Source organism: Rhipicephalus microplus, chromosome 9 (assembly GCF_043290135.1).
Source record: "Rhipicephalus microplus isolate Deutch F79 chromosome 9, USDA_Rmic, whole genome shotgun sequence".
Lineage (NCBI taxonomy): Eukaryota > Metazoa > Arthropoda > Arachnida > Ixodida > Ixodidae > Rhipicephalus > Rhipicephalus microplus.
This window is the reverse complement of record NC_134708.1, coordinates 107970686-108042774: the sequence shown is the minus strand read 5'-3', so window position 1 is coordinate 108042774 and position 72089 is coordinate 107970686. Positions and strand designations below refer to the sequence as shown.

The window sequence follows — 72089 nt, the reverse complement described above, 5'->3', positions numbered from 1 at the left end:
AATGGACTTGACAAGCGCCTGTGATAGACGGCCAGGTATTGATATACATGAAATGCGTTAGTGCATACTACTGACAGTAGAAAAGGGAGGTGTGCTTGTGTACAGTTTGACATTGTGAACTTCTGCAAGCAAACTGTGTATTGACATAATATTTGAACTGGTTTTGGTGTGCTTCTACGTTTTCTTTTTCGGATTGTTCATTTTTGGGTAGAATTCAGTATTATTCTTTTTGTTTCGCTGCAGAACTCATTGATATGGAGTAGCCGAGGCAATACGTACCTCAACCTCTCCACAGAAAAACAGTTAGAACAGAACAGAACAGAATAGAACAGAAGATCTGGACCAGGGTGTGCATTATTTTAGCATAGAAAGAGGCTGTTGTAATCCCCATCAACAGGGCAAAGAGCTATTTTGTGCAGCAAGTTACGGCCCATAGCTCTGACAAGCTGCCCTTGTAATTTATTCGAAAAAACAATAAATGACCGGCTTTTGTACTTTCTCAAAACTAATGGACTAGTTTATATGTATCTGTGCGGTTTCAGGCAGGGCCGCTCCACGATCGACCATCTCGTGCGTATTGAGGCCTACATTCGGGATGCCTTCATCCACAAGAAATTGTTTCTGTGCGTGTTTCTTGATATGGAGAAGGCGCATGACACTACTTCGCGTTTCGGAACCTTGCGAGACCTCTCAGAATTCGGTATTCGGGGCAAAATGTTAAGCGTAATACAAAGCTACCTATGTGCTCGCACCTTCCGCGTCAGAATAGGCAATGCTCTGTCTAAACCATTTATCCAAGAGACTGGTGTACCACAGGGCGGAATACTAAGCTGTACTCTTTTAATAGTAAAAGTGACCTCTCTACGGTCATACATTCCAAAAAACATGTTTTATGCAGTCGACGTTGATGATGTTTTGATAGGTTTTAGATCTTGTAATATTGCAGTTTGCAAGCGGCAGACACACTTGGGTCTCAATAAGCTGTCAACCTGGGTCATTGAGAATGGGTTCAAAATAAACTCCCAGAAAAGCTCCTGCGTTCTTTTGTCAAAAAAGAGAGGCCTAATTACTCCCCCTGATGGTCATATACAAGGGCACTGCACCCCTTTAAACAAATACCAGAATGTTTAGGTGTCATCTTAGACTCAAAGATGACTTTTATATCCCACATAAAATACATGGAAAACAAATGTCCTAAAACGTGATTATTCTTAAGATACTGTCAAACATGAAAAGGGGCATGCAGTAATGGAGAATGCCTCATAAAACCCGACAAAAGCCTTAAACGCACACCCTTAGACTGTTGCACTGTGACTTACCATTCTGCCACTCCAAGTGCTTTAAAAATGCTCGATCCAGTTCGTAATCTTGGTATCCAGCTGGCTACGGGTGCACACAGGACAAGTCCAGTAGAGAGACTTTATTATAGACAAAAATGTTCAATTATGAACGTAATTCAGGTAGCCCAACTTGGCACCTTGTTGAGAGCCTTTATGTGCCACAAAACATCATTACATCACCATCAGCTTCAAAAAAAAAAAAACGCTTCGTACTAACTATGGTACACAGAAACTAACTTACCAAATTCCCCTCTTCCTTATTGCGCGTCCACTGTGCCGACATTAATTGAACAATGTTCCTCCATTTATATATTCAAAAAGAAGATACATATTCCCCCTGAAAATTCAGATTTTCATACCTCTTCCGATCCATATTCTTATGTTGAGGAACTTTTATATGCAGCCCATACCTGTGTTTTTTATTATTTTTATTTTGGCAGCCATTGTTGCGTATAAATAGTTTCTAATTATTTGTTATGTGGTAATCACAATTATGTACATAATTTTTGCCAAATTGCTCAATGCCAGAAAAATATTGGTAATGTTTGATGCTATTGCACACATTAAATTTCGTTCTGCAATATATACCCGCTTATGTATGTGTTTACACAGGGGCTTGGCGCTTTGTAAGGCTTTCTTTGCCTTTACGCCAATCCTTTAAACAGCTATGTATAAACAATTTTCCCGCAGATTATTTGTCTAAGCAAAACTAGATGGCACTACCGCTCCGAAGAACCACGGCCTTCTCCCCGGCGGTGCGGCCGCGATGTGGCGTACGGCGGCCGTTGTCCTGCAGCCTATACACGGCAAGAGGCGGGCGGCGCGGACGAGTGCAATATCTCGTTAGCAGCTAACCGAGCCCGCGGTGGGCTGCTGGGCGACGATGTGGGAGTATGAAGAACAATAGTGATACGTGAAGGAGAAGTTCGTGCTGTGATCCAGTGCAAAAAATGTGACGGAGACATAAATAAATAAACCGCTGCGCCCGCTTTGCTGGCCTTCCCGGGAGCAGCGGCGGCGAATCGGCCGACCGTTGGCGACGGTGAAGGGGACTTGGAAAGGAGAAGGCGATCAGATCACGTGTTTAAACATGGCAGCACCCGTTCGCTGCTGCGGAAAAGTGTCTATACGAGTTGTCTGAAATAAATTTGATATATTGTATGACAGTGGGCGGAAGTTGCACACACACCGAGCGCCACTTCCGTTTACCTCTAACGTTATCCCACCTTACTCGCTTAAAATATGCTAAATTAACACGCCCTTTCTGTCATTCTTACAGCTAAATTTAGGCACACACTGGTGTTCCTATACTTCGCCACTATGGATATGCAGCTAGCGTAGGGGGGAACCGAACTCGCGACTTCAATCCTAGCGTCGCAACACCTCAGCCTGCTAACTATTCGGTGGGTCTGGCTTGCAAGGCCTTAACGCATTAACGCTCAGCGCGAATAAAATCTGTTTACATTGAGTGGCGACGAGAATTCTACCACCATAAGTTGAATAAAGCACTCGCAGCTCACGGTACAGTATTTTACCTGTGGTGTATTGAGTCAACAAACTCAGCCACTGTCGCTTAACAAACGGTTGCCTCAGAAAGCCAGCGCGCTATATCGAAATTTACAGCGGTCGTCTATTTGTTGTAGGTTTAGTTTACAAACGCAATTACTTTTCATATGAATCAGATCATCGTGTTTTTCTAAGTTAATAGCTGGTAATACTGTGCACGACAAAAATTTTTTGAAGTGAAAAGACCACGCACATGCATAAGCGAGCTGCCATAATCGACTCTTGATGTCTTCGCTCCTCGCACGTACTACTTGCATTGGAAACGGTAGAAATGAACGGGCAGCTTTCAGCACTTGGTTGATTTTACCTTTTTGTAGCAGGTCCAAATGCAGCAGCAGTGCGTGCCATACTTTCCGGGATGATGACGCAAAGCTGCCCTTTGCGTAGAAAGCGCTATAGAAAAGCTCCAAAGAACCCATATTCCATGCGTGCAATAGGAGAACTATAGGCAAGCGCGGCCCGTTTGAGCAACAGTAGATTTCACTCTCCATGCTAGGGGGGGCGGACGTCGCTGCGCCAACTTGAGCCTGTCTTCTCTATTTAGCGTGTTTCACCGCAGTAGGAGCACGCGCAGCACGCGTTTGAGAGTCGGCGCGGGGAACTTCGGCGCCGTGCCATCAGCTCGTCGCGCCGGAACACTATATTCGCTCTTCGACCATGCTTTTCCGCGAAGGCAGAAGCAGCCACACGGAAGCGTCAGCGAGGTCTTAAGTATCGTTCTGTGCCACGAAAGTACAGACAGTACTTTCGTGGCACAGAACGACACGTGATCTTCCTGTAAAACGATCGGTTGCCGCACAAGTCGAACGAGAGGGAAAGAAAACAACCGTGGATCACCGCAATTAAAAGCATAAAGTAGGTTCTAGCTTTGTCTCGCATTGTTTTGTCTCAATTCATGTGAAATAATTTGTTTCGACTAACGGAATCAGTACGTAACACGACGCGTCCATGTAACAACTGCAGTTTAATAGCTCGCTGTCTTCTCGCATTGTGAAAGCTCAGTTACACTTGTATGTTGACACAGCGTTGTGGTTTCATTCCTTGTGTTTGTGAGACGTAGCTCTCGTTGTCGAATGTTACAATATAGCATGAGTTATACCGCGGTTAGCGTTGCGTTGTTGGTTGCTTGCAAGTGAACTGGGCACATTGCCAAAAATTTGCCACCTGCAATTCACACGTTGGGCAGGCTGCATCATGGTGCCGGAAGTAACATCTGTGCATTTTCAGCAAACTTTGACACCGCCTTGCTGGTTTGTCCCATTTTTCTCGCTTAAGTAGGGAGGCATTGATTCGAATCGCTCAATCAAACTGGCACTTAATACATTCGGAGATGTGCGCTTTTTTTCACGCGCGCAGATTGTTAAGCTCCGTAGAGTGCTTCCAGTATGCGTTTACGTGTGCGCTAATTGCGCGAGGTCGTCGCGCAGCCGATATCCCACCGTGCCTGAAATTCGGCACCTTTCGCGCTGTGCCGCGTTGGCGGAGCCGACCTGTACAGTCGACGTATTGCCATAAGTGTTCCAGCAAGATGCGAGACAGACAGACAATGAACTTTATCGAGGTCCTGAGGGTTGATTAAGAAAGTCCCTTTACGGGAAAGCAGCCGTTGCGGGGAGCTCCCAGCATTAGAAAAAAAAAAAACGAGGGTAGCAGTTGAACTTGCTTCGCAGTGGTTAAAGCTAAGCTGGCTGCCCCGCACTTAGTCAGCAAGTGATGCTTCAGTGGCGCGGAGGACATGACTTTCCCCTTGTCAGAATTTTTATTGCTATGGCCGTGTAATCTTTGTTTCTTTTTCGCAGGCTACGAAAGCTCGTTCACGACAGCACGCGTTTGGTACTGCGATCATGCACATCGAAACAACAATCATGTTTTTCATTGCCGACAACGTAAAACATCGATCACGTGCGTGGCTTCATTTATCACTGCACATAGACTATTAGGTATATGCAAAGTATCACAGAAGGAAGCTTACTTCGACCTATCCTACACGGGAATATCGTTGACTTCAGAAATGCCTTTCGCGTTAGGTCGGGCGTCGTTGTCGCCTGCTCCAGAACGTAAACCTGATTAACAAACTTTTCTGATTTGATTACGTTTGCTTTTCGAAGCGCATGAGCAGCTGGGAAGTTTTTTTTTTCAAGCGGTGCGTAGTGCTTCAAGTGCAGCGCGAGAGCTCTGCATGTGCAGGAAAGCGAGCGGCAGCGCGGCGGGAAGGAGGGAAAACTCGTGATGTACATCCCCAACTTCAATTTTTATGCCCGAGATGGCACTACATGTCTAGAGTCGCATCGCCACCAAGCGTTGTTTTGGGTCATGCCCAGAGATCCGGGACATCGCTAGTGTGGCAAAACCAACCCCAAGGGAAGCGCTGGGCGTATCGCTATGGGGAGCGCTTTTCAAAAAATGATTACTGAGCAATGCCTGATTTTTCGCTATTCGCACTTCAGGCACTTACTGCTGACAACGTCCTTACGCTGTACAACGTGATTAATTTTACTTGGCCGGCTGAATTTTTTTCCGAGACACAATTGTGTATCCGTTAAACATGCATGAATTGATTTTTGAAAAGCTAATTGTAGTGAAAAAATAAGATATTCGCTAATCGCTTTCTAGTGGCACGTACGGTAGAGCATGCACCTTGTTTTCGTGTTCGCAATTTCGGGGAATCAGGCTGCGGGGATTTTTTTTCTGAACAGCTTCCTCAAATCAATAGTGCGGGAAAGCAGCATTACAGGGGTAATAGAGTCACATGTTAGTAAATCGATGAGAAAGTGGACGTTGATCATGGTAAAACCTCAACAAAAGTCTGAAAATGTGACGTATAAAATATAAATGAAGCATCAGAAATTTAATAACTGTAATAAACAATTATCGATCGTGCAACCATTTATTTAAACTCATGGGGGGAAAGCTCTCAGTGTACAAGCACATATGTAGCACAGCACATATAGTGTTTCAATGTGAACAGTTACGATAAGGTGGTAGATAACATTTCCATACCATTGGTTTGTTCTCATTCGAGAAAAAAACAGGTAAATTACATTCATTAGTATATGATATCTATGTGTTGAGTGATCTCATACGAAAAGTGTCCGAAATGGGTTATAGATTTGAAAGTCTGAAATTCCAAAACATCTGTGGCATGACATGACTGCATGAAGAATATAAACAACAGGTCGTAACATAAAACTCACGACACGTATATCATGAACGGTATGATCTACATGCTACAATATTAGCGCTCTCGCGGCCGTTTCTTAGTTTCAGGTAAGCAAAAAATAGTGAGGCTTGTCAAGAGTGTATGACCAACATAAAGAGCAGGTATTAGCAATTATGACATGTGTGCCATTTATGACATGATTTATAGGCTATCTTCATGGTTCATTTGCGGCAGTTTCATTCACTGGATAAAAACTAAAATTGGGCACTATGTAATGTTACTGCGTGACAAATATAGATAAAAAGTGTCAACATAACATTCATCACATGTATAACATGTATGACATGACTTACGTTCCATGATCACGGCGCGTTCGCAGCAGATGAATATAGCAATATGTTGAAGCTTGCATTCTTATACAAATAATGTTTCTCAAGCAATCATATATACACTTTTTAAAGTATCCATAAAATATACAATAATTGATTGAATCAACACATGAAAAGTGACTAATTGATTAAAGGCTAGGTCAACTAACGTTTAACGAATAATGAATGAAAAGTTTCCTGGCGATCGCTAACTTGCGGTAATGTACACAGATTCGGAGCGAGATGTCTGTCTTTCTTATCAGTACAGAAGCTGATGCCCACGGGCTTGTCGATTCGATAGTTGAATGAAGTCATCATGGTGCATTCAATGATATATATATATATATATATATATATATATATATATATATATATATATATATATATATATATACATATATATATATATATATACATATATATATATATATATATATATATATATATATATATATATATATATATATATATATATATATATATATATATATATATATATATATATATAAACTTTGTAAGCGTATGTGCGAGCAATGCAAGAGATGACCTATTCCCGGAATATGCAAGTTCCGGCTGATGAGATATGACTACCATGAAATGATGCGTACAGTTTAGAATTTATACTACCAAGGAACCACAAAGAAGCCTTGACAGGGTTGAAGAAAAAGGGGTAAAAATGAGGAGCACTAAAATCGCTTGGGTGCTTAATTCAAAACATTTTCCGTGACATCTCCAAGAGCTTCCCTTGGAGATATTGGTTTATTCTCGACTGATATGTGGATTTTAACGTCCCGAAACCACCATAAGATTATGAGAGACGACGTAGTGGAGGGCACCAAAAATTTCGATCACCTGGGGTTCTTTAACGTGCAGCCAAATCTGAGCACATGGGCCTACAGAATTTTAGCCTCCACTGAAAGTGCAGCCGCCGCAGCCGGGATTAGATCCCGCGACCTGCGGGTCACCAGCCGATTACCTTAGCCACTAGACCACCACCGCGGGGCTGTAGTGGTTCATTCTCGGCTAGTTCGTTCGTATGCACAAGGCTGCTTCTTGCATTTCGTTTTCTCGCGAGAAATTATCGCTTTGCACTTACCACGTCAGTGACTTGACCTTATCTTTCTCTTTAATGGGCGTCACAATGGCCTTTTGTCCTACTACCATGCATTCTTGCTGATCGCGCTTTCCTCTGCACACGTCACGGAGAGAAATCGTGCTAGATGCGTGGGTGTGTGTGATAAGGGATTCAATATCGGTAGATGACGTCAAATTACATGATCACGTGCGCTACACTTGCTGCATTGGGAAATGTTCGAGCAAGCTTTTGTGTAGGAAATAGCTTCATCAAGCGCCGGTAGAACGAACTGCTACAGTGAAATATTATCAGGCAACTTCAAGGCACTAAAGTGGCGGTGTAACATCTTAGTGAACAGTTGCGGAACTTCTTCAGTATTCGCAAAACTACTCGGTTCACTATTTTTACATCATGTCGACCTCTCCGTAATCCCGACACGGATGGTGTTCGATTTAGTGCATCTCTGAGGCATGCGGGCAATATGTAGGGGAGTGGGGATACATGAATAAAAATAAAATACCTAGACAAAAAAGAAGAGAAAAATGTAAGAATACCTAGTAATAAACGCAAACGTGAAGCAAGACAAAGAGTTCGGCGCCATTAGAAAAAAATTCAAGCGGTAAGAGAAAAGCTGTCTATTAACAAGCGTATATTCGTTAGCGGAACATCTATATTCTAAAAATAACCACTTTGTATTCTCCTACCTCTTTCCCCAGCAGAGGTAAGCCAGGCGGTCTCAAAACTCGCTAACCTCCCTGTCCGATTTTTATTTTGCTTTCTCTGGTTTTACGAAGTACGCTATGGTCTCTTATGTAAGCGAATACACGGGGAAGGTTATACGAGCAGGAGTGAATTCTTCGTATAAATGAGTCCATCATCCAAACAATTTGTGTGACAAGGTGAAATTCCTTTTTTTTTGTTTCATACATGTGCACTGATATGTATACAATAGTTCTGCTAGTAATATTTCTCTATATAGCCGTTGTAAATTTGATAGAAAAAAAAGAACAGTGCTTAAGCACCAGCTGAAGGTGAAGCATTCGGCCCCGGTGTTTAGCAGCGGGTTCAACTCGACGCTACACTGAAGCCTTTCACAATTATTGGTTTCATTTTCGTGACTCTTACTGAGGTTAGGCAGACGCTTGGCTTGGATTTACCTCATTGTTTATTTCAAATGCCGCGCATTGTGCCTCGCATGATTGCGGTCATGCAAGAGTGTGATGAGCGGTTACATGCGTTTCGCAGCGCGTTATTTACAGTGGCTGTTTTCTAACCCCAGGCGGTCACAGACGTCGCAACCGAAGCCAAAGTGCCGCTGGAGAAACTCCAGCCGGAAGTGGCTGTTCGCCCCGGCGACCAAAGCTCTCCCGCCATCATCGAACAGAACAGAACAGGCCAACTCGGGCGCTATCCCATAATTCGAGCCGCGATCCTCAGCCAGGATCAATGGATCTCCCACCACCAAGTCTAAGCCACTCGAACAGGATGTTGGCCGCAATCATCGCATTCACACCGTGATGCCGCATTGTTGCAAGCTTACTCAGCGGCGTTTGGCATCACGAGGAAACTCGTAACCTAGACAATGGCACCCATGTTTGGGTACGACACTGCGAATGACGTAACTGGTAACACAGTCAATGGAGACCACACACCGCTGCCGAACGGTTTTTCGTTTCTTCTAGTGCTTTCGCTGTAAAACACCTATAAGCCGCTAACCCGCGATGATAGAGCAGATGATGAGATGAACTTAAAATTATATATATAATTAAAATGTGATGAATTCTATCTAATCATTCGTTTCTTCACCAATCCCCCAAAGTGGGTGTCAGTCATAGATAAAGGCTATTATCATTCATACGTTCATACAAGCTACACCAGAGACGCTATTTATTCGGAGATAGAGAGTACAAAACGGCAGGTAGGGTTCTGTACAACTTCAAACAGTAAATCTCTGCATTAAAGCCACTGGTCCAGAAAAATGCGGAATAATTTCGAGCAATATGTAATTAATAATAACGAATGAACTTGCGAAATTATTACGAGGATGCCAAATATGAACGTTATGCTTTACACTTTCATTCTCCATCTCTTCCTTACCAGCCTCATTTTCTTTTTACTACCTCTTGATGAATTACACAACACAGTGCTATGCTACAACTAGGGCACCAACAATCGACATGTAGGCTCATCGTAAACTGGCTTCTAATTTCAGTGCTACACCATAAACTAGCGCCCAAATGCAACAACGTGTACAGTGAGCCTTTATGTAGAAATATAACAATATACACGGGTGCTCAAAACGGATTCGTGCAATTAGCAGAGTTAACGCAATAGATGTAGAAAAGTAATATGTAATTTGCATTTGCTTGGGTTTTTTTCGTTGTGACTCTGTGAGCATCGTTTGTAGATCGCTAGGAGCTCCGGTGCAGCGTCCGAATTCTTATCTTCCGAGAAATGTTGCTGTTTTGTTGTTTTACGTGTTTAGTAAATTTAGTTTGGTTTGGTTTTCGCAACATATTTTGATATCTCTGGGCCGACTTCTGCGAGAAGCGATGAAAACCAGTGGCTCACACGTTGAATTGACCATAGCGGATACCAACATGCCCGAATTATCGGCCCATGAAGCAAACAGGCCTCAGATCAGCGCGTCCACGAGCATGGCTTCACAAGATTAGACTCGCCACGATGCCATTGCGTCCGATTCGCAACAAATGTGGTGATATAGAGTGCTATTAGCTTCAGTGTCATGAGCTTAAGAAAGAACGACAGTGTCTATTTGAGGAACTATAATGCTTAGGCTAGCCGCGGGACGGTGTAACTGGTATTGTGTTTCTGCGTGGTCACTGGACCCGCAGGTGTCGTGGTTTCTCCTGAAGTTCTTGACTGCTAAAGACCACGCATGTGACTGGCGATGAGTGGCAAATTGTGATGGGGTGTGGTGCTCCTGTACAATACTGCATGTGAAATAGCACACAGGCCACCGGCTTACGCAGGGTTACGTAGCGGTATACGCGCGACTTTCTAAGAATTAGTTCAATACAATCAGCAAAGAGTAAACCGGGTGAGGCCATTGCCTGCGAATTTCGCAAGGCTAAATCTACCGGCTAGTCACAACATCGTACTCCTCAACCTAGTTGAATTATGGAGAATTTTCTCCTCTGGAAATACACAAGGTTGTGTCGGAATGAGGACGTTAGTTCGAATTAAAAGTAATTTCGAAGAAACTAAGTTGAAATTAACCAGGTTCTATTTCACTGTCAAAGACTCAAGCATTCTTTTTTCTACTTTTGGATACCTAATCTTATTTGACATTGTCACCGTGAACCACAAGCGAACATTTCCACAGAACTGTCTCGTTATACCGGTGCACTCACAGCATGCATACGAAAAATATACAGTCGGTCACAACAGTTTGCGGACCCCGAGCGTGAGCCTAAGAGTCTTTTCGCGACATTTCCAGGCGATGTGGTGCACTCTTCGGCAGCCGCGGCTATGTGCTTCTGTCTCAACTCCACGAACTTCACGACGTTCCTACTGCCGGTCAACTCGGCGTGTCCTGCACATACGACTGCATTCGCCGTCGCTTCTATTGTCCAGGTCTCACACGCTCCGTCAGAAGACATGTCGTGGCGTGTAAGGAATGTTAGCGCCGCAAAACGCCATCGAAGCTTCCCGCTGGGCGCCTGCAACCACTCGACATTGCTTCTGAACCTTTCTTTCGCGTCGGCTTGGACTTACTCGACACTTTCTACCTGTATTCAGCTGGCAATCGGAGAATAACTCTGGTCACTGACTACGCCACACGCTACGCCATCACACGCGCCCTTCCAACAAGTCGCGCCAAAGACGTCAGCGATTTTTTTCTACGTGACGTGATCTTGCAACATTGTGCTCCACACGTGCTGCTTACAGACCGAAGTCGCACATTTATTTATATCGAGAGTGATAGCGGATATCCTACGCGCCACAAGCTCAATACGCCATACCATCCGCAAACAAGTGGCCTCACGGAGTGTCTGAACCGAACCCTAACCGACATGCGTACAAAATATGTTTCCTCAGACCAATCTGACTGGGACGTCGCTCTACCATACGTTACATTTGCGTACAATTCTTCGCGCCATGACACAGCTGGTCACTCCACATTTTTCATGTTGTTTGGCCGCGAATCCACATTGCCCCTTGATACAGTCATTTCATTGCCAGCAGCTCCGACCACAGAATATGCCCCGGACGCCATCAACCAGGCCGCCCACGCACGCGAAGCCGCTCGTACTCGCCTCTTGAACTTTCAAGAAAGCCAACGGCGCAGGTATGATCAACGGTACCACGATGTGTACTTTTCGCCCGGTTCGTTGATTCTGCTGTGGTCTCCGACCAGGCACGTTGGCCTGTCTGACAAACTGCTCTCGCGGTGCAAAAGGGCGTACAACGTATTTCGTGTGGCGACTCCCATCACTTATGAAATCGCTCCTGCTGCCTCGTTGTCTTCATCCACCACTCGGGCCAACGACATCGTACACGTCACACCCCTGAAACAGTACCACTCGCCCAATGACGTTGACGTCTAGATGTGCCGAGACGGTGCCTTTGCCGACGGGGATTCTGCTACATGTAGGCGGCCACAATGCATATAGTATATGTGCGTGTGTGCCCGATGAAGAGGATAAAGGTCGCTTGCTGCTCGGGATCGGAGCCAGACTGGCCAGTGCTGCAACCGCTCTTGCAAATATATTGAATGCGAAGTATTGCTTAGCGAATTTCGACCACTTTAAACGTATCCATCCATCCATCCATCCATCCATCCATCCATCCATCCATCCATCCATCCATCCATCCATCCATCCGTCCGTCCGTCCGTCCGTCCGTCCGTCCGTCCGTCCGTCCGTCCGTCCGTCCGTCCGTCCGTCCGTCTATCTATCTATCTATCTATCTATCTATCTATCTATCTATCTATCTATCTATCTATCTATCTATCTATCTATCTATCTATCTATCTATCTATCTATCTATCTATCTATCTATCTATCTATCTATCTATCTATCTATCTATCTATCTATCTATCTATCTATCTATCTATCTATCTGTCTGTCTGTCTGTCTGTCTGTCTGTCTGTCTGTCTGTCTGTCTGTCTGTCTGTCTGTCTGTCTGTCTGTCTGTCTGTCTGTCTATCTATCTATCTATCTATCTATCTATCTATCTATCTATCTATCTATCTATCTATCTATCTATCTATCTATCTATCTATCTATCTATCTATCTATCTATCTATCTATCTATCTATCTATCTATCTATCTATCTGTCTATCTATCTATCTATCTATCTATCTATCTATCTATCTATCTATCTATCTATCTATCTATCTATCTATCTATCTATCTATCTATCTATCTATCTATCTATCTATCTATCTATCTATCTATCTATCTATCTATCTATGTATCTATCTATCTATCTATCTATCTATCTATCTATCTATCTATCTATCTATCTATCTATCTATCTATCTATCTATCTATCTATCTATCTATCTATCTATCTATCTATCTATCTATCTATCTATCTATCTATCTATCTAGCCGCTTACGTTAGGATTCTCTCGTGGCAACCCGCTTAGCTTGGCATGAACCTAAATTAGCATGGGAGCGTAATATTGTCACTGGGTGAGAGTAGGCAGAGGGTAGAAATATATTTACGGATTGTACACGGAGTACACAGTGTCCTTGAACCAAGATAGCGGAGTGGTGACAACAACACGAGCTTTTGTTCAATCATCCTCTTCGTCGCCTTCATGTTCAATTCGTTGATGTTAATGATGGCTTGTATCATATAGCCGCCGCTGGTGAAAGCGTCGTCGCGGCGCTTATTAAAGCCTGCAATCCTGCGCAGAGAAATACGGTTTAAGATGGTAGACGTGTGCAATATCAGTGGACGGCAGAGAAGTTGAGGACGGAGTGCTAAGGGGGCGATCTCATAGGTGACCTTGGTCAGTTGGTGCAAGACTTTGTAAGGCCCGTTGCAGCGAGCGAGGAACTTCGAGGACAGACCAAAGTAACGGGAGGGAGTCCAGAGCAAGACCAACGATCCTGGGGAGTAAGAGACAGCTCTTTTACGGCTGTGGTAGCGATCCTTTTGAGAGAGCTGCGAGGCAGAAAGGCGATCCCGGGCAATCTGGTGGGCCACTCGAGCCCGAGTAGTTGCATCGCGAGCGTACTCGATAGGAGTGTTAGTATGCGACGGCAGAAGACTGTCAAAAGGCAAAGTGGGGTGACGGCCGTACAAGAGATAGAAGGGAGAAAAGCCAACGGTGTCGTGTCGTGACGCAGTAAGTCGGCGAAACGAATCGGCTTGCTGGGGACCCCAAGAAAATGGCCTGTCTTTCTTCAGTAGCTGTGTCAAGGGATGGGCAATGTCAGCGAAGTTGTGGACGAAACGCCGGAAATAGGAACAGAGGCTGACAAAGCTCCGCACAAATTTCGTGGAACGTGGTGTGGGGAAATCTTTGACGACGCGAATTTTGTGGGGATCGGGTTGTACGCCTTTAGCACTGACAAGATGGCCTAGCACAGTGATTGTTTGGTGGCCGAAACGGCACTCGGAGGAGTTGAGCTCTAGGCCCACCCTTCTGAAACCTTCTAGAACAGCTGATAGACGGCTAAGGTGACTTTCAAATGATGGCGAGAATACAATGACGTCATCGAGATAACAGAGGCATGTTGAGCATTTGTAAACCCGTACCAGGGAGTCCATCATTCTCTCAAATGTAGCGGGAGCATTGCATAAGCCAAAGGGCATTACCTTAAACTGGAAAGTTCATCCGGTGTAACAAATGCAGTCTTTTCACGTTCTGATTCGTCGACAGGAATCTGCCAGTATCCTGAACGCATGTCGATAAAGGAAAAGTAGGCAGACCCGTGCAGGCAGTCGAGGGCATCGTCAATCCGTGGCAGTGGGTAGACGTCCATGCGCGTGACCTTGCTCATGTAACGGTAGTCGACGCAGAAGCGTCAGCTGCCATCCTTCTTTTATACTACAACGACTGGTGAGGCCCATGGCCTGCAAGATGGTTTAATGTCGTCTTTTGTGAGCGTTTTATCAATTTAACACTAGATGACTTGCCGCTCTGTATGTGACACGCGATAAGGACGTCGTTGGATTGGGCTCGCGTCTCCACTGCTGATCCTGTGAGTAACAACTGATGTCTGACGTAAAGGGCTGTCGCCAAAGTCAAAGATGTCCCTGAAGGATGCCAAGATATGCCGGAGATCGGCTTCCTGTGCTGGAACGAGGTCTGGCGCGATCATCTTGTTAAAGTCGGCATCAGTGGAACTCTGTGAAGAGGATGCATTAGCGGGCACAAGAACGTCTGCAACAAATGCAGAAACAGAATGTTCACTGATGGAAGAGACGTTGACTAGATTCATGCCATCTGGAACAACTTGAGCGCACCAGCTCAAGTTCAGTATCGGTAGCGACGCCACATTAATCGTAATCGTCAACAGAGTATGAGGAAGGGCAACATTGCTGTCTAATAACGTCTAAAATTGGTGCCAGCACATAATCGCCGTCGGGTACCGGAGGAAAAGACCTCATGGTTACATAGGTAACAGCTTGGGGCGCTAGGCGAACGAACTCGACAGAACACAAACGTGGTTGAGGTGTAGTTGGAGTGTCATAGCAATAAGGTAGGTCAAGCTGAAGCAAGCCTATTGCACTGTCGATTAAGGCAGAGTGCGCGGCAAGAAAGTCCATGTCCAGGATGAGTTCATTAGAGCACTTCTCAAGCATAACAACAAGCACAGTTGTGGAGTGGTCAGCAAAACTAGCACGTGTGGAGCACATCCCAAGTACAGGAAAAGTTCCACCATCAGCGACTTGGATGCGCGGCTCTGTGGGCGATGTTAGAACCTTTTTAGGCGGCGGCGAAGCTTCGAGTTCATCACCGAAATGTAGGACCCTGTGTTGACAAGGGCAACAAGTGCATCGTCCACTTTAACGTCTATGAGGTTGCGTCGTGTCAGCCTAGTCAGAGGATTTGGCTGGCGAATCATCGATGCAGCATCACCTCTGGGAGTTGCATCGTCTAGTTTTCCCGAGTCAGATGTGCAGTTGGCGAAGGAGGACGATAAAATTGGGGTGAGCGCGACAATGGGCGACGACACAGTGCTAAGTGGGACTGGTGACCGGGAGGGGATGGTGACCGACAATGCACCATCGATGAACCATCACCACCGGCTGGCCGAGGCGACTCGTGGCGAGTTCTGAAGTGGTCATCATTTGCCTCTGGGCGACGGTTGTAGCCATAGGAAGGCTGAGGCTAATATCACCTGCTATTGCAAACGCGGGCCACGTGACCAATACGGTGGCAGTTAAAGCAAATGGGCCGGTGATCAGCAGTGCTCCACTCAGTGGGATTGCGAGAGCGCGCTGGGAGCGTCTGGCCTTGGGTGTAGGAAACTGGCCAGTCCAGGATGACCAGGATGACCAGGATGATGGTCAGTCAGTTGGTCGGGAGGGGGCGGCGGTGCACAAAGATTCCAGGACAACGCTCGAAAGCTCTTGGCGAACGATGACATGCATTAAAGGCACCATTTGGGAGCTGGACTCACGAGCACCAGAGAAAGTTGAAGCGGGAGACAAAGCTTCAAGTTCTTGACAGATGCTTTTTGTGACGTGCTCTGCAGTCAGTGCATGTCTTCGCATCACCATGTTGCTGCGGTGTTGGGAAGTCGAGTGAAATGATGGAAAATACGTAGGCTTTCGGCGGCCTCAAAACGCTGGCACTCTCGAATAACGGCATCTACTGTGTCACAGCCCTTGCAAATTAGCAAATGAAACACGTCATCGGCAATGCCTTTTAATATGTGCGCTACCTTCTCGGACTCCTCCATGCCGTCGTCCGCTTTGCGGCAAAGGGCGAGCACGTCTTGTATGTAAGACAGCTACGACTCCGACGACGTTTGAGCGTGAAATGCCAGCTCTTTCTTGGCCACTGCGTTCCTGCCAGTCGATTTGCCGAACAGTGCACGCATCTTTTCTCTGCACGCATCCCAGCTGCTAATTTCCGCTTCGTGGTTCTCAAATCACACTTTGGCTGTTCCCTTCAGGTAAAATAGGGTGTTCGCCAGCATGAGCGTTTCATTCCAGCGATAATTCCTGCTTGTTCGCTCGTACAGCCGCAACCATTCTTCAATGTAAACGTTGTCGGTCCCGCAGAACGTGCCAGGGTCTTTCAGCTGGGGCAGAACAACTGTCGTCGTTGCGGTGGCCGCTGCGGGATCTGGAGCCGGACCCTGTTGTGCCATCGTGGAAGAAACCTAGCGTCGGCCACTGTGTAGCTCCGTCTTGTTACCTCGCACCACCACCAAAATGTCACGGGGTGAGAGTAGGCAGAGGGTAAAAATATATTTACAGATTGTACACGGAGTACACAGTGTCCTTGAACCAAGATGGTGGAGTGGCGGTAACAACAGGAGCTTTTGTTCAATCGTCATCTTCATCGCCGTTATGGTCCATTTCTTGATCTTAATGATGGCTTGTATCAATATGGTTTGACGAACATGACGCGCTGGTGATGACACGAATAATGTCACAATGACGTCACGTACGTCGTCAAACACTTCCAGCCAGACAGTCGCACATACCCACGGGCGGGTATGTGCTGCTGGTATGCGGGTATGTGCCGCAGGTATCTTAGTATCTACTTAGGAATAACAAGAACACACATGGGCATGTTTAAGGCATGAGCGTCAAGAAATACCTGACGTCGGTAGCGTAGAGTCAATGACTGCTAAGAATAAATGTGAGGGTCTTAGCTGGAATCGAACCAAAGCATTCTGCGTGGTAATGAAGCATTCTGCCATACAGCTACGCCAGGTCTTCGATCTTTTCAAGTAGACGTTAATCTGCGTGGAACGTCAATAGTGATTGCAGTGCTGCCTAGACAATTTTAAAAGTACAAAGGAATACAATTACATATGTACTCCTTGGATACAGCCGTCACATCGGGCAACGTCAATTGTGGTTAGTTACTATGTGCTGAAGTTGATTTGTGTAGCTGTGTCCAGGGCCAGCATCCTCGTGAGCATCAGCGCTTCATATCAGCTTCTGGTGTTGCTAATACGCATGTTCCTTTTGGCGTCGCTGCGCAAGTGAAAACAACTGGTAATATAAACATCTGCAATTCTTCAACATGTGTCTGTGCGTGCGACATTTGCACATATATTTAGCGTCATCTCATGACTTGTCGCTCAATAAAAAATTTGCGACATGCTCACCTTCCTTCCGCATGCTTTGGACAACGTCGATTCCCAAGGATCTGCCGAATTTTTTCATAAATGTATTTGCAATATATTGACGCGTTACTCAAGTAACAATAGCATACCCGAGGAGCATGAGCATGTATCACCCGGCATTTGTTGCGCGGAGCCTCTTATCTTGTGTGTGAATGTGCATGTCAACGAGATTGGTCAAATCATTGAGCTTGCTGCAGCTTTTGAGCACATCCAGGCGTGTGTACCTTGGAAGCCCGGTAACCATGCGTTTGACCTCGTTAAGTAGCCGTTCGAGCTCGGTTATCTGCGTACGGTTGACAGGATGATACGGCAGTCCATACGTAACACGCGAAACAAGAAACACTTGAACAAACGGCCGCATTTCATGTTCCTTTACTCCACGTGTGTGGTTAGAGATTCTGCGTAAATTAGCACGAAGGATTTGTTTGCTAGTCTTCGTAACGCGTTGGAACCAAGTTTTCGCTGTGCAGACCTAGTATTTAGATAGTGAATTTTCCTACTATGGGTTAATTGCTTACGTGAAGTATAAAACACCGCTTTTGTTCCTACTTGACGAGCGTGGTTCAGCCCTCATGAATGACGACTAACTCCGTTTTGTCCATAGCGGTGTGTAAACTGCTTCCATTGCGTAGTCGTGAATAATGTTGAGGGCTCTTCGTAAGACATCCTCCTGCTCACCGACGGATCATTGATGCGTCCACACGGTTAATTTGTCAGCATACACCACATGTTTCAAGCCCGATACGTCTGAAAGGCGTCTCAATACCTGGTAAACGGCTATGTTAAAGAGGGTGGGTGAGATAACCGAGCCCTGGAGATCGCCTACGTGGTTAGTTCGGACGGTACTGGTGTCTTGGCCGATTTCGACTTGGTAGCTTCGCCTTTCCAGGAAGCCTGCTATGAAGTTATACATTTTTCATTTAATCGCAAAAGCACGTGCTTTTGTCATAATGGTACTGTGTGGTACCCCATCGAATGCTTTGTGTACGTCTTCTGCTACAACAACACATGGGTGCACCTAGTTAGGGTTGACAACGTCTTCTCTTAGGCGAAGTAGTACATCTTGGGTTGATAGGCCCGCACGGAATCCATACATTGTCGGGGCCGACAGGCTGCGATATTCGAGGTACCACATCAAGCGCGCGTTAACCATTCTCTCCATTACTTTACAGACACACGAGCTTAAAGAGATCGGACGGTGGTTGGATAAGGTATGGGGTGGTTTACCAGGTTTCAGAATAGGCTTGACTACGGAAAGCTTCCAAGTGGGGTGCAGTATTCTGATATCCCAGACTGGTATAAATTCTTCGAGCAGAGCGCGCGTTCGAGCAGAGCGTGTTCGAGCAGAGCGTGGGCATATTGTTACGACGTCAAAACACAGGTCTTGCCGCAGTGATTAAAACACCAGAATCAGGTTGGTCTCTTTGATAGAACGGGCAAGCCAGTTCCTCTTTTTCGTCCATTTCATAGTCTTCTAGGGCACATGCACAACTGCCATCGCCTTTCTTGAGCAAGCGTGCACGTGACATTTGCCTCCCTTCGAAACAGGCATCATCCCGATGCGCAACTTAGGCGCTCTACCAGGCGTATGAAGTGGTCGCACCAACACGGTAACCGGGAGCTAATTAACTCGACAAATACGGTTTCATACGCACGCCATGCACGACTTCGGGTAAATGCTCTTGGCGCTTATAGCTACAATCAGTGTCGGGAACAACTTCGCAGTTCACGTTGTTCAAGCGTCGCGTGACGCTGTATGGGCCAAAGTACCGTCTTAGCAGTTTTTCAGACAGTGCACGTCGACGTATCGGAATCCAGACACAGACCTTGTCGCCTGGTGTGTAGCTAATGAACTTGTGTCGGGGGTCGTACCGTTGTTCATCTTGATGCTGCTGATGACAGATGCGCGCGTGCCCGAGCTGTCTGGCTTCCTCGGTGCGCTGAGGGAATTCCTCGGCGTCTACATGGATGTCGTCACACTTATGCGGCAACATGGCGTCCAACGTTGTCGTGACTTCGCGTTCATAAATCAGACTGAATGATGTCATTCCAGTGGTCACAAAAGCCACTTTTAATAATCTCTCTCATCGACTTCTATCTGCCAGTAGCCGCTTCGAATGTCCATTGAAGAGAAATAGCGCGCATGACGCAGCCGATCGAGTGAATCGTCTATGAAAGGCAGTGGATAGACGTCTTTCTTCGTGACTTGGTTCCACTTGCGATAACCAATACAGAAGTGCAAGCTGGCGCCTTTTTTTTATACAAAAACTACGGGGGACGCCCAAGGACTTTTCGAAGGTTGTATGACGTCATCCACGAGCATCTTCTGTACTTGCTTCTGAATTTCCTCGCGTTCTTTCGGAGCCACATGGTATAGGTGTTCTGCCGAATCGGTCGCGTTTTGTCTTCAATAATGATGCGGTGCTTGGTCAATGGTGTTTGCTGGATCTTTGACGTACGCGAAAAGCAGTCTTCGAATTGGTGTATAAGTTCAAGCAGGCGCTTCCTATCAGAGGATGGCAGCGTGCAGCAGATGTCCACGGACAAAGTTGTCGAGGCCGGGACAGTCGAGTCGTCCGGTTGCAAGGCAAAATGATTTCCGGCTTGGTCTACATCGTCGTAGTAGGCAATTGTGTTACACTCCTGGATTTGACGGCGCTCGTTGCTGAAATTTGGAGGAGCACTACTGCCTGTCCATCAAAAAGCGCCAGGACGCCTCTCGCGATGGAAATGCCTTGCGTAAGCAAAAGAGCAACTAAGTGTTTCACTGTCACATTCTTATAGCAAAGCCACCCACTGGACACCGACACAAGGCCGAAGGATCTCTATGGGAGCGTCACCTCATCGGCTATTCGCTAACGGCTGCGTGGTTCGTCACTACTGTTGTCGACATACAGATACGCACAAAACGTCACCATACATTGAGGGATGTTGATAACAGTGCCATGACTTTGAAGAAAATGCATACCAAAAATTAGCTCTTTACAGCACTCTGGCAACAGGACAAAAGTGGCCACGAAGCTAGAATCCCCGATGCAAAGTCGAGTGGTGCATTTACCCGTGGGAGTCATCAGCTGACCACCAGCACTCATTATGCGCGGCCCTGTCCATGGTGTCTTGACCTTTCTAAGGTGGTCGGTGAGCTCTTGTCGTATGACCGAGAAGTCGGCACCAGTGTCGACCAGTGCTATAACGTGATACCCGTCAATGAGAATGCCAAGATTGGCACGTACAACTTCATCGGCATTAGTATTCATCGTCGTATTCGTCGTCGTTGTCGTCATATCTTCCTGCGATAATAGGGGGAACTTTTCGGTGTTTAGACAATTGATAACCTTGCCCCCGGAGGTCGCAGCAGTTAGTTTTCCCGGTTCGGGCTAGGCGAACGGCCTCTGGTGACGTTGACGTAGCTCTGTGGGTTCAGGAAGTCACAGTGACGTGCAGGTGATGGTAATTGCCAGCGACGTGGTGGAGCTGCCTGGCCAGTCGACAGTTGATCGGCATCGTGGGCGTGACAGTCTTCAGAGCGGAAAGAAGCGGGACGAGAAAAGTTCCCCAACCCGGAATCGCCATGAGGGCAATGGCGGGCAATGTGACCTGGTTCTCCACAACGGAAGCAAATAGGTCGGCGGTTGGCCATGCGCCATAAGTCAGTTTGACAAACTTATGGTCGTCTCATAGAGTCCCGTTGCCACCAAGGCACGACAGTGGGTCGTGGCTGGAAGGGCGTCACCACAAATGACGGTGGAGGACGACGGACCATATCAGTGTAGCTCGCTGAATGTGTCTCAGGGCTTGGCGCGGGTCGTGTAACGGCTTGCCTTAACTCCTGGTGTATGATTTCGGCAACAGATGTGACAGGCGGTTGGGTAGGAGGAACGAAGAGGGCCCGAAGTTTCTCACGCCGTATTTCCCCATTCATTCGTCACAGGGAACTTTCGCAGACGGCACTGTTGTGAGCTGCAGCACGTACTGCCGTGTGGTTCAGCAGGTGGCCAAAGCGTCAGCATCGTCGTTGCCGTGCGCGCTCGATGACAGTCGCTTCTCTTATAAATTCATCTGTTGTTGTAGGTGGATTTCGTACGAGGCCCACAAGCACTGGTTCCTTAACAACTTGCATTAGCTGACGCACCTTCTTCGCCTCGGGCATGTCAGTATCAGCTCGTCGAAACAGACGGATCACACCCTCTGCGTACATGACGGCTCTTTCGTTGGGTTTTTGCGCGCGGGCCTCAATCAGCTGCTGTGCACAATCCCGTTGGTCCGAGTTCAAAAATGCGGCGAGGAGCTTTCGACGGAAATCTCCCCAAGATCGGAAAGTAGCCTCGTGGTTCTCACACCACATGCGAGCGCTATTTTCCAGCGCGAAATATGCAGTCATGTTTGTGCTGTTCGCTCCAGTGGTTGAATACAGTGACCCGCTTGAACTGTTCGAGCCATTCCTCGACATCCTCGAACTCTTCCCCACGGAAAACTTCAGAAACGTGAGTACGTTCAAGAGTCAACTGCGAGGGACGAGTGTGCTGTGATGGAAGGAGAACCGTGGATATGGTAGGAGCTGCCATGCTGGTAAGATGCGGAACAGGTTCAGACTCCGGACTTTGGCCTAGTAGGCGCCCACTGAATCGGTGCAACAGAATCGTGACAAGGGTCTGATACTCTGAACTAGGTGAACGGGTCCAAGCAAGACTGTCCTGCATGAGGTTGTAGGCTCCAGTACCTCCACCAGTGTCACGACGTCAAAACAGAGGTATTGCCACAGAGATCGAGACACCAGAAGCAGGTCGGTCTCTTTATTATAACGCGCAAGCCAGTTCTTTTTTGTCCAATTCATAGTCTTTCATGGCACATGCACAACTGCCATTGTCTTTCTTGAGCAAGCACGTGACAATATTGCGTAAATGAGCAACGCATACTTCATCGGCTCCTGGAGCACTGCGTGAGTTAGCGTGTTGCAAGGCGTACTCCAGCTCGAGCATAGTGAAAGGGCTATTAAATGGCTCAGTGTCTTCAGTGCTTGCATTCTTCTGGTACGTGTCATCTGCCAGTGGGGTGAGATGTCTGAGGGAAAACACTTGAGCAGCTTGTTCGGTGAGCTCCTGATTGCTGATGCCTTCCCGGCGGGCCACACGAGCCGCGCCATTGTAGCTCTTGCGTTGGGCGAGGATAGAGCGCAGGATGACCCAGACCTTTGACGTGTGGGTGTGCCCATTGATGGGTTTCAGAAATTCTCATCCAGTGGTATGATGTTAGCGTATTCGTTTATTCCTCAATAGAGCGGTGCATTTTGCGCAACCGTGCTTTGTGATGCGCAGCATGGCGAGACCGCCTGCACTGAGCCATAATACGTAGCTTTCTATTGCACAAAGTGAGAAGATGCCTATCAGGTTCTGGTCGGTCAAGAGGAACCCATAGGTTCTTGGTGGCTTGCCGCTTCGCTGCGCATATCTGAGATAACAGACGGTTAATGTTCTTGACTGGAGGCTGTTGCTGTAGTAACTTTCGGTATCTGTCCTCGTGTGCAATGTGGCTCAACCGTGTATTGGCGTGTGACATTATCATCGTATCGCTGTCACCTCTACGAAGTCGTATGAGTATGGGGAAGTGGTCGCTTCCCATGCGATCATCCAGCACCTGCCACTGAAATAGGTGTGGACGGGTGCTCCCGGATCTGGTGATGTGTCTTCTTGGTGAACTGTCTGTCCCAGCCTCGTGTGCGCTTGGAACATATTCAGAAGCTTCAGCCCGTACTCTGAGGCGTCCTGCATGATGCGCCTGTTATGCGGGCTGCTTATGTTGTATCTCCAGGCGACATGCTGAAAGTTGAAGTCTCCGCAAAACAATATGACATCTTGTGAATAAGTCTTCCTGAAGCGCGATATGAAGCTGAGATCAAGCGGCCCCTTATTGGCTTTATTCCTGGTGCTTTCAGGAACCACCTCAACGCAGAAGACAAGAATTGTACGTTATTATGTGACTTCCAGCCGCCAACCGACATCACTAAGAGAAGTGCTGCCCCACGGTTGCGTATATAGCTGCACGTACGTAGTTACTCGTCACACATACAATGCTGTATTCATTGAAGTAACTTGTTCTCCAGTCGGGGCGTGGCCGTCACACTCCATTATATTGCGGCACAGGGCCGTTGACTTCTTGGAGGGCGATGACCAATGGGCTGGTGTCGTCTGTTTTGCTGGAGAGCCTTGTGGCAATTTCATCTGTTGCGACGAAGCAAACCGCAGTTCCACTGCAAGACAGTTGTCCATGGCGATGATTTTGATTGATATGTGGGGTTTAACGTCCCAAAACTACCATATGATTATGAGATACCCCGTGGTGGAGGGCTCCGGAAATTTCGACCACCTGGGGTTCTTTACCATGCTCCCAAATATGAGCACACAAACCTACAGCATTTTCGCCTCCATCGAAAATGCAGCAGCCGCAGCGGGGATTACATCCCGCGACCTGCGGACAGCAGCCGAGTACCTTAGCCACTAGAACACTATGACGGGGCCACGGCGATGATTTTGAAAAACTAAGCATAGTGAGGCCTTGTATGAGGAGTGGTGGGGTTTGATAGTACCAAGGGCGCACGCATCACAAGTGCTCCTGTGGTTGTCGACGAAGTTGCGCCAAATGGGAGCATGCCGGGAAACATGATGCGCTCCATGGTGATTTGGAAGCATTTTTCGATGGCCCGAGTAATAAGCTGTTTGGCTCTTTCATAATTGGACTTCTATATTTGAGCCATTCGGTAATCTTGAAGCCGCTCGAATTTTTGGAGTGTCGCTGGGGTGATATGAATGGTTGCTGGTAAGCGGAAGCCCCGTTGACTGAGCTACGCCCTCTCGAGGATGCTTTGCCCCTCCACTTGAGGCGGGCTGCGGCGCACAGGACGCCAGTGGTGAGCTCGATGGATCTGGTATACTATTATTAGCGGCACGTTCGTATGTCAAACTGCATCCGCGAAGGTGATGCCCCCGGCGCCTTCTGACTGTGCAGCTGGTGGTGCTGGTGGCCTGGTGTAAAAACCCGGGCGTGTTGGGTTGTGCATGGGTTTCGGACAGCCTCGCGTCAAAATCAGCAAATGTTAAGCGGTTGCGTTTCAACACCTTATTCTTTTAGATTTACCATTTCAAATCGGATCACTAAGTTCAAAGGGGTCATTTTTTCTGCGGAACCAAACCAAAGCGCAGAAATAAATGAAGCCACAAGTGAGATTCGCTGCCCGCAAGTAAGAAGACTAGTCACATCCCTGTATTACCCGTCATTACTATGGTCATTGAACGATCGCAGTGCCAGAGTCTTTTTTAGTTTACTCTAGGAAACTCTATGCTTGGTGCCGCGTGCTCTAGTTGGATAGCTGACCGCTAGAAGGCCGCGCCTAAATAGAGCACTCACGTTTGGCGCGCTTTCTCTTAGGAGCTCACTCAGCGAACCCTTTTCGTTACTGTTCCGAAGTATGAACCCGCCAGAAGCAAAGACAACACCGTGGCGGGCTCGCAAAGCAGCAGTTCTGACTCGCCGCCAAGACCAAGCGGTGAGAGGCTGAGAGGCCAGGAGATCCAGAGCAACCCAAAGCTGCGGGCCAGCGAAAAAGAAGGCAACCGAGCTGGCCGTCAAACAAACCCGCTCCGTCTATGAACGATGGCAGAAGAATGTGCACGGAGGGTGCACGGGTCACCCGATTATCTCTGAGCAAGCTCCTTTAACATCATTTACTATGTGGATATGGCGGTGGCTTTTATATTATTTTACTCTGCTTAATCTTGCCAGAGAGAAATGCAGCCTACCCAGTAACATAAGTAATGGGGGTAAGTGCATGCTCAAAATGACATCACATACTATCTTCCAAAGTTTAATCACTAGAAGGGATCTCAAACAGCTTACAAGGTGTACGCTTTTACTCTTTCATAATGTAATCAATGGCACACAGAGCCGTTGCAACAACGGGCAACGAAAGGTATAGACGCTCCATGACAGCGTGTCCTTATCATAGCACTGCATTCTGCAACATTGTCGGGAAGCCAGGTTTCTTTATCTTTAGGTGTACCGAACACGTACCGAGCACTAGAGTGCCTCGGTCAGCGCGCGTGATGGATATCTAATAGCGGCGAGCAAGATTTGGCCGACCGTCCCTATAAATGGCATCCGTCGTGGTGAACCCACATTAAACCGAGAGTGCATAAACTTAGGCAGCGAGCATAGATAATTCGCCATCATGTCCGTTTTACAGGCTCTGAGTGTCGTTGCGCTCACGCTTATTTCATCCATGCCAGGGAGGTCGCTGGCAGCTCCCGCGGCCCAGTCTGCGGCTAAGTGGAAGGACCCAGGTAAGTGCAGCAGTGACTTATTTTAGTAATTTATTGATCAATTTACCATACACCACTCAAGTGGGCATATGTCGTAGGGAGAAAGAAGTGAAAGTAGCTTCGTGCTAGGAGCGTGAAACTTGAAGGGAAAGCGCGGCTGTATAGGCAACTTCCTTGTTTATTTTCGGTTTTCTTTTTATTTCTTACTCTCTTTCTCGCCTTTCCAGTTTTGATTATGCGTTTTGCTTTCTTTGTATATCTATTTATTTATTTTTCTCCCCTGATCAACTTCTTTCTCTTTCTTGTTGTCTCCAATTTTCTCATTTTTAGCCCCCACTCTTGCTCTTCTATTTCGCGCTTGCGTCCCTCTCCTTCTTTTCTATTATAATACGCACTTCTGCCTGAGTTAGGCCAAGTTGAAGCTTTATATAAAGTTTATTTTTAATTCTTGCTTGTACAAAAAAAAAACAAAGAAGGCCAAATGCATACAAAATTAGGAGGTCGCAAAGTATAATTTAGTCAACTACAAGTGCACAAGTTGTTCTTTTGTTGCCGATGATAAGCGACCATCCACAAGACGCTCGAAGAACTAGATGAAGAAGGCTTCACTTGGACGCAAACACGCGCTGAGTATGCTACACATGGAGCATTATGCCAAGTGATGTCGACAGCACACGACAGCCTGGCCTCATAAAGTTTTCCGCATTAAAAAAAATCAGACAATTGTAGTACATTAAAAACAATTAGGTACATTAGTGTAGCCGTGACAGCGCATCTACTGAAAGCATATATCTTCTATGAAGAATAAAATGCACCCACGGGAAGATCGACAACATTCACACCAAACTTATTCGATTCACGATAGCAAAAGGAAAACAAAAATGACTGAGGAGAAACACGGTTCGGCTTGATTCACGGATTTTTTTTTGCGAACTGATAATTATTACCTTGAAAAAACTTCATTGGTTTTAATTTCTCCCCTATGGGGTCATAAAAAAAGAGAAGACAGCTTTGCCTTATTGATACTTCGTGGATGTACCAGCAGCACCAAAATAAGGCAGAAACACCCTAGACAAGAAAATAGAGACAGGGACAGCAAGAAAGTAAAAACAGGGACTGCAAGGATCTTTCCTGTCCCTGTCTCTATTGAGCAGCCTTCTTTACTTCTCTTCAGCTCTTCTTTTCTTTCCTGTTCTCTTTCCGTTTTTTCTGTGTTTCTCTCTATTTTTACTTATTCGTATTTTCTTCATAGCTTTTTTCTCTGTTTCTCTCTAATTACATTTTTTGCTTGCTTCCTATTTCTATTTTCTCAATCATGGTCTCTGTCACCGGGTTTTCTCAGCCTAATGTCTGCACTTAATGCCGTCATCAAGGCGATCGAAGAAAGAGAGGTTTTTGGCATGAGCGCGTGCTGAATATGTCAGAACTGGCTATGCGTCGCGCCAAGCGGATACGACAGCGCATATGAGAGCCTGCGCCCCCTTAAGTGCTGCGTACTTAAAAGAGAAAAATCAATCAGCTTATTCTTTAAAGTTCGCGCCGAAAATCCCGCGCATGACGTCATAAATGGCAAAGCATTTCATCTATATTTCAACCCCACTGACTGTATGAACTTTTCTGAAACTCGCTAAGCTAAGTCAATGGGTCCCCTCAGAGGGCAACACACTTCGTATTTAGTTTACCATTCAGGAGCTGGTACTGCCTAACAGTGCCAACATTTTTTACAGCGAAAGCTGTTATGAGATCACAACACGGGTCACGCGCAGTTGCATGTTGTCCGCAGCCGCCGCCGCCCGTGTCCGTAAGCACATCGCGCGAAATTAGAAGAAGAAAAAATTGCATTAATGACACAGTGGACGTTAACCCGGGTCCGACGCGTGCCAGCCCAATATTCTACCATTGAGCTACTCCGGGGCTGGTGATTTGTTGTCAAACTTGCCTTAAGCAGGCTTGATGTCAGGAAAGCAATCGCGTTAATACTACTTATCAAGTGTTTCACAACAGCGAAAGAACAACCAGTTGTCGCACAATGCGATTAGCGTAACGAGTCGGCCGTCCGATGCTCCAACCCATTACGACAGCTTGTTCTTGTTTCCCTATAAACTCTGGCGCATACCTGCTTCAGTCATAATTCCTCATCGTCGTCAGCCACTGCATAGACAATTGGCACAACCTTCTTAGCAAGTGTTTTGCAGATACCTCGCTTCTCAGAAGAATGACGAAAAATAGCATAGCGAATGCCGGCCTACTGCCCAAAAGTTTATTGTTAACGCCCTAGTGGGTGCGACGCAAGTGTGCTTGCAGTAGTTACCCAATGGGTGTTTTGAAAAGGATCTGAAAGGCCGCTCTTCTAGCTTTCGCTGTGACTGTGCTGCGCCTACCGCGCAGATTTGGTGTTTTTCTTTGACGTCATGACTATTGATGTAGGAACATCACGGTGGTGTCGCTACGCACATTTTTATGTTTGTGTGTTTTCTCGCTTACCAAGCGTCTTCTCGAGGGAAGCGTGGCGATTTTGCTACTGTGCAAGAGCAACTTACTAGAGAAATTATATTTATTGTTAGAGTCCCTTCAATAGCCCAGAAGAACAGCAGTGCAATGAGATACGCTGTAGCAAAGCGATTCGGGTTCATGATGACCATGCCGTGAAACCTTTTAACGCCCTTGTAAAACGAAGTAGGAGATCGTTCCTGTCTTTATTTCAAATGCGGCCGCCACAAGCGCCCATTCCACCCTCACAACTACGGGCTGAGCTTGAGTGCACCATATATACTCAATTGCTTATCCACTCTGTATATTATCGCGATGCCCAGGGCCTATAGGGGGCGCACCGTGCAATGCAACATGGCTGCGGAAGGATCATCAACCCGTGAACTCGCCGCACCGTGGTGGTCTAGTGGCTAAGGTACTCGGCTGCCGACCTGCAAGTCGCGGAATCGAACCCCGGCGGCTGCGGCTGCACTTCCGATGGAGGCGGAAATGTTGTGGACCCGTGTGCTCAGATTTGGGTGCACGTTAAAGAACCCCAGGTGGTCGAAATTTCCGGAGCCTTCCACTACGGCGTCTCTCATAATCATATGGTGGTTTTGGGACGTTAAACACTACAAATCAAATCAACTCGCGAACTCGCATAAGAAAAGATAGGACACACAAACACATTCTTCGTGTCGCTTTCACCGGATGAACTCTTGATCGTCAAATGAATGTACGTCGAACCAAAGTACTTTCCCAACTACTAGGAACTGCTGAATGTTCACTACCTCATTTCTTGCCGCAGTACTTTGCCGCAGTAGTAGGTCACTAGCGAGTAGCGCGTCGTCGCAGCTGCATAGGATCGAATATTTAACGTAGGGACGGTTTGCAAACATATAACGCCATCGTCAATACTTGCACTGTAAGCATCACGCAGCTGATTCTTCAACGAAACACACGCATTTAGCTTCCCATTAAGTAGCGCTTGGGTCACAGCCATGATCAGACTTTAACAGTGCGCAATTCCCTGCACTCGACTGTTGCAGGTTCCATCAGCGCAACAAAAACAAGGATATCGACATGCGTACAATTTTCTCAACGTCAAAATTGCGAAAATTTGTCGAACAACAAAGTCATTCAGACGGCACCGGTGAAGTGCAGGACAAGTTAGCGTAGACTGCAGTCGCAACTGCATATTTCATTGCTCTAACCATTTTGTTTCGCTGGTCGAGCGCGAGCGTGTTGGTGGCGTACGGCACTTTGTAATATCCACTGTAACTGGGATACGTTTGATGCACAAGAAAAAGTACCCTTTTATTTTGAGCTGGCTGTAGAATATTATACAATAAATACAATCAAAGTGACTTACGAGCGTGAAAAAAAAAAAAACAATAACGCACGACGGAACGTGTAGTGTAACTCTCTGCTTGTGAGCTAGCAGCTGATCATTCATAGTCGCTGTCACACTCAGCTCGTTGACAACCACCTACGTCCAGTGAAAAATCCTCGACGTCCAGACGGTTTCCTTGAACATCACTGCTGAAAGTAATCTGAGGAATTTTCTCTGCCAAACGTCTTCGATATAGCACCAACAACGCGTCATTCACCACGCACAACCCCAACACGGCGTCACTCACCACGTTTATCCGGGCGTGGAGCAGGGGCGTGCCAACTCTTTCGCGTGGGGGGGGGGGGGGGGTTGCAAACTTAACTCACTCGTCAGCCGAAGCAGGCGATTTTTTGGCACACAAAATTGCCTGTTTCTTCCATGACGTCATCAATCTGTGAAATGCCGTGGTGTTCATTGCAGCACATGCATATTAAACAGGAAATTCACGAGCTGAACCATACCTAAAACTTTTTGGGGTGGTTGGCGAGTATCTTCTAAATATTATTCAAGTAGACTAGCTGCTGGTCACATGATCAGTGGCTACTTATAGGAGCTGGCGAGAAGAAACAATATGAGTATAATAAAATATATTCACTTGCAGAATCAAGGAGTTTAGTAGTTTGTGTGCGCACACATCTCTGAGCTCGCCTTTATTGAGAGAGAGAGAGAGAGAGAGAGAGAGAGAAATGGATAGAAATAAGCAGCACTGCATGTGTGTACTTATTTGCTGTCCAAGTTGTACTTTGAGCTGCAAAAGACAATTCAAGTTGAATGAAAGTATACTATAGAACGACTCTCAATTAAACCTACATAGTGCTAAAAACCATAGTATTTCACCTTCCCCTTGGTCCGGTGGGTCAAGTTAAGGGGCAAGCTTAAATACTGAGCTTCCCACTATGCTCGAGTTCATCACTTTATCCGTCGCCACTTTTCAAGCTGCCACCATCACTCCAACTTACCATAAGCAAGGCCGATCAGGTTTATGGGAGACTAAAGTGGAAACCCTTTTTCACGCTTCCAGATGACACTAGAACATTAAAGAAGATGTGTGGGATTCATCTGCTCACAGCAGCCTCGACAAAACAGTGCCTGTGATATTTATTTTCGATCAAAGAAAATGATTTTTCTGAATCAGCAGATCATTTGAACAGCCCTTAAAAAGTTTGCTCGTTCACATCCGCAACTGCATTAGCCAGTCACAGCAACGAAAGCTTGGACAAGTTATGCAAATGTTATTGGGTCCCTGTTCAGCGATGACTTGCTCTGCAATGCTACGGCATTCTAGAGCAGGCCAGCGAAAGCGCCGCATAGGCAGCCGGTACCACAACAGCCTAGCAAGAAAATCGTCACCGCAAAAATGTTGGAGAAATTTCACTATATTGTCATATTCCATCAATAACTACATAAGCGAGTGATTACGACGGTGAAATAAAACTTAGCCTTAGTTGCTGCTTTCCCCAGCCCTCCCCCCTCCCCCACATTCGACCACTGTCGAAGGTGGGGGGAGGAGGTGAGGCTCAGTTCCCATAACTTTTTTCGATTGGGAGGGGGGGACTCGCGCCCTCCTTGCCCCCCTCCCGGCTTGTACGCCTATGGCGCGGAGATTATTTCGCTCGGATACCCGGCAAGAAAGGAATCGCTTGCAGTGTTCTGCTATCTATCAACGAATGTAAAGAACAAGTGGCGCGTAGGCCAATGTGTAGAAACGTGAATCGCGAGCCTGCGCTACTTTTCGCGTACAATGAATGGTATGGGATTCATGCACTACAAAAGCACTGACGAATGCTATACGCACGTAAAACAAGGTAAACTAACTTAGGATTTAACTGGATTGGCCAGATGATAACACCCAATTATCCAAAGTGGTTGCAGAAAATCTCGCGAAGCTGATATCTGTACTTTGCGAGCTATAATCGAAAGCACGAGTTGCCACGTATTTTCACGAAAACTTCGCGTCTCGCAAGAATGGATCAAACTTATTGTGTCATGGGTGGTGCGATATATCCACTGATGCACAAAAAATACAAAATGGTTTGTGTTCGTTTCTTGCTAACGCGCTAATACAGCGTCTAGTACCCTCTACTGCGGCTAGCACCGCCGTACAAGGGTGCATTGGGAGCGCCTGCCTACAGATCATCCTTGAGAGGGTGCTCCTGAATTACGCTGGGCGGCGCGAAAGTCTAAGAACACTGCTACAGGAATCCGAAACGAAGACGACAAGCCAAGCACGCAATGGCTGCACCTATTGGTGTTAATCTAAATGGCCTCTGAAGTATAGCACAATTTGCGTATTCCTAGCTTCGAAACGTGACTGCCCGTTTCCCACCGTAACCACAATTTCTTTCGTGGTGAGAGGGGTGTTCCATTGTACTTCATGTATGTTCGTGTGTGCTTTTGTGTGTGTGCGTTACAAAGGCACATGCAATGTTGGTAAACGTTGGGAGAAGAGGTTTGAACTCGCCGATATCACTTGGCCCTGGCTACGAGAGCGGTGAGCAACGCGGCCTCGGTGTTTAATGCCACACCCGTGACAGAAAGGCAGTGGGGCACGGGTTTCATACTTTTGTGCTTGTCCGTTTGGTTTTGATTTCAACAGAGAAAAGATGTGAAGCCTCATCACAGCTCTTGACCCCCTGCCATATATTACGTTCTCTTTGTACTTTTAATCACCACGTCCACGCTGCAGAAACCAAAATAAATATTGAGTACATCGCATTTTATATGTTACATAAAACCTTTAACCAGAACATTATTGCCAGAATAAATAATATGTTAGTCCATATGCTAATCACTAGTGTTATAGTATGCTAATACTGTTATTTTGTAGTACTTATTTACCTACATTATAAATCTGTTCAAGGACGCAAAAAATAGAACACCAGAAAGTTTACTGAATAAAATCTGCCATTTTGTTGAGTACAACTGCACCGGGTAAGAAAATGACTTCAGCGGGACGTACAAACAAGACGATATATGTACGATGTGACTTATGGCACTGCGATGTTATCACAGATTACAGATCGCCGAAAGAAACAAAGACAAAAAGAAACACAACTTGCAAATCTTGTACAATATCAGATGTCATTTGAAAAGAAAAGATACATTTCTACTCAAAACATGCTGTAGGCCAGCTCAGATGATACCGGACACATTCGTTTTTTCCTTGCAGGAAATGCAACATTCCCCTTTCTCACCCGAAAAAGTCGAGTATGCATGTGCTTAGAGGAATTTATTCTGACACAGTTGACATCAATAACGTTTCAGCACAACATTTAGCAGAACGAAAGTTAAGACTCAGGCCATTGCCGAAGCATCGCGTAGAAATGGTCAGCCAGCGAAGCTGAAACTTGTGGTCCCGGTGTTTATCACTAGGTTAATCCCGATCGTTCACTAAAGCATTTTACAGTGATTGCTCACACCTGTCCAGAAATCTAAATTCGCCTTTTCCTGCGCCATGTTACTTTTCATTTTTAGTGTACCAGTGGAGTGTAGTGGGACACGCCTAGTTTTCGCGCGCATGGGATGGACGAATTTCAGCGCCTAGCCACATATAACTTCACTGTAGAAACACGACACCCGAAGATCTATCTATCTCTTTGTTACCCTTCTCCTTGCTTTTTATGGGCGAAGCTCCTTGAGACGTGAGTCGTGTGTCTCCTGTATGTAGTAGCCATCTGTCGTTTTAGTCTTTGGAAGGTCCGCTGGATGGTGGCACCTGTATATGATGAATATATGAGGAAAAGATGCGAGATCATGGTATGGATAGGCGAACTAACAGAAATACAAACAGACGGACGGGCAGACAGGTGGCATACGTACGTACATACATACATACATACATACATACATACATACATACATACATACATACATACATACATACATACATACATACATACATACACACACACACACACACATACATACATACATACATACATACATACATACATACATACATACATACATACATACATACATACATACATACATACATACAGACCATCAGACGGATGGATGCAGCCAGCGGATGATTAACGGTTTGCCGATAAAAACCTTCAAAGCTTCGCCACACTCATCACCATTCACTCCGTAGATATGCTGAATTTTCTAGAGACGAAGCTCCTTAAGGCGTCACTCGATCGTCCTCTGTACTACAGTAACATCTCTCGGGTATGCGACACAAAGGAGTTTAGGTTTTTGAATGTCCGCTAGATGGCGGTATTTGTACATAATAAACATATGATGAAAATATGCGAGATGGTGGTATTTAGAGTGTTCATTAGATGGACGGACAGACCGACCGACCGACCGACCGACCGACCGACCGACCGACCGACCGACTGACCGACCGACCGACCGACCGACAGACCGACCGACCGACCGACAGACAGACAGACAGACAGACAGACAGACAGACAGACAGACAGACAGACAGACAGACAGACAGACAGACAGACAGACAGATCGACCTACCGTTGGACGAACGGACGGATGCATGAACAGACATACGAAGGCTTCGCCCCACTCATCATCATGCAGTCCGTGGATACGCTGTGATTTTTTTTAAATGCGGAGCATGTTTTCGCACGATGTTGTGCTCTGGTGTTGGTGGTGGCGCTGTTTATACCCCCACTATGTATGATCGCACCTCGCGTCTCATGGCGCATGCTTGCTCATGGCCTCTGAGATGGCGGGCGCGCGGCGGGTTTCTCTCCGGCCGTCCCAATCGCACGGAGAGAGCGTGCTTCCAGAGGTGGGCGTGGCCCGCTCTTTTCTCCGCACCGCGGCGCTGCTTCTGCGAACTTTTGGAACCATCTACCTAAAAAATGAGACGAGCCAAGAGCAGAGGTTTATAACTACATCCCAAGATGCTAGGCTAGAAGGGGACGAAGCTATTGAATATATAAGAACAAGGGCGACAGAAAAATTTCCACAAAGAAGTGCTTTATGCACCACAACAGACAAGGACGAATCAAGTGGTGCAATGGCTCCATTTTCGCAACGAGAGTTGGAAAGGGCTGAGAAAAGGGTTCCTAGTAGTACATCAACAGGCCCAGATGACATTCCAATTATGCTCATAAAGACATTAGGTCCACAGTCTAAGCAGGCTTTGAGAGAGGCAGTGAGCAAACTAATAATCGATGGTGAAGTTCCCGATGGATGTAAACTTAGCAGGATGAGCATGATCTATAAAGGAAAGGGGGACGAAGCTGACATAAACAACTACCGTCCCATAACAGTGACATCAGTGGTCTACAGGCTGGCGATGCAGATTATAAAGGAAAGACTGCAGGCATGGATAGAGGATGAGGTGGTGCTGGGGGAACTGCAGAATGGGTTGCGGAAACACAGGAGGTTGGAAGACAATCTGTTCTCACTTACGCAGTGCATAGAAATAGCAGAAAAGGAACACAGGCCCCTGTGGCAAGCATTTTTGGATATCAAGGGAGCGTACGATAGCGTGGTTCAAGAGGAATTGTGGGGAATACTGGACACACTAGGCGTGGAATGTGGAGTCACTAATCTTTTAAAGGACATATATAAAGGCAATGAGGTAATTATAAAGTGGGAAAAACAGGTATCCAAGCCCACAGAGGTGAAACGAAGACTTAGGCAGGGGTGTCCCCTGTCACCCTTATTATTCATAATGTACCTACAAGGATTAGCGACCAAATTAGAGGGAAGTGGACTGGGCTTCAACCTCTGTTTAGTCAAACAAGGAGAACGCATTGATCAGGCACTACCAGCATTAATGTGCGCAGATGATATAATGCTAATGGCCAACAACAAGGAAGATTTGCAGAGATTGGTGGACATCTGTGGTAATGAGGGAGATAGGTTAGATTTCAGATTCAGCAAGAAAAAATTAGCAGTCATGATTTTTAATGACAATGAAGGTAGTGAGGTTACAATACAGGAGGTCACGCTAGAGATAACAGATAAATACAAATATCTGGGCGTATGGATAAGCAGCAATGGGGCCGAGTACCTAAGGGAACACGAAACATACGTGACGACTAAAGGTAACAGGAATGCAGCGGTAATGAAAAACAGGGCACTGTGGAATTACAATAGGTATGATGTTGTGAGAGGAGTATGGAAAGGGGTAATGGTTCCTGGTCTGACGTTCGGCAATGTGGTCTTGTGCATGAGATCAGAAGTTCAAACAAGATTAGAAGTTAAGCAACGTGGAATAGGTAGGCTTGCCTTAGGAGCTCACGGGAATGCACCAAATTAGGGAGTAGAAGGTGATATGGGATGGACATCTTTTGAGGGCAGGGAAGCTAGCAGCAAGATAAAATTTGAGAAGCGATTGAGAGAAATGGGGGAGGATCGTTGGGCTAGGAAGGTATTCAGCTGTTTGTACTTGAAGAATGTCGATACAAAATGGAGGAAGCGAACCAGAAAATTGACTGGTAAATACTTGAAAAAGAGCAGCGGGCCAAACCAAAAAGAATTATCGGTTAAGAAGAAGGTGAAGGACGCTGAGACCGATATGTGGAGAATCGGCATGATTAAGAAGTCTGAACTAGAGATCTATCGAACTTTTAAGCAGGAAATTGCCAAGGAAAGGATCTATGATAATACTCAGGGTAGTTCTCTACTGTTTGAGGCCAGGACGGGAGTACTGCGAGCCAAGACATATCGGGCCAAATACGAACGGGTAAACACAGTATGTAGTGCGTGTGGAGAGGAGGAAGAAACTGACGAACACTTGATAATGTTCTGTGAAGAGCTTCACCCTATAGTTCAGGATGATGGCGCAGAGTTTTTCAATGCACTGGGGTTTATGGACAGGGAGGGCAAAATAGACTTTAAGCGTGTAGAATTAACTAGAAAGAGGTTATCTGATTGGTGGCTAAAGTCAATGCACGAGTGAAAATTAAACCCTTCACTGCAAAGTACGAATCCTCAATCTCACTATTTAAGAGAAAAAATTTATGTAGTTTTTGGTTCATTAAGTATCACGGCTTGGTGGCGCTATCCACCACCCGAACTAAAGGGTACTGCCATATCCATCCATCCATCCATCCATCCATCCATCCATCCATCCATCCATCCATCCATCCATCCATCCATCCATCCATCCATCCATCCATCCATCCATCCATCCATCCATCCGTCCGTCCATCCGTACATCCATCCATCCATCCGTACATCCGTCCATCCGTCCGTCCATCCGTCCATCCGTCCGTCCGTCCGTCCGTCCGTCCGTCCGTCCATTCGTCCATTCGTCCATCCATCCATCCATCCATCCATCCATCCATCCATCCATCCATCCATCCATCCATCCATCCATCCATCCATCCATCCATCCATCCATCCATCCATCCATCCATCCATCCATCCATCCATTCATTGAAAGGCTGCCGTGCTGCTGGCGAAGCTCGCATGTGGCGAAAAAAAATGGTTTTGCGCTTTTATATAACTTCGCACTCATTTGGGAATGTCGGGCCAAGGTGTACGAGAGAAAAAGTAAATGTTTGCGCGTATATATTCTCAAATGGGCTTACCATTATGCGATATAATGGTAAAATTATCCGTATATCTGTATGCCGGATATCAAATATTTGTTTACGATATATTAACAAAATTATGAGTAAGGACAGAAAAGCAACACAACTCAACGGCAATAATTAGTCCAGTTTTCCCCCACACAGGTCTCCAGAGGAAAAGAGAAACACTAGAATGCCTCTATATTTCTCAAATCGAAGTATTTAGCCCCGAGACAAAACAGACCACGATGAAAAAAAAGTAATACTGCCACAAACGAATTGCTACCTCCTCACAACATCTTATGAGGAAAATGCAGCAGTTGCCATGCTTTTCTTCGCAAATTGGACAAAAAATAAGTGCAGTAACATAAAAAAAAATTCCTTCCTTCCATTGAGCCAGAAGATCTTGACGGTGATTCTCGCTCGTAGGCGTAAAAAAAAAAAAAACACGCGCACACTGGAATCCCACGCTCTCTGCAATATATACCATGGTCTCCGCCGCCACCAGGATGCATGGATGAATTGATATGGCTGTACCCTTTGAATAGGGGGGTGGGTAACGCCACCTAGCCGTAATGCTTACTGAACCAAAAACATGATTTATCTTTTCCGCCTTTAAATAGTGGCGTTGAGGACTGGTACTTTGCAGTGAGGGATTCAATTTTCACTTGTGCCTTGATTTTAGCCCCCAATCAGAGAACCCCCTTCTAGTTAATTTTACCCGCTTAAAGTCTATTTTTCTCTGCCTGTTCCTAAACCCCAGGGCTTTGAAAAAATCTGCACCATCATCCTGAACTATAGAGTGAAGCCCTTACAAAACATTATCAAATGTTCGGCAGTTTTCTCCTCCTCTCCACACGCACTACATACCGTGTCTACCCCTTCGTAGTTGGCCGGATAAGTTGTGGTTCGCAATACTCCAGTGCTGGCCTTAAACAGTAGAGAACTACCTTGAGTATTATCAAGATACTTTCCTCGGCAATTCCCTGCTTAAAGGTTTGATAGATTTCTAGTGCCGACTTCTTATAATCATGACTTTTCTCCACTTACGGTTTCAGTTTCCTTCACCTACATCTCAACCGATAGTTCTTTTTCGTTTGGCCCCCTGCTCTTTTCTAAGTACTTGCCCGTCAATTTTCTTGTTCGCTTCCTCCGTTTCGTATCGACACTCCTCATGTACGAGTTGCTGAAAACCTTCCTAGCCCAATGCTCCTCCCCCATTTCTCACAATCACTTCTGTAATTTTATGTTGCTGCTAGCTTCCCTGCCCTCGAATGATGTCCATCCCATATCACCTTGTGCTCTCTAATTTGGTGTATTTCTATGAGCTCCTGAAGAAAACCTACATATTCCACGTTGCTTAATTTCTAATCTTGCTTGAACCTCTTAACTCATGCACGAGATAGCATTGCCGAAATTCAGATCAGGAACCATGACACCTTTCCAAATGCCTCTCAAAACATCATGCCTATTGTAATTCCATAGTGCCCTATTTTTCATCACCGCTGCATTCCTGTTACCTCTAGTCTTTACGTATATTTCGTGTTCCCTTAGGTACTCGGTCCCATTGATATTCATACGCCCAGATATTTGTATTTATCTGTTATCTTTAACGTGACCTCCTGTATCCTAAGCTCACTACCTTCATTATCATTAAAAATTATGACAACTAATTTTCCTTTACTGAATCTGAAATCTAGCCTATCTCCCTCATTACCGCAGATGTCCATCAATCTTTGCAAATCTTCCTTGTTGTCGTCCATATATCATCTGCGTAAATCAATGCTGGTAGTGCCTGTTCAATGAGTTTTCCTTGTTTGACGAAAGAGGGGTTGAAACCAAGTCCACTTCCCTCTAATTTGGCTTCAAATCCTTGTAGGTACATCATGAATAGCAAGGGTGACAGAGGACACCCCTGCCTAAGCCCCCGTGTTACCTCTGTGGGCTTGGATACCTGTTTTTCCCACTTTATAACTACCTTGTGACTTTTATAGATATTTTTTAAGAGATTAGTGACTCCATCTTCCACACCTAGTTTGTCTAGTATTCCCCAAAAGCCTTCTCGAACCACGCTATCATATGTTCCCTTGAAATCCAAAAAATGCTAGCCACTGGGGCCTGTGTTCCTTTTCGGCTATTTCGATGCACTGCGTCGGTGAGAACAGATTGTCTTTCAACATCCCGTGTTTTCGAAACCCATTTTACAGCTCTCCCAGGACCCCCTCACCCTCTATCTATGCATGCAGTCTTTTTTTCATAATTGGCATCGCCAGAATACTGATGTCACTGCTATAGGACGGTAGTTGTTTATGTCGTCTTTGCCTCCCTTTCCTTTATAGAGCATGCTCATCTTGTTGCGTTGCCATTCATCGGGACTTGATTATTGATTATTGTTTTGCTCGCTGCCTCTCTCAAAGTCCGCTTAGACTTCGGACCCAATGTCTTTATCAGCATATTTGGAATGCCATATGAGCCTGTTGATGTACTACTAGGAACCCTCTTCTCATCCCTTTCCCACTCTTGTTGTGAAAATGAAGTCATTGCGCCCCAATTGATTCATCCTTTTCTAATGAGGTGCATAAGACACTTCTTTATTGAAAACTTTCTTTCACCCTTGTTATATTTTCAATAGCTTCGTCATCTTCTAGCCTCACACCTTGAAGTGTAGTTATAAACCTCTGATCTAGGCTTGTGTCATTTCTTAGGGAGTTTAGGTGGTTCCAATTGTTTGCAGCTGCATTTATATCTTTTTATGAACTTCTGCCAGCCACTGAGCCCCCTTTTTTGTAATCTTTTCAATGATCAGAAAGGATGCTTCCCTTCTACAGCTCCGAAAGATGTCGCATTTTTTTTCAACATCATCTGTTGATTCACCCCTCTGCTTAGCATGTCTGTGTTTCCTAGAGGCTTCCTTACGTTTTGAAATGGCTCTCTTTACTTCCCCATTCCACTAACTTTTGGGCTTGTGTCTTCTTTTCCGAGGCGACTTGTCACGTGCCTTAGCAAGTTCTAGCTCAAACAGTTTCATAAGATTCGTGGACGTCTACATTTTTTTATTGTCCTCAGGGATTACTTTCTCAATTTGTTTAGAGCTATTTCTATTGGCCTTTTTGAATAAAACTTCTCCTGTAGTTGGCCATCTTGTCTCTTTTCCACTATAACTCCTCTTCCAAAACTTAGCTTGATACGTTGAACCCTCACTCAATGGGCCCTCTCACGGTAGCCGGGCACGGAGATGATTCTCTTTGGTTTTGCTGGGGAGCGGGGCGATTGGGACGGCCGGAGAGAAACACGCCGAGCGCTCGCCATCTCGGAGGCTATGGCTTGCGTTTCGTGCCGGCCCAGGAAGACACCCAACAAACTGTCGCTCCCCTCCCTCTCTGTCACCTCGCAAGACCGACGTAGGCAGCGTCTGAAGCCCGACTGCTCGCGCTGCACCGCCGTTCACTTGACAACCCGTATATGTAGGCATCGAATCGCGCGTTCGAAACACAGTCAAGGGCATCCTTACTACGCTTTCACTTGACGTTGAAGGAAACGCTTCTTTTTCATTTATTAAATAATAATAATGAAAACGAAATAAGAATTCAGCATTCCCAGACCTTACCCAATTGCACAACATTCACACGATACCCCCCTCCCCCTTCCCCGCGTGACGCATTGACTCTTGTTCCCCCCGTGGGTAGATGTGGGCGGCAGATTTCTTCGTCGCTGTTAGGATTTCACAGAAAACATCAAGCTATCCGAAATGCGCCACCGCGGTGGTCTAGTGGCTAGGGTACTCGGCAGCTACTGACCCGCAGGTCAAGGGGTCGAATACCGGCTGCGGCGGCAGCATTTTAGATGGAGCCGAAAATACAGTAGGCCCGTGCGCTCAGATATCGGTGGACGTTCAAGAACCCCAGGTGGTTTCCGAAGCCCTCCCATACGGCGTCTCTCATAATTATATGGCAGTTTTGGGACGTTAAAGCTCACGTATCAATCAAGCTATATGCAATGGGCTCTTGTAATTACTAGATTGCCCGAATTCGAAGCAACGGACGGCAGGAGCAGAACTTCGACCTTAATTCCACCCTCACGAGAAAGCGAACTCCCTTAGAAGCGGCAGTTTCGTACAAAACAGGTGCGTGCCGGAGCTACTTAACCACAGCGGCGGGTTCTCAAAACAATGCTTCCAGTAGCGAGCTTCATTTGACGATTTCTCGGAAACCTTTAGGGCTATTCTCAGCGATATCGCTACGGACTACGTACACTTGGTTATCACGATCAGGGGGTGTGAATCCGAGCAAGGTGACATCGAAGACATGAGGTAACCTCTCTACGTATTATTCTCGGAATATTAGGGGGCGGGGGCTTATCGCACAGTTCAAGCACCGATGTACGATGAATACTCTGTTGCATTGTGTATCATATCTGCACTTACACAGAGAGTGCATCTTGATTTGATGGGTGAGTCAATATACCCGTTATTCTAATATACGCAGACGTTGCCTGCGCATGCTGTAGTGCTTCAAACTCAATGCCCACAATAAAACAGCTGCCAACGGCCCGCTACTCTCCCGTACAAATAATGTGAAAAATAAAAAAAACAAACTTGACGGTAACGTTTTCACGTGTACTTACATTGGTTGTTCCTCGCCCGTTACTTTCAGTGTTGATAAGAAAACCAATACGCTTTTCGTCGCAGTCATCTGGCATTCCCTTTCACTTCATCAGTTTGAAACTGATTCCGTTACACGTAAGCAACTTGGGCTGAATCCACAAAGCTTCTCGTTGGTTAGGGCATTTTCTCGTTGGGCAGGCAGTTTCGCTAATCATGTATCGCATCGTGATTGGCTGAAATATTCTCTCGCCAAAATTTCTAGCGTAAGGCGTTTTGTGTATACGGGCCATGGTCGTTAGGAGCATGATGATAACTGAAAAGTATGCATAATATCTGTGCTCACACTTTTCAAAGTTTATTTGTTAAAGAATGTTTTTACTAAATACTTTTTGTTTGATATTAGCACTATCATATATAAATTTTTGAGTACAAAGGAATAACATGATACCCAACAGTACAAGTTATGTTGTTTCATATAAATCTGAAACCGGTACCTTACAAATTTTTAGCACCGCCTAAATTGTTTAGGAGAACGACCGAACAATTAGAGGCATACAGTGCTTTGTTCTCTCTCTCTCGTGAACTTTTTATACGCTGTTAATATTTTCTAACGGATCTATAGCAACTTGCTCAAGCGTCCACTCTTTCGAAATGCGTTCCTTACCTCTTCACAGTGAAATAAGCCAGCTCAGCTATCGGTGGGAGGGGCGCAGGTGATTCCGTTATTTCTTCGTTCGCACGCGTTTTTTTTTTTTTGGTATGCTAGGTTGCCAGCATATTGGGAGCATATCAGGTTAAACCTGCTTGGAGCAGAGAAGAAAGTTGTAGCTGAAGAACAGGCATTTTCTCAGTAGTGTTGGTAACTAACCCATACAAAACTTACTCTTCAAGCTAGAATCAGCCATGCCGTGGCGTTATAGTAGCTAAGGTACTCGGCTGCTGACGTGCAGGTCGCGGGATCAAATACCGGCTGCAGCGGCTACCTTTTCGATGGAGGCGAAAATGCTGTAGGCCCATGTACTTAGATTTAGGTGCATGTAAAAGAACCCCAGGAGGTCGAAATTTCTGAGCGCTCCACTACGGCATCTCTCATAATCATATGGTGGTTTCTGGACGTTAGACCCCACATATCGATGAAACTGGAACTACTGGCATAAAAAGCTTAATTGCCCGAGAATAAGTTACAGGATCTGATTTTTGCACACTAATATTTAGTTGCATCGGGGTCCCCCTCACTGCAGAACAAATAACCACCGTGACATCACCTAGAGGACGAATTCTTCCTTTACCAGATCAGGACATGGGCTGACCTTGTGCCAGCGTGGTTATACTTGGGACGGGCTACGACTTTATTTAGCTGCAATAGATCTGGCGAGACTGGAGACGACCATGCCTGAAATTTCAGGACCAGTGCTAGGATATTTTCGACATTTAAGAATACAGGAACCTTCTGGGTTCCCACAAGAGCACCTGATAGATTATTCTCCGTATGACAACTGGGTGCTGCCTGAAACCAATGTTTTCTTTTTGCATATCGCGACATGAATTCATGAGGCCAGGAAACATAGTCGGCGACAACCGAATCGTTTTCATTGGTATGCATCTATTTTACCACCGTTCGTTTAGTTGCTAAAGATGCAAAACATCAACGTCAACAGGCCAGCATGGCGGCACTTGAACCCACCGTGAAACTGTTGGCAGCCGATGAGGAAGTCTCACGTTTTCTTTTCACACCCATAAGGGGCACGATGAAGCATCACTTAAGAAAATTTGGCACTTGGTGCTAAGCTGCATAGCTAATGGGAAATTGTGAGAGCCAAGACGACTCATTGACAAGAACGGAATTGCGTTCGTCCTGCTTATGTCGTTCTTGTGAATGTCCTATTTTTGCGCTCACAAGTTCTCGTTAGATGAAGCATCAAGATCCCTTATGATTTCTAGTAAGACGACATGAAGGTTCCATCTTGTGTTTGTTCAGCAGCTTCTTTCGTGGCCTAGACGATCTGTGGGGGATCGGCCAAGAACAGAGTGGTCTTCAAAATTTTTGTAATATATAAGAGTAGTGGAGGTTATAGGATAAAAAGCAATGAAAATAGTGGAAGGAAATTTTGATACTCCGTATGATCTACAAAACATGACGATTTTTTAGAGGTAATAGGTAATAAATAAATTAACATCCTAAATAAAACATAAATAATTAGGATAAAAGTTATGCATGTGTCGACACAGAAGGATAATGTTATAGGTGAGTTCGTTAGCGTTTTGGTTTTATTCGAATAATTCCGCACAGCCACACAAAATTTGGCACTGGTGAACTAAAAAATACAGGCTACAAAAGAAAGCACGGGCACGGATAAATTCATTCCGGTAGCTCGAAGGGGACTGCATAAATTTGATATTCGAGCTGTAGTGAGTCACCATCATTTAATGCGGTAGCAATTATATGAACACTCTCGGCTTGATTTATTTTGCCGCCGGTGTTGGCGTCGCCGTCATTCACCTCGTATCCAAAAGAAGACCCCGGAATGCGAAATCGAACGTCCGACGTCCTGTCTGTGAGTGCAAGGCGTTAGCCACCGAGCCACGACGGAGCCCGCTCCTTCAACGCTGAGGCGTAGCACTTACCGCTGGTGATGGCCATCTCGGGGGGGAAGCTATAGGTGTTTTCAGCATTGCCAGCGAGATATATCGCAATGAACGCGTGTCGCCCGGTCCTCACAGCGTGGCGGTGCGCACTCTTATCTCCCACGCGCACGTCGCCCCGCGGAGAGGGGTGCGTTAGACGCTCACGAGTGCGCGCGGTTATCTCGCGTTGGGGAAAATCGTACGCCTTGGGCTTTCACCGGAACTATTCTGTTGTAGTTACCCGGTGCACAAAGGTCACAGCACTCACCGCAGAGTCTCCGTTTGCGAAAAGGGGAGCTTTTCAGACACAGCGAAGTAACAACTGAGATGCTTATTCACGTTCATCTGCACGTGCTAGTATGTATGGTGCGTAATTTGTGCGTGAGAAACGAGGGGCACGTTTTGATCTGCTTGCCATTCTTCGCGTCACTTCCCAATATGTCGCTATCAAGTTCGATGCTTTGACTTTGCGGCCAAGCTGTGACTTTTATTTTATTCTTCCTCTTCTTCTCACTCGATGGTCATGTGACGTCACGTTGGCCCCGCAATTGTCGATCAGTTGCGTCGTAGGCACGCCACAGTTGACGTATTCATGATGTCATCTATGATCACGTGAATTTGGACTGTTCATGTTGACGTTAATGGTTACTTGTCATGTTTCATGAAGAAGCTCAGGCAGTGAAAGATGAAGGAAAGGCAGTGAGGTCAACCAGACGCTCGTCCATGTTGCTATCCTACACAGAAGGAAGGAGAATAAGAGATGAAAGTATAGAGAAATAGTAAGAAGGCATCAGAACTACAGCTTTTGCGTTTATAACTACTGTAGGGGCACGTAGAGATATAAATAGACCGACCTGACCTCAATGCTTGTATTAATCTGAGGTTTACGGTGGCTAGCGATGGGCTCCCACCGAATCCAGGATGTTCGCGTATCGTAAGGCGTCTTCATGTGTGTGTAACTAAGATCATTGTGTCCCCAATGTGCAGAAGTGCTGGCCTTGGAAAGAGGAGGAGACTTCGAGGGAGACATTCTTCTGCCTCAAAGCAGGTTTACTGACGTAAGTACTCTCTTTCTCTTTTTCTATCCATTTTTGACTTTTTCTTCACGCTCAAAATTACTTGCTAAATATTTTATGTATATTTTCAATGGTGGCGCTGAGATAAGGTGGTCTATTCCTCAGCGCTGTCCTACATTTGTAAGATATATCTTAGGTTACTGCGCAAAAACAAAGCTTCCGCAAGTTAAAAATAGCAAGGTTTCAGTTTTAAGAGTATTAGGTTGTGCGTGTTGGGAATACATAAGTGATCACGTGGCACGTACAAATCGGCAGTTCTACAAACAGTGGGAATCGATGATGTGCGAAGCACGAATGAAGAAGGTTATCATGTCACTTTAATATCAGCACAACGTTACGAGGTCGACGTATATTATAGCGTGCATGACATGCATGTCATGATTATTGTGGTTGCGCTTGGCATTTGTGTTCGTCGTCCATTCACGTCACGTCACATCAAATTTGGTACATGTCAAGCCAGCTAAACAGCCGAAAGCGCACTAAGAGCGTAGCATGTAGTCATACTTTATGTTACATACAGGTCATGATTACCTTCGTCATCCATTCAGGTCACGTAATACCCAGTTTGGTAATGGGAAGCTAGCGAAACGGCCGCGAGCGCATCATGAGCGTGGTATGTAGTCATGTTCTTACATGACACACATGTCATGATTATCATGTTTGCACTTGTCATGTGCCTTCGTCATCCAGTCATGTCCCTTAACACCAAATTTAGTATATGTGAAGCTAGAGAAATGGCCGCAAACAGACTATGCGCATAACAGGTAGTCATGTTTTACATGATATGCAAGTCATGGTTACCATGTTTGCACGTGCCATTTATTTTTATCGTCTGTTCACTTCACGTAATACCAAATTTGGTATATGTGAAGCCAGCCAAACGGCCGCGAGTGCTATAAGCGTATTACGTAGTCATGTTTTACACGACACGCATAACATGTTTGGACTTATTGTTTACTTTCGTCCATTCACGTCACGCAATACCAAATTCGGTATATGTGAAGCTAGTAAAACGGCTGCGAGTGCATGATGAGCGTGGTATGCAGTCATGGTATTACATGACACACGTGTCATGATTATTATGTTTGAACCAGTCTCATAATATCGTCGTCCATTCGCGTCACGAAATACCATATTGGCCATATGTTAAGCTAGCGAAACGGTCACAAACGTGCTATGAGCGTAGCACATATTCACGTTTTACATTACACGTATATCATGATTATCATGTTCGGACTTGTCAATTACCTTCATCGTCCATTCATGTAACGTAATAGCAAGTTTGGTAAATGTGAAGCTAGGGAAACGGCCATGAGTGCATTATGAGCGTAGTATGTAGTCGTGTTCTTACATGACGCGCATGTCATGATTTACACGTTAGGGCCACTCACTTGAGCTCACCATGCAGTCATGCCATACCATACAAGTTTTGCAATATGTCAGGTGAACGAAAACACTGGAAGAGCAGCAAGACCATGACATGTAGAGCATTGCGTTCATGAGATACATATCATGATTTTGATGATGTGACTGGACATTTATGTTCTTCATACAGTCGTGTTATGCCATACCAAGATGGTATCGACACCAATATCGAAATGACCAGGAGACCTAAAATTCGTAGGTGGCTAGATAGATAGATAGATAAGGCCGAAATCACTGGAGTTCTCTAAGAAATACTTCGCACTTAAAAATGCGACACATAACAAAGGAAGGGACGAAGGACAACGCCTCCTTCCAGTGAGATTTCACCACGAGATCGTTAGATGTACCACGAGTGATCAGGTGTTCATGCACTTGATCACTCGTGGTACATCCTCGTGGTAAAGAAGCCTACGTTAGACAGGTGTAGCGATATTTGCAAGATATCGTGGTTGAGGCAGTCGATTGTAGCCAGCTTTCTTCCGTTGGTCTCACAACGAAAAATGCACAGTACTTTAGTGCGAGCATGCGCCTCCTCCCCATTTGACCTTTCCTTTCGCAGGGTTGGTGGGTGTTGGGCGATGCGAAGTGTTTTCGGCAACTTCATTCGTTGGTCGAGTTTGTCATTAATGTATATGTCGCTCCACTGTCTGCCCTGCCGAGTGTAGAGTTGCATGCCGGAGCAAACTGAAGCTCAGGAGGACCTTGCTGCCTTACCGTAAATAAATTATTTTTCTCAAAACAAGCCTCGCCCTAGATTAACTAAGGACAATGAAGAGTATCTGTCAACACACCATACCGATGGTTTCCGGTGTTCCAGGGGTAAAAAGGAAAAGCAAACAGCTCAATGCTGTTGCAACATCACTGGTGTTGCATCACTGGAATGCAACATCACTGGTGCACAGCTGTAACTATTATCAAAAAGCTGCATGCTTAGAGCCTTTGAGCTTTAAACTATGACGGAACTGGTCCGACTGAGTGGAGGTATGGCGTAGACTTGGTGCCCCCTACAGATGATTAAAAGAACAGCGTCCTCCCACTGCCCCCCTCTGTTGCTTTATCACGCGCACGCTTCGGCGTTCAACTGCTAATGCGGCTGTCTTCTTCGATGCGCAGCGCAATGCCGTTACGAAGAAAGAACAGTTGTGGCCCGGGGGAGTCATTCCGTACGTCGTCGACCCTCAACTGAGTGAGTGAAAAAAATATTTGGAATGTTGAAACTGATTGTTCGTTCCCTGCCTGTCTCACGACTAGTCCCAACATTTGTTTCTCGTCTTCGTGCCTACACGTTCAATGGGCCGTAGAATATTACCAGCGCTATATTGCAAGCACCCTGATGGAATCTCGATAAAGTGAGGTGTCTTGGCATCTGTCTCCTTAACCCAACGCTCGAACGTGCGCGACACTCGGCGTGTCTTCTTGGGCCTTTGATGAAGGCGCTCGTCCTTCATTGTTGTAAACGCTCGTGCAAACGGTGCACGAACGCCCAGGCACAGCGTCGCGACAGGTTGCAAATGTAACACCACGATACGAAAACAAAGAAACGGTAAGTGATCCAGAACAACGTATTGTTCGCAGCATATCAGGGCGTGCTTATTTCTGACGCACAAAGCATCTTCGTTCATTACTAAGCCCAATGATGACATGAAAGCATACCTCAGGTGAGAAAAGAATTGTACCATTCTTGTACTAGTGCATGGTCACCTACAAGGAAATCACAAACCAATACCGACTGGAAAGAGCCCGGTATTCTCCCACGCACTACACATTTAGCAAGCAGCAAGCGGTGGCCTGGCGGCTCCTTCAAACAAACAAGTACCCGAACCCAGTGGCCTATAGCCACTATTCCCCAGGTCAATACACCGGCAGGTGCAAATTATGTAAGGAAATGGCGGGCCTACCTCACATCCTGTGGACCTGTCCAAAGGCGGTCTGACAGGATCGGACAATTGATAATGATGAGAAGTGTAAGACTGTGCTGCTCATCTCAGACCCAGAGGAACAGCTCTGCGCAATTCAACAGGCCAGGGACGTCGCCAGGGCCCAAGGGCTCATAGATGACACCTATATAGGCGTAGGATCCGCCTCACCGAATCCGCCACATTTTTAGGAGCCAAGCTCCTTAAGGCGAGGGCTGAGCGTCCCGTCGCAATCGTATGTAGCCACCTCTCGTTAGTTCTTGAACCGGCCGTACAGGGCGGTACTTGTACATATAATGAAATGCATATACGTAGAGCAATGCGAATGGTACGATACTGGAGGACGTTACTTGTAGTATGATAAATAATAAAAATCACAGCATATCCACGGAGGGAATGATGATGAGTGGGGTGAAGCATCCGCCATTCTATCCGTGCTTCCGGCTGCCCGTTCGTTCTTGCTTCCGTCTATCCGTGCATCCGTCCATCTGTCCGTCCATGCGTCCATCCGTTCATCCATGCGTCCATCCGTGCGTCCGTTCATTCACGCATCTGTCCATGCGTCCACCCGTCACCTCCTCTCGTGCATCCATCCGTGAATTTCATCTGTCCGTCCGTCCTCTCGTGCATCCATCCGTGCGTCCGTCTGTCCGTCCGTCTGTGCGTCCGTCCGTGCGTTCGTTGATGCGTCCGTCGATCCATCTGTACACCCATCCGCCCATACGTCCGTCCGTTCATCCGTGCGTAAATCCGTCCATCTGTGTGTATGTCCATTCATGCATCCGTCCATGCGTCCTCTCGTGCGTCCATCCGTTCGTGCGTTCATCCCTGTGTTCGTCCATGCATCCATCCGTTCGTTCATGCGTCCGTCCTTGCGTTTGTTCATGCGCCCATCCATCCGTCCGTCCCTCAGTCCTTTTGTCCCTGCGTCAAACAGACAGACAGACAGGCAGACGACGAAGGGGTGCAACGAGCGGATGATTCAAGGTCTGCTGATAAATGTAAGACACGGGCAAGGCGGTGGCAGCCCGCGCTCGAAGACGGAACCTTTATGTGCGAGAACGCAAGGAAATAGGAATAACGTCACACGAAGACGTTGGTGATCACGTGTTCGTCGGCGGCGCCAAGCACTAAGGCGCGTGGTGTAGTAAAATAAAAGCCGTTTTGGCACACGCGCGCGTTCATAAGGTCGGCGGATAAACAAGGCTGCAGAGCGGCGTGCGCGCAAGACGGCGGTGGCTCGAAGACGGAACCCTGATGAGTAAGCAGAACCCCGATGCGCGAAGCAGAAGCATGCCGTGAAGCTGCGTGGTGGTGCCGACAAAATCCCGGCGTACGAGAACGGAAGGCCCAATCGGTGCGGCAGTAGCGTGTGGACCCAGCTTCGCTCCGCTCTCCATCATTCACCCCGCAGATATGCTATCATTTTTTAAATAATATTTTCCCCCCTGCTCCATAGCGCGAACGCATTCATTGCGAAAAGCCTCATTACCTTCCGTAGCATTGCACTTGATATATGAAATGGAGTATAGGTAAGCTCGCTGAGAAGCTGTGGCTACACGTTCAATACACTCATATGCTGCTTCTTTTAAAATGCGGAGCATTTCATAGTCGCAAGATGCCGTGCTTCGGCGTCGATGGCGGCACTGTCCACATCCGCACTGCGCATGCTCGTGCCTCGTGCCGGCCCAGGAAGGCAGCCGCAGAGCTGTCACTGGCCTCCCCCTCTCTCGCCTCGCAGGGCCGACGCAGGCAGTGCTTGCTACTAAAACTCACGCTGCACAACCTTTCGCTAGCGACCCTGTATATATAGACACTGGATCGCGCGTGCGAAGTTCAGTTAAGCGTGGCTTTATTTGGCTTTGACTTGACGTTGAAGGGAATGCGTTTCCTTCATTCAATAAATAAGAATAATAAAGACGAAAAAACAATTAAACATTCCCAAACGATACCAAACTACGCAATGTTGACGCTATACACCCCCACTCTCTGCGACGCATTTGCTCCGCTCCCCCATGATAAGATGCGGGGGCAGTTTTTTAAATCTTTAAGCGTTACATATTCGGTTAGAGTGGTAGCCATCCATAGCAGCAATTTTCAGTAAATAAAGCGTGGTTAACAAGTGAGCATGCCTTTTAAAATGGCTAAAGGATAGTGATACCCTAGAATTACTGTATTGATCATGACCGGATTTTCAAATCGGTTACTTGCATTCATCATTTCATTATATTTAGCTGACTCCTTCATTTCTAGCCTCGCAGCTGTCATCAATCAGCGATCTTAGTGGGGAAATCGGGAGTGAATGAACAACTCTTTTCTTTATTGTGCCACAGCCAGATTGCAGAGGCGTGCGGGCATTCCAAAAAATTGCGCGCCTCTTCAGAGCAGCCACGGTCGGGCACAACCGAATGAAGCCAAGAGTCAGTAAAGCTGGCGCATAGGAGATAGGCATATGTGACACGAATTGAATCACTAGCTGCCGTGTTGTAATTACGGCGTGAATAAATATGCAGTAAAACGGAGGAAAGACTAACTTTCCATTGCTATGGTCTGGATTTTATCACGGGTCGTGACGGAGACGAAGGAGCAGTGGGCATATTCAAGGAGAAATTTTATTTGGCCGAATTGTGGCCGTAAAAAGGGAACTCAAAGTACAGTAAGCAATGCGTGCTATACATTGATATCAGCGCAAATAGCGTCGGCCGTCGATGAAACTGGCAAATGGTCAAGCGCGTGGAGTAGGCGAGGGGCTACGCTAAGCCACACTGTCTCTCTCCATATGAAGGAGGGTTCTACGCCGCGTCAAAAAAGCACGCGCCGACGCTCTGTGACAGATGCGTGAAGTCAGGCCGTTAGGTCTCCTATAGCATTCGCACGTGGTGGACGCTTTTTTGTTGAAGTCTTTTTTTTCTTTTTAACAGTACCATCCTTGCATCGCCGAACGTTCATCGCATTCACTGACAGCCTGTTCAAGCGACCTTCGTGCGTGAGCAGTCTTTGTTAACTCATCGAACTTAAATTTGAGGACACAAAAAACTCCGCGCACTAGGCGGCGAGCACATGGCATATTAATGCGAATGCGTTAAAGGTCTTGTTTTGCAGATATTCTGGCGTTGACGTCATTAGCAGGGAGAAAAAATTTATCATGAGTGTGTGACCGAAAAATCGGCCATTTTTGCATGACGGAAAAATTGAATAAGATGCTAATAAAACACTTAATAACAAATTGCGGGTCTTAGTGGGAATCAAACTAGGGTCTTTTGTGTGGCAAGTGGGCGTTCGGCCACACAGCCATGCCTCTACTTTTTCTTTATTGCATAAATTCATAAACATCGGGAATTGTTGACTACGCACAACAAACTTCATCCGAACTCAAGCAAACACACACGAGTCTCGAAGGGGAAGCCACTCCCGAACGGGGTCCAAAGTTTCAACAACACTGCGCATTTGAGCAGCTGCTTCTCGGAAGACGGATCTCGTCGACCATGCTGGCTCGGCATGTTCATCAACCACAGCCACGCCTCGGCTTGTGAATATAGTGAAAATAACATGTTATGCTTGGTAATGCAGTGAAAGTAACTCTAATACTTTAGAAACACACGTGTCCTGTGCACATGTTCCATAACAACACATGAAATAATGCGTTATAATGCGTGAGACAAGCGTACATTGCTTTCAGGTGTAAGAACATGGAATTATCGTGACTTCATAGTTCAAATTCATGCAGTTACCCACTACAAAGGTACACATGCTACTGCCCCTTTAAGGCCACGTAGTGGGTGCCTAGCAACTTCGGAAAGATTTCATAATTAAGTGTTTGAAGTACACTCTGAGAAGAATATCGCTATCGCGTTCAACTATTGAATGCGAAGCTTAAGGGAGCCCCGTTTTTTATTTCCCGCACGTTAAAGAAATGGTGTGAAAAAATTAAGCAGTGAAGTTATCTTGCCAAAGATTGTACACTTCATGATTTGTTTATAAGGAGTACAAGTTTTTCTAGAAATTTGTTTTCCAGGTCGTTATTTAAAAGTGTCAATAAGCATTTTTTCATTAATTGTTGAGCTTAGCGGATCGAAACAGAAATATTCCGGCGTGCCCTATAAGATTCAGAATATTACTGTGCTGATTGGAGACGCAAAGCGCTCACAGTAAACTTTTTATTGCTGGAGGCTTCTTAGCTGAAGCACTCAGTATGTATACAGATATCTTTTTGTAACAAATTTTCTTGTGTGTGCCCATGTTCTGTTCGGTTGAAGTGTTCCATTGAAATTTTTTGTTGAAACGTTACTGATGTTCACTGTCTGTGATAGCAAATTTATCCAAACACAAGTTATCCAAACTACCATTTGTAATGGCGTCCATAGGTGCTTGGATGAAATCACAAAATATAGCATGGGCTTATGAGGCAAATCAACTAGCAGCGCCTTGCTGCGCGGAGCGGCAGCCGAAGTACACGAGAACAGAGCATGAAAGAATGTAAAACAGAAATGAAAAAAAAATGGCAGGTCCCACGAACAGTGGGAATCGATGATATGCGAAGCATGAATGAGAAAGGTTGATATGTCACTTTAAAATTAGCACAGTGTTACGAGGTTGACGTAAATGATGCCGCACATGACCTACGTGTCATGATTATCATGTTTGGTTGTGTCGTTTACCTTCGTAATCTATTGATGTCATGTTATACGAAATTTGGTATATGTGGAGGTAGCGAACCGGCCGCGAGCCCGCTATGGGCGTGGCGTGTTGTCATGTTCTTGCATGATACGCTTGTCAGGATTATCGTGCTTGCACCAGTCATATACTTTTGTCATCCATTGACGTCACGTAACACCAAATTTGGTATACATAGAGCTAGCAAAACAGCCATGAGCGCAACATGAAGGGCCCAATATACTCTAATGTAGTGTTGACACGCGTGCATACTGGGCACAGCGACGCTACGTTAGCGAGACGCGAGCACTCTAATAGTCTGACGCCAGGCGCGACCGGCATGACCAGCGTCCATCGGCGCGGCCCGGCCACAATCGGCGCGAAATACGACATGCTGCATTTTGCGCAGATGCGTTACCCAGATAACACTGCGTCTTCCTCTTTTCGTAACGGAGGGACGCTGAATGCGCTGAAACACGCATGCGTCCAAGCAACGTAGCGCGGCACGCGCCTGCGAGTATATGACAGGACTGGCGCCTGGCGTGACGCGACGAAACGAACACCGGCGAACACGCGCACCGCGTCATGGTGCCTTGACTGTGGCATGTAGTCCTGTTCTCACATGACACGCATCTCATGATTATCGTATTTGCAGCCGTCACATACCTTCGTCGTCCATTGGTGTCACGTAATACCAAATTTGGTATAAGTGAAGCTAACGAAACGGCCGCCAGCGCATCATGAGCGTGGCATGTAATCATGACACGCATCCTATGATTATCATGTTTGCACCAGTCACATACCTTCGTCATCTATTTACGTACTATAATACCGAATTTGGTATATGTGACGCTATCAAAACGGTCCCGAGCGCATCATGATCGTGGCATGTAGTCATGTTGTTACATGACACGCATGATTTTCATGTTAGGGTCTGTGGCTTCTGTTCGCCATGCAATCATCTCATACCATACCAGTTTTGCAACAAGCCATGCGGACGAAAGCACTGCAAGAGCTGCAGGACCATGAAATGTAAATCATGACATTCACGACATCCACGTAATGATTTTCGCGTTATCACTAGTCAAATACGTTCTTCATACAGTCGTGTTACGTCATACCAAGTTTGGTATAGGTACCATTGTTGAAACGGCCAGGAGAGCTAAAAGGCATAGGCGGCTAGATAGATAGATAGATAGATAGATAGATTGATAGATAGATAGATATATAGATAGATGATAGATAGATAGATAGATAGATAGATAGATAGATAGATAGATAGATAGATAGATATATGCGCTCAAAGTCACCGAAGTTCGCTAAGAAATTTTTCGCATTTAAAATAAAGCCTGGCTAGCACCAGATGTGAGAAGCGTGAAAGTATACCGCGGAGCTGGGCACCCTGCCATGTTTCTCCATTTTTCTGTTTCTTTCTTTATCTCTCTGTTTTCTCTCTCTCGTTTCTGTCCGCGTTCCTCTGTACTTATTTCTGTCGATATCATTTTCATTCTCTTTTTCTCAATCATTCAAACTTCTTCTTTCTTCTCTATCGTCCTTGATCCCTTTCTGTATTTCTTGCTCCTTCTTTCTCTCTTGATCTCCGTTTTTGATCTAAGAGGACAGGGCTTGCAAACACGGACACAAGGCAGAAGTCGAGACATCACAATCGCCTACTAACAAACTGAGAATGCGCACAAGGACGAAAAAAAAAGTTAAGCTTATCTGTGCATTCCCAGGCAACAGGTGACCCTATATCACTCCGACATGTGTTGTTGTAGGGGAAAGATTATTGTTAAGGCGCTTGATTCCATCTTTGTGCAACTTAATGAACGGTTGGCGCGTGCATGCACTGCCACTATTATCAATATGACATGCTTGTCGTGGCCATACCTCCATATCCAGACACGTCCTTTTCATTCCTATATGCCGGTACGAAACTGCGCGTTTATTGAACTTCGGTGTGTACTTAAACTCTCGATAATGTAAAGGTAGATTATAATTGAGACACCAGATAGTGGTCTCTGATATTTCAGTGATACTTGGTGAGCACAGTGACCCGTCTGTCCTACATAGAAGTGGCCGCAACCGAAAAGGACCATGTACGGCGCACTTGTATGGCAATCAGTGAATTTGTTGGTGTGTTGTCCAAAAGAAAGATTGCTCTGCTTGTTCATTATTACTCACTTATTCCCTTTCTACGCGGTGGCAAAAATCTTGCCTAGCTTATTAGCAGCCGCAAAAAGAATCTTAAGTGCCTTAAAATGACCTAGACTGCGGACCCTTTTTGGAAGAGAAACTTTTGGGTGCTTGGGAACGTGTGGATCGCGCCCAACGCACCAAAGGGCCTGCTCGCATTTCTAGATGAAACATGTTTAGATTCCCGTCTTTAAAGTATCTGCTAATGTAAATACTTTTTTGCGTGTACTGCACCAAACGAGATATTGTGTACAGTGACTCATTGTGCTATACTACAATCAAACCTCATTATACCATCCTCTTTTTCTTTCTGTTCTCCTCTTACCCCCGTGAGGAGTAGCAGGCTAGAAACCCGCTTTCCAGGCCGTCCTCTCTTCCTTATTCTCATTAAACACCTTGTTCTTTAAACTTTAGCGCTACATCCACTTCCTACTTTCATTAGTGTGCTAGATACGCAATGAATGTACGGTATACTTGCGACTCATTTCTTCCTATAGCTTTCTGCAACCATGATTGGACTTAACACAACGGGCTTCTTCAAACGTTCAGCGACAGTGGCCTCTGTAGCACGAAGATTACCTGCGTCTAAAAGTGACGTAACTAGTACATTACAGCTGTCACTCATATGGTGATCCCATGACGTTATGCGGGCTGACAAAGCGCAAGACATGACCACTACGTTTTTTACAATCTTCGAGTGAGTTGACGAAGAAAATTTAAGAGATTTTTCAACTGTGGTTTGGAAAATCTTGCAGAATACTGCCAGAATACGTGGTTTTTTTTAAACGCCAATGAATTTTCTAGAAAATTGTATGCCATTATTTTGGGGCATTTATTCAGTAGAGTGCAGCCCTCTTACATTTATTTCAAAATTTTCGTTCACTGAGGTTACCTTAGATTCTAAGTCTTTACCAATGAAAAAATCAAGTAATCATTCACACAAAGAAAAACAACAATAATGGAATTACCTAGGGCGACTTCTAAACATATGCCAATCTTGCCAAGGTATAAATAACTAAGAAACCAAGCAACCAAAGAACCAAGACATATTCCAGGTCGGTTCATAAACGCCTTCCTTACAGCCATCCAGCGTAGAGTTGAATCACATGCAAATAATTTTTAGTTATGTCTCCATAGAAACATCCCATTTATCAGTGAAGATGGTCTCTTGCCCGCGTTTGTTAACACAAAAATGACTATTTTTTAACAAGTCCTCGTGTGGCAACGAGTAATCAAGGTATTCAACATACCTACTAAAAGTTTTACAACTAATGGCATCCTTTTCTATGTTTTTTACATCTTTTTTTGTGCCTGCTTTTTTCTATCTCTTTCACTCTGTATATTCCTCCTTCCTTGTATCTTTTTAATTTATTTTCGTTCCGCCTTCTCTAATTTCAGACTCTTGGTTTGTTTTTCCATCTCTTTCTCTTCCTGCGCTCTCGTTCTCTTGTCCATTCAAGGTAATGCGTCCCACGCTGGTCCAATCGCCTCCGCAAGAGCGCGTGCCGGACAGGTTGGTTGATTGGTTGGTTGACACTTATTAACCTGGTGCCCACCACCAAGAGCCTGGCGCGTGCTCTCCCGCCATTTCTGTGATGTGGGATTTTTGTTAACGCTACGCGAAAAGCTTAAACAGCCTCACTAAAAGCCTAAACAGCCTCCTTGTTAAAAGGCTACCCTTTGTTCAACCATTATTTATACTACTTGTTGATGCGTATGTTCGTATTTAGTGGTGCGGGCTACCACAATGTGCGAAGCCGTGTCAATGAAAGACGGGTGCCTTCTCACTCTCCTATCAAAAAGTGGCTGATTCTTGTGTCTAGAAATCCGTAAAACATGAAAGTGAAACGTGCTTTCACAGAGGCAGTCGAGCGTTTATTGTGCACTGTTTAGCCACAAGGGCAAATGCATGAATGCTACAGCAACAAATTGCAAAGTTATGTGAAGAACGGCAAGCAGCTCGAACTTTGCAGCTCGCACCTCAAGCAGAAAGCCCGTATGAAATGAGAATGAACAGGACGAGCGCGGACTAGCAACTGTCCCAGCTCGGCACACAAAGAACGCTGTTCAAACAGAAAGACGCACGAAACGAACGCACAATTATGCCCATAATAAGCGCAAACTACTGCCCTGCGTCATTTGTCGGCAGCGCACTCCTTTCGTAAACGCAGCCGTGGCAGCGAGTGATGTGACCTTCGTGCCCTCCGAAGAGTCTGATAAGCGCTCACAGAAGAGACCACGCTCCGTGGACGTGGTGCTCATAGAAACGCGAGATGCGACAGCTTTTACAATGCGCCCAACGCTATAGTAATTAACTGTATATGCTACCTTTTGGATTCGCTCGGAGGATTTCAAGCTGGACGGTCGTGCCCTCGCGATCTCCGACGCCAGCGTAGCTCCCGCCGACTGGTTCGCCCTCCGCGGTCTCCTGACGCCGTGCAGCTCTCGCATTGTGGTGCCCCGCCCTTGGACTTCTTCGACCAAATCCCCACCTTGCTATCTCCTTCTATTTACCGTCGCTTGCCTCTCTATTTCTTCATCTATTTCCTTCTACTCTTTTTATCCCTCCTTCCCCCACCCCTATAAAGCACTGCGCCATGCCGCCGCTCAGGCCGACAGAAATTAGGTGCCTTTTTCCGCTCCCTCACCACCACCACCACCACCACCACCACCACCACCACCACCACCACCACCACCACCACCACCACCACCACCACCACCACCACCACCACCACCACCACCACCACCACCACCACCACCACCACCACCACCACCACCACCACCACCACCACCACCACCACCACCACCACCACCACCACCACCACCACCACCACCACCACCACCACCACCACCACCACCACCACCACCACCACCACCACCACCACCACCACCACCACCACCACCACCACCACCACCACCACCACCACCACCACCACCACCACCACCACCACCACCACCACCACCACCACCACCACCACCACCACCACCACCACCACCACCACCACCACCACCACCACCACCACCACCACCACCACCACCACCACCACCACCACCACCACCACCACCACCACCACCACCACCACCACCACCACCACCACCACCACCACCACCACCACCACCACCACCACCACCACCACCACCACCACCACCACCACCACCACCACCACCACCACCACCACCACCACCACCACCACCACCACCACCACCACCACCACCACCACCACCACCACCACCACCACCACCACCACCACCACCACCACCACCACCACCACCACCACCACCACCACCACCACCACCACCACCACCACCACCACCACCACCACCACCACCACCACCACCACCACCACCACCACCACCACCACCACCACCACCACCACCACCACCACCACCACCACCACCACCACCACCACCACCACCACCACCACCACCACCACCACCACCACCACCACCACCACCACCACCACCACCACCACCACCACCACCACCACCACCACCACCACCACCACCACCACCACCACCACCACCACCACCACCACCACCACCACCACCACCACCACCACCACCACCACCACCACCACCACCACCACCACCACCACCCTTTAGGTAGCTGAGCAGCGCACGTGTTATCGAACGCCTCTAGCAACCATGAATTGCGGAGAAGCTGGCGCACAGGCCGCCCCGCTGAAAAGCGGTCGCCGTCCACCTGGAATCTATCAAATGATCGTCGTTCGCTCTGTAGTTCGTGAGCTACAAACTGGTGCTTTTATTTGGTTTAGATTCGTGTCCTTAAGACTCGACAGCAAAGTATTTAGTTAGATTCGAACCCATTTTCGGAAAATATACTGATATAATCAATGCTCAAGGCTGAGTGGGGTGCTCCTTGAAACTCGGAGAACCTATATTTAGTGTTTTTGAATTATCACTTATCTATAATACACGGCACCATTTGAGCATGCGGCAATGGTGGTGGATGTTATTCGGCACTACGCAACGCCTTCGCGTTTTGCTTTACCGGTCAGACTAATAATGCTTTTAACCTCGCGTGGCACGTCCCAAAAGCAGGTGTTTCTGCTTGCCTTGTCGGTCGTTGACACGCCAGGCACGTCCACAGGCGATTGGCGACACGCTTCGTCAATCAGCGACAGGCTTAAGCAAGTCGCCTGCAAAACCCAACATGGCTTCACCGCAGAGCTATAGTTGCTAACCAGGCAAGATGGCGGATCTACGTGCTTCTCTGCTCCCGGAGGTATGGTGGCTAGAATTGGGAGGTGACGCCAACGGGAGCTCGGAGCCGCTCCTTCGTTTCGAGCAGCGCGGCGGTGGCGCTGTCGGCGGAATGGTGATGCTAGCTACGCGCGCGCGCCTTGAGCGCGCGGACCTTTCAAAGATGCTGTTGCTGAAGCATGATTCAGATAAATTGACGATTCAGATAACTCACTGTGACGATGGCTGATAGAACGCCATTTCAAGCATTAAAAGAAATTGGCTGCCGCTGCAAGACTTCTGTGACGTTGAATCTGCGCAAATTAAAGCTTTCGTTCGCATATCCCTGCAGTGTTTTGGAGTGCAAGGCGACGGCGTTTTTAAAAAAAAAAATATTACCAAAGTTCTGGGCGAGGAAAATAAAACAAATATTTATTGCACATCATATTATTAGGAAGATCTATTGCACATCATGGAATACAGGGTAAAATAAAATAAAATGAAAAAATACGCACATTTACATACGCTCGGGAGTAGTTAAAAACATTGAAACATTGCACACAGACAGCGCATCGCTTGGCACTAAGTAATAAGAGGCATACAATCACTTTCCACTCGGCAAAAAAAAATCAATAGAGCTTAAAGTTATAATATCAAACTCAGAGCACGCGTCTAAGCTTCAGCAATTTCATTCTTTCCTGCTTAGCGTTTCGTTTGCTGTTCTGGGCTTTCACATGAAAGTGGAGCCTAGTAAGAACATAAAACTTGATAATTTTGTTTGTGAGGGACATACTGTGGTCAGGGCAGCCAACAAGTGTAAGCTTTCTTAACGGCAAGAAGGAAACCAAGTCCATGATGCTGTCAGGTTTGACTTCTGTAACACTGAAGCAGTGGGTAAAAGTGTTCTCGAGAGTGGTCACGAGTTCATTGAGCTTGACTGATGGGTACAGCAGGCCTCCTCGGTCAACAGCAGCCGTGAGGGATGCTGCAGCTGGAGATGGATCGTTCTCGCCTTGTAGGAGCTGCTGGCTGCACTCTGCACATTTGGTGCTTGCAACGCTTTTTCTTGCCACATATCCAGCCATGTAGAATATGAGTCTGGCATCGCTGCTTTGCACGACCATGTCTGCATGCTCGGTGCCGTGGCCGTATTCATTGAGCACTTCATGTGCTTCGGCAAGGTTTCCTACGTCAAGAAGCTCGTCTAATTTCCTCCGAGGAGTGAGGTCCTTTCCGTTGTCAGCTCCCAGCAGACTTCTCAGCAGTCCTGAGGACACATTGCTTCCTTTCGGTGGTTTTGCCAAATTCTGGAAGCTCAAAGTGTTGACCGAGATTAGGAACTGGGAGGCAGTCGGATGATCATTGCATCCAGACATTTGTCGGACGATTCCAAACAGCCTCTCCAGGGGGTCCTGACTCAAGCGGCATGTCATCATATAGCTGAAGTTCAACTTCATCGTCAGGTAGCGGAGAAGGTGTAGCGTGCTTGATAAGGTAACACGAAGCCCCTCGGCTGTACTGCGGCTTAGGAAACCTCCGGAGCCAGCAGCTGTTTCCCAATCGTCCAGGTAAGTCAAGAAGTTTTGAATGCACTTCTCGTGCATCCCTCCAGGCTTAAGTGCACCCGAACTGCACCTTGAAGTCATGGCCTCAATGAGCCTTCTCATTCTTTCCACAAAGCTGACTGTCGCCGCTGTGCTCCCATGCTTTTCTTCGATGGTTGCATTGTACAAGAAAAGGCCTCTGAGGACTTCATCACTGTAAAGCCGCACTGCATAATTTACCCTCATTTTCTCAAAGCCATTGGGATGCACAACCGATTTGCTAATATGAGGCATGACTTTGAGAGTCGTGTCATGCTGTTCATCAAGCTTCCGGGCACAGTCAATAGGGTCAACACTGGCATGGCCTTCTGGCAGTTTCACGCCCGTTCGAACAAAGGTGTTCCTCACACATTTAAGAAGGTGTGGGAAGTCCGAGATGAAGTGCAGAAAACGTTCTGGGTCTGTAGGGTGCTGCCTTCTACATACTGTGTTTTCTTTCCTGCCGTGTATGCCGAATGAGTGCCACATGCTTCTGTTCCACGCAGCTCCATCAGTGGTGATAAAGTCTACGTGCAGACCGGCGTTTTCGCTCATGACTACTGCTTCGAGGATTATTTTGCCTAACGTCTCGGACTTCACATTGCTGCGTGATGCGAACACACCAATAATCTGGTGCCACGTGCCTGTAAAAGGCGCGAACAATACTACAAGGCCATGGTCACATGCTACGGAGCGCTCACTCTCTGGTGTGAACTTCCCAAGGTCCACAAAACCTTCGATGGTGCCATCGGTTCCCAAGCTCAAGTGTTCAGATAGCTTAATCTCATCAATTAACAGCCCACCATGGCGCTGGAACAAGTCCATAGATTTTGTTTTTTCCGCCACAGCAGCAAACACTTTTTCGCTCAGGCCGAATCCACTCCTGTAACGCTTGAGATATCGACGTAGTGATGTTCGAGAAGGCAACGCCATGATGTTGTTTTTGCGTATATGCTCATAGAGGCGTGGGCTTTTCATGGACATAATAAGGCACTCTAGAGCCCATTCACTTTCATACTTCATCCCTTTCGTGGATTTTCTTTTAGCCGCAGCAAAGCACGCCTTGACTTGTTGCTGCTGCTTAATGGGTAGGGCCTTCACCGCTTCTTCAAATGCTGTAGAATCATTCCGTGCATTCTTTTCTTTCATTTGTTTGATGAGTGATTTAGCCTGCAGGACACTCAGGCGACTCCTTTTCGCTTGCGCTGTTCGCAGCTTAAGCCTGTATGAAAGCTTTTGGGACTGGGCCACATTTTTGCCTTTTCTTCGCCTGTAGGACTCACGATTCAGGAGTAGTCTTCTGAGGTGCTTGCATTGTGGGCAGGCTTTTTCTGGCGTTGGAGCAACCCCACGGCAAGATGGGCTGAAGGTTCTGCCATCAAAAGTCTTCTCCTTGTACTTTAAATTCACTCCAAATTCACCAGTTTTACCAAACCCTCTGCATGGTATCATGGAGTCGACGTCGCGAAGCAACTCTTCTGCCATTTCGATGTCGGTAATGTCAAGGGTCTTTATTTTTGTGGCTTGCACAAAAGCTGTCGCTTGAAGTTTGTTTTCATCTGATGTCATTAGCACATACTTGTCAATAGTCAACTTGTCACCATCTAGTGCGCAAACTGTAAACACCGTGGCGTTGTCGGCTCCAGCAATTAGATGTCGAGCCCAGTAAGCGCTGGGAAGACCACACTTGCGGACGTCGGGAATTGCGGGCACATTCGGAACAGGTATTTGGTTACTGTCGCTTTCTGTGCTGTACGAGCCAGCTGTCTCCTCGCAAGCAGACGTGCTTGGTTCCTGACGCCGAATTTTCGATGGTAGGCCGCAAGTGGATGTTCTTGACGTCCTTTTCTTCGGCACTTTCTTTGAAAGATACGCGGGAACATTTGGGAATATGGTTGGCACCGCGTCAGATTTCAGCACCGGTTTCCCTCGGGGAATCTGAACAGTTTCGCCGTTTATCACATGCGTGTAAAAACGCTCAATAAACTGCTCGTCGAAATGAAGCTCACATAGCGCCGACTTCACGTCCAACGACTTGTCGGCACGGGGTACGGCTCGTTGCCAGGCTTCGAAGAGGGCAGGGTCTTTGGGAACAGAGAAAAGAGAAGCACGCTGACCTTGCTCCCTCGATGACACATAGCCGCTCGTGCAGCCAGGAGCAAAGCAGTGGCGTTGCCTCGCTTTCGTAGTGCTGGAGTTCATCCTAAGGTCGGCACTCACACTGTCATGTCAGCAACTAAATACATTTTGCCATAAGCGAGACATCAACGCGGAAAACTGCACACACCCAGACACGCTTCCAGAGGCGAACCAGCGAACCCAGCGGCGAGTCGACGAGAGAGCGCGGAGCGCGCGCTTCGCCCGCATCACTATGCCGACAGGAGCGCCGTGGTGGCCGTCGCGGCGGCGCTTGAAAACGAGGATCGCGCGCGCTCGGCGAATATGCTGGCGCTGGCGTCACCTCCCAATTCTAGCCACCATACCGGAGGGAGCATATTTTACCCAACGCGAGCTCTTTGCGCCATCTCGCAAGTGATGACGAAAACGAGCTGAAGTTGCGAAGCTCTGAGGACCACCAAACGGTAAACTGTGCACACAAGTAGATAGCTTGCCGTTAGAATTCTTGAAAACGCACGTTTCATGACTTAGTGGCTAGCGCTCTGCGCTGCCGATCCTGAGGTTACTGGTGCGACGCACCGTGACAGAACCTTTCGTTCATGCTTTTTCATGCTTTTTCTTACAGTTCTTGACTGTAAGGTAGTATACTTGGGAAGTAAAAACAGCGCAAAAATATAGACAAGAACAGAGGAAGAGACGACACCGCGCTGACGACACCGTCACTGCGGTGTCGTTTCTTCCTCTGTCCTTGTCTATATTTTTGCGCTGTTCTTACTTCCCAAGTATTAACCACCAACTAGCCCAAGTTTCGCTATTATTAAAAGATAGTATACGTTTTGCAACGTCATATACATGACGGGTATACGTGAGTGGAGCCGTGGTGGACCCCGACATGAAACACTTTCGTGTTAAAATGTAACAACTGTTTATGCAACTATAGCAGCAGCGTCGGGAAACCCTTCTGACACTACGGTCATGTTAGGTAGCGGAGAAATAATTCTCTACTAACCTTGGTGGCTTGGTTGAGTAGCCACTGCCATTGGCGTTTTTCTTTCGTGTCACAGCGATGGCGCTGACGGTCATCGGCGGCGTCGTGCAGCGTGCAGGCGTGTCACGCCAGTCTAGATAACGACGAGATGAAGACTGCGTCGATTCATGCGCACAGTATGTTGCCACATCCGTATTGTAGTGATCATTTTTGATAAATAAGGTGCCTAGTGGATTGTGCGAGGTAATGCTTTGATCCTAATTGAGCCCGTTTGGGCGGTATGGGAGTGGGAGTTGCGTGAACCCAATTATAATCTCAATTGCATTGCTCTATCTTCCTTTATGCTACAGATAGCACCATGAAGAAGATTCTGAAGGCGATGGCCCTCATCGAGTCTCAAACCTGTTTGCGTTTTGTGGTGCGCGAAAGGCAAAGGAACTACGTGTCCATCATTCGCGCAAACGGGTGAGCTGCTTTTCAGCATGTTTACGTGACGACACCACGTTTCGCGTGCTACATTTTGGTCTATAGAATTACGAATCTACAGCAGAGGATGGCGAAACTTGTGGAGCTCACTCAGGCTCGCTCATTAAACATATTGTGCGCTTTGAACTCACTTGGACTCACACCCGTAAACATTTTCTTGAACCGAACTCACTTGGACTTGAAGTCACAAAAAACGTTACTCACTCGAACTAACTCAGACTCAGACTCATGACTTTGGTCTCAGCGTGAGTGGCTCCGAGCGAGTCGACTCATGAGTCCATTAGTCTTGAATTAGCTCTTTCTAACCGAGTGTCCATGCTTTTCAACACCAATATCTCACATAATCGGTGCTCTTCTTGAGCTTGTCACTATAGTTTCTTGAGATACGAGTGAGTTATAGTTAAGATTATTTTTATTGGAAGAGACCACAACATGATATTTTTATCAAGAACTTCCCCGGGATAGTTGGCGAGGAGCACATCAAGACACCTCTACACTTTCGCGACTCTGATCAACAAATATTGAAATGGTGTATGATGAACGCTGCTTGTGGGAGTAGTCGTGAACCCAGGTGAGGCTGATAGTAATGTTGAGGAATGTACAGATAGGACAATAACTTGGCCAAAGGGAGTGAAAATCACCCAGACTTACTCAGGAGCTATATACTGCGCTTTGGACTCACTCAGACTCAGAGTCATCAAAATTTTCCTCTGTAGAACTCACTCGGACTCCGACTCACAGCTCAATCCGAGTCTGAGTGAGTCCTAGTGAGTTGACTCATGAGTGAGTTCACTGACCTATGATCAGTAAACGCTGCTGGTGTACATGAAGAGCTCAAACACATATATGTTTTAATAATGTTATTGCGGAACAAATTCCCGGTATCAACACCTTACGGGATCCCTCACTTTGTCATAACAGCACCCTACCAACGCTCTACGTAATCCTTCCTCCATTTCCCGCAGTATAAAAATCCCACATTGTGTATTATGTTCCGAGCGAGCTAACGAATAAATGGTCCTCGTGATACAAGGGCCGTGCGAAAAGGTGTTATTGCCGTGTTTCAATGCCAAACCAGGACACTTATCTGGTCAACTGAGATGTGCTCTTTTTGACAAATCCGTTCAGACTTTCTTGTAGCTTCGTGCTGCAAAACTATGCATGGCACTGATGGCAGCTTACGCCTTTGTGGCAGTAGCATTTCCCACATGCACTGCAATGTACTGGTTATGTTTTACCAAACTTCCTAATGTAGAAATATACGTTTAACGTGATGCGCCAGTCGCAGTGTAAGGTGTCCTGGGCCCTACTACCAATGTTGTTTCTAAAAAACATGAGTAGAATCAGTGTCAGGTATATATGTATTATTATTATTATTATTATTATTATTATTATTATTATTATTATTATTATTATTATTATTATTATTATTATTATTATTATTATTATTAATATTATTAAGCTACTTTCCCAATGGCCTGAATGAAGATCATTTACGTAACGCCAAAGCGCACATACGTGTGCATGCACGGGCATGGTAAAGCTTAGGCAACCCTTTGAGTATGCTGAGGTAGGCAAGTTGGTTATTCGGAGAGTTTTCCTGGCAGAGGCGTAGAATAACCCTTCTTCATTTTGAAGACGTGTAGAATGCGGTAATAATATACCTTTTTTCCCCACAACAACCCAGGTGCAGTTCGTTCGTCGGACGCGTGGGCGGCGCCCAGAATTTGTCCCTGGGCAGCTACTGCCTCTCCCAGGGTGTCATTGCACACGAGCTGTTGCACGTAGCAGGCTTTGACCACGAGCATTCACGGTCTGACAGGGACGAGTACATCGACGTGTTCACAGAAAACGCGCAACCAGGTATGAACTGTGATACAGATGAAGATCGGGGGGGGGGGGGGTGTAGCACATTTTTTGCTATTCCCGTTCAAAAGGAAGACAAGCTGCAGTAAATGTTATAGTTAAAGGGCCCCTAAACCACCTCAGATATATTTTTTAACAGTCTATGTAAACGTGAGCATGACTTTCGGAATACCGTCATTATCAACGATCCCTGACGTGGCAGCGCCACGAACCGCGAGCACGCCCCAATGTGCAAGAAGCCATCCCTTGTTCCATAAGGGTCTCTATGTGTCCACATCGTTGGCCTTGACGTCACCATTCACGTTTGAGAAAGTTACAAAAAGAGCCTGTTTACGTACTCTGAGGCACGCCCACTCTACCCTCTTTCTCCTCGCATGGCGGGGAGTTGCAGTCGGCCTGGAGGAGGGACGAATCGGTGAAGGGAAGAACGAAAGGAGCGACGGCTTTTTGGATCCACAAACGCACATAATTATGATATTACGGTGCTGTTTCGTAAAGTTCTCATGGCTACGTGTTTGTCTAAGGCTCGCACCTAACTGCAATGCCAGAAACAAAATTTTACCTCTGAATGGTTCAGGGGTTGTTATGACCGTAATCATTATCGAAATCTTTCGGCCTTTGTGAACTTTCGACGTAATCCAAGCAAAGATATGCCGTCAAGACGGATCGATTTCCTGTCAGAAAAACGTGAACAAGGGGTCCAGGACCAATTTGTGCGAAGAAAACACACGAGCAAAGAAAGGCCCTTGTGAACTCGACTACATTCAAGGCTTTCCAGGGAAACAAGGACGCAACTAGGCAACTTTAGAGGTCACCGGGGATCTGGAGAAACAGAAACCACCGTGGTAGTTGAAGTTTGGTCTGAAAGCTAAAACCCAAACCAGTTGTAGCTGCACCTTGCGAGGAGAAGCAAAGTTTGTTCGATGAGAAGGAAATCCCGGAAATACGCAGTTAAGCCGTAACTTCTAGCACACGACAAGGAATTAACTGTGTTTATTGCCCAACATTTTGCTGCAGTAAGCTTCTGGTTACGTTGTTGTTTTGAAAAGTTATAGGCAAACATGTTAGATCACCCAACATCTACGAAATCACAACAGAGCCAGCTTTAAACCATAAGATCAACTTGATATGTAGCATTTTGTGCGTTACTTAGCGAAAATATTAAGTGATAACACATAAAATTGCTTTAAAAGCATTTTCAGCTTATGATGTTTCATCATAAAAGTCACAAACTTCACTATAGGTTAACGCTTAACGTGGTACATGTGTTGTTGACGCTTACGCACACGTACGTGAGCCTGTAAACCTTCAAATTTGCTTTTGTTGACGCCGTGTGTCATTTAAATAATGACAGAAGAAGCACATTTAATACTTCAAGACCATTTGGATTGAGTTTGGCCTCTACCTTGCACAAACTTGCAGCACAATAGATCCACACCGCAGTTTAAAAGTGCCCCGTCTTGGATTTTGTTGTGAATTAAGCTAAAAAAATATAGGCTTGCCGCTCGACCATAATTCGCAGTAGCATAAGGTCTGAGATGAAACTGGCTGCAAACATTCACAATTTCAGGGCCCTTGATGATCTTTTGTAAGCGCTGCGCCTGTTTGAAATCTATTTTGCTGATTTTTTCTCAAGCCATATTTCCGCAACTTTTGCGTACGCGAACAGTCACAGATGTTTTGCTAGTAAATATTTTTCAATAAAACATTACACACTTCCTAATGACATGAGTAGGAGTGCCAGGAATTCCAATAATCAAAATCGTGCCTCAAAATTTGATATAGAAGCCTGTTATACTATGATGCCTTCAGGTGCGAGTGCATAGTTTTTGGTTATTGATTCACGAAGTTTTAAATATTCGTTAGAACTAATATCGGTACATTTCATGGGCCTAAACATTTCTATGTTCCTATAAAAACCATTTTTAATGAGTGAAACTTTATTAGAAGTGTTGGCAGACGGCCCACATTCTACGAAGTTTTTAATTATGAAAAATTAGGAAAACATGAAACTTGCTTTATAATGCGCCTAATGTACCTAAAAAGATGTGCTCTATATTGTAGTGTAATTATCTCTCGTTATTATTGCTCGAGAATTTTTTTTGAACCCTTGACCTCATAGCTTAAACTCGGTTCTAACAAACACCTGGTCATTTTTTGATATCGCCAAACTGATGGCATGCTGGCACATTGTGTGCTCCGCCCACTCTGCTTCTTGGCTTCGGCTAACTTCTTTATAGTTTTTTTCATTTTCGACGATTCCACCAACTCACTAAGACTATGAATGATATCAGAGCAAGGTGTAGTGAATGGCAAAAACACCGCCAGATCATTTGTGCACGAAGCACTCTTTTTTAAATAGTCAGTTCATGTTCCTGTACAAGTCACAAAAGCATGACTGCTTTTGTGCGAAAAAAAAAGCCTTCCCTCGGTTTTTCGTCGCGCAGAAACAGCCATATTTGTGCGAGTATCATCTTGTAGGAACATACGCATGTAAAGAGCCCGTATTCTGAATTGATCCATCATATTCGGCCTCAGTGTCGACAACTTCGTGTGGTGCAAAATGTGGAGAGACTGAAGTCTTTCTTTGCGCATCTTTCCCCAACGAGAACATAAGCGCCAACTAAGAGCGATAATAGGCAGTTAAAGTTTACTGAATCGCAGGGCGCAGGTGCAGGAAGGTGACCCGTACCAGTCACCGTAAGAATGCTATTTTGCAGATTTAACACTACCATGTTAGCGTGGTGTACGTGTAGTGTGCGTAAACATGGCGGTGCTTTCAGACTTCCGCTTCGAAATTATTTTGGCATAGTCGTTGATTCACTTGGTTCGCAGGAAATGACTGCTTAAAATGGCTTCGTCTGCTTTCGGTTAGATTCGATGACCGAGTATTACGGATAATTTTTGAGATAGCTTCTCATTTCAAACGTCTCTAAGCCTAACTGGAAGATCGATGTAAGCATCGCGAACATAAATGCTCTTGCGTTTAGTGCGTGGTTTATATTTATTTATCATTTTTATTACTAAAATAAACTTGTAACATAGCTTCGCTCGGTGACACAGGCAGACATTCTCGCTCTTTTTTTCCTTTTTTTTCTGTTCTTTAACTTATTACCATCCAAAAGGTCACGCCACCATCTCAGCTAGGAAACGTAAACCACGTAAACGGTGTCTCGGTAAACTATATAAGACGCTGTCTGCAACGAACGTTTCCTGCACGCTAACCTTTAACTCCCCCCCCCCCCTATCACGCTAACGGTAAATTATAGCTGTCTCTTATGACGTTATGTCGAAATTTGAAAATGACCTGTAACCGAAGCTGTGTAGAGCTCCAACACTGATCCGCGTATGGACGTTTCATGTTATTCCCTTATATGGGCCTTGCTTTGACATGCATGCTCGATTTATTTCTCGCAGAAAACGCCGACCAGTTCATGAAGCTTGCACCTTCGAAGAACAAGTTGCTGACACCCTTCGACATGAACTCGATCATGCTGTATGGCTCGGAGACATTTGCCCGAGAGCCAGGCTTGGTCACTATGCTGGCAAAGGATGGCAGCCGCCTTAAACCAGTTCACAAGAAGCGCGTTTTGAGCGCCAGTGACGTGCGCCGGATAAACATGTTGTATCAGTGTAGTAAAAATAAAAAGAGCTAACATTCGTATTCTACAGCTCCTATTCTGACTCGAAGTGGCATGCTCAATTCACAAAAGACGATTGTTTATAGGAGGGCGGATGCCAGACCTGATTTTTTACTTTTTCACGGCGATTGTGATTGATCCTGGCCGCCGCGGTCACACTTCGATGGAGGTGACATGCTAGAAGGCCTGTGTACTGTGCGATTTCAATGCATGTAGAGAACGACAGATTGTAAAAATATCTGGAGTCCTACCCTACGGCGTCCATCATATTCGTATTGTGGTTTTGGGACGTAAAACTCCCGTAGTAAAGTTAATACGATAGTGATTACACGGGCACTCTCCCTGGGTTTCTTCAATCATCGCCATGTTCTTTATCAAGTATAAATCGAGAAAGTCGCCCGGCACATCGTATATTCCTTATCGAAAAAAAAACGAATGGTGGGCATGGTGTAAACCACCAGCCACAATTATAGTGGAATAATGTAGTGGGTGAATGGTGGGAAACGTCCACCATGCGGCATGGTGGGAAATGGTGGGTGCTGCAGTGCCGGGAACGCTTGAGCGCGAAATGGCGTCAGAATCACCGTGACGAGCTTCCACAAAAAATAAAAAAAGAATTGTATAAAAAGCGGTGTAAAAAACACCTGTCCCGTAAAAAAAAGTGCCACGGAGTATCGAACGGCAACCGGCGGATTCTCATTCGGAGACACTAACCACTGCGCCATGCCAACATGAGGTTGGTTTTGTGTTAAATAGTTTGTTGACATAAAAACTCATGCTTCAATTTCAGTTATGTTTGTCGTGTACACGACTTAGACGAGATCTGCACTTGCTACTAAAAATTACACATTTATTAAACACGAGCAACTGCTGCCTGTAACGATTGCCACTGCGTTAATGGCACTAACTCTATTTTTTTTACAATTCACAACTGCAAGAAAAAAACCAAGTAGACTGGGGAGCAGCAACAGTTTACCGGCGGGGTCTGCCAAGTTTAATATCCATTTCGAGCTCGTTCTAAAGGGTGACATCTGCTTAAGCTTTATGACGCTTCTAGGCTCATTCCATAGATATGCCCGCCTAATTTATTTGATTGAGTATTGGGATGTTTTTCGCGCAATGTAGAGGGCGGTCGTGCCAGCGCAATGCTGTAGCTCTTTCGCTATAGCAACAACTACATAGCGGCTTGGCCAAAACGAATTCAGTGTGCCAGAAACATTACGCTATCATA

General features: G+C 46.2%; 1 protein-coding gene across 1 annotated transcript; it reads left to right on the top strand.

The window, feature by feature from the left end:
- The first annotated feature begins 25891 nt into the window (after positions 1-25891).
- On the top strand, positions 25892-70881 carry LOC119165539 (astacin-like metalloprotease toxin 5). The gene is made up of 6 exons (XM_037417687.2): positions 25892-26139; positions 45695-45765; positions 48322-48394; positions 65216-65330; positions 67039-67214; positions 70635-70881. Exons 1-6 carry the CDS (start codon positions 26028-26030, stop codon positions 70871-70873), a joined length of 786 nt encoding a protein of 261 aa, XP_037273584.2. The 5' UTR covers positions 25892-26027; the 3' UTR covers positions 70874-70881.
- Positions 70882-72089: the final 1208 nt, after the last annotated feature.

What these genes read in the sequence shown, in the direction of transcription:
- LOC119165539 (XM_037417687.2), top strand. Translation starts at nt 26,028, where the DNA reads ATGTCCGTTTTACAGGCTCTGAGTGTCGTTGCGCTCACGCTTATTTCA. An exon ending in CGTCGTCGACCCTCAACTGA is followed by an intron (nt 48,395 to 65,215) that starts GTGAGTGAAAAA and finishes TTTATGCTACAG; the next exon opens with ATAGCACCATGAAGAAGATT. An exon ending in TCCATCATTCGCGCAAACGG is followed by an intron (nt 65,331 to 67,038) that starts GTGAGCTGCTTT and finishes ACAACAACCCAG; the next exon opens with GTGCAGTTCGTTCGTCGGAC.